This window comes from Bidens hawaiensis, unplaced genomic scaffold (assembly GCF_021521415.1).
Source record: "Bidens hawaiensis isolate Kalapana, Puna unplaced genomic scaffold, B.hawaiensis_p1.1 tig00022332_1, whole genome shotgun sequence".
In the NCBI taxonomy this organism is placed as follows: domain Eukaryota; kingdom Viridiplantae; phylum Streptophyta; class Magnoliopsida; order Asterales; family Asteraceae; genus Bidens; species Bidens hawaiensis.
Window position 1 is genome coordinate 1 of NW_027493479.1, and position 72,089 is coordinate 72,089.

Consider the following 72,089-nt stretch of genomic DNA (forward strand, 5'->3'; position numbering starts at 1 on the left):
TAGGTGCCTAACATGCTCGCGGATCAAGACTGAACATCAGAGACCATCTGGCCTGTTACAAAAACCGATCATACCGCAGTGGAAGTGGGACGAAGTCGCTATGGACTTCATTACCAAACTCCCGCGGACACCCAGCGGTTATGACACGATTTGGGTTATCGTGGATTACTTGACCAAGTCTGCCCACTTTCTCCCTGTCCGCGAGACTACACTACGAGAAGCTGGCGCGGATTTACATTCGTGAGATCGTAACCCGTCACGGTGTGCCTAAGGGCATCACGTCTGACCGTGACCCCTCTTTTGCGTCAAGGTTCTGGAAGTCATTTCAGAAAGCCTTTGGGACAAGTGTGAAACTTAGCTCTGCCTATCATCCTGAAACGGAACGGACAGAGCGAAAGGACCATACAAACCCTGGAGGATATGCTCAGAGCCTGTATCCTTGAATTCGGTAGTAGCTGGGAGACTCACCTTCCTCTTGCAGAGTTCTCATACAATAACAGCTATCATGCTACCATCAAATGCGCACCATTCGAGGCACTCTATGGCAGGAAATGTCGTTCTCCACTGTGTTGGTCCGAGACCGGAGATTCTCAAATCCTCGGCCCGGAACTGATACAGGAAACCACTGACAGTATCGCCATCATCCAGCAAAGACTTAAGGACGCCCGCTGTCGACACAAGTATTACGCTGACAAACGCCGCAAACCTCTGGAGTTCCAAATAGGCGATCGCGTAATGCTCAAAGTTTCCCCCTGGAAGGGCATTGTTCGCTTCGGGAAAAAGGGAAAGTTTGCTCCAAGGTACGTAGGACCTTTCAAGATCATCGAAAAGGTCGGACCCGTAGCCTATCGCTTGGAATTGCCTCCAGAACTCAGCCGTGTTCACAACGTTTTTCATGTGTCGCAACTCAAAAAGTGCCCTCGTTGACGAGACCGCTCAAATCCCGATCGACACGGTTCGCATCGACGACAAACTACACTTTGTTGAGGAACCTGTCGAGATCCTAGATCGAGAAGTCAAAAGGACTAAGCGAAGCCGGATACCCATAGTCAAGGTACGTTGGAACAACCATCGTGGACCCGAGTTCACATGGGAGCGAGAGGATAAGATGAAGGAGGAATACCCTCATCTGTTCGCATAGTCATCATCTTTGTAATTCTAGAAATCTTGGAGTCTATGTAATCGTAATCATGTAATCAGGGACCAATATCAATCAATGAAGTATCATGTTGTTCCTATTTGCTTATAAATATTCTCTTATTTGCATAACACCAAGTTTGGCTACCCATGACTCGTGCTGGAAAACACAAGTTGTGCATACTTAATCATGTAAACATTGGGGTAAACTATGTATCATTGAGCCAAAATTTGTCATCATTCTAGCATTCATGAAGCATGGTTGTGTGTGTGTGTGTGGTGTCGTGTCGATTTTTCTAGCCGCACACAATGGAGTTTATACATTGATACAAGGTGAACTCGTAATTATAGTCCGGAATATAATTACATCAAGTTCACAGGTGTATACGTGTATAAACAATATGCTATTGTGTAACTATGAGTCGTGAACTCAAGCTTCGTGTAGGGAATTAATCAATGAATGTTGAAGGAGTGGTGGGTTAGCCGCTGGTACACCCTATACATAAACCCCTTCGGCACAAGTTGATTATGTCTGAAGCGAGACTTGGAATTAGGGACTCATAGTTAGCGTGGCAGCTGTGAGGCGTTAAATTCAAGAGTTATTGAGGGAATTATTCATTGGAGATTGAAGGAGTGGTGGGTTAGCCGCTGGTACACCCTATATATAAACCCCTTCAATCCGAAATGAATATGTCTGATGTAAAGCTTGAAGGTGATGCCTTGTAGTGGAAAATAGTGTGTCGTCCTGTGTGTCATTGAACTAATAGGAGTCGAAAGAAACACCCAAGTGGAGTTGAGGGAGTGGTGGGTTAGCCGCTGGTACACCCTATATATAAACCCCTTCAACTTGATTTGGGTGGTATCCAAGACAAAAATTAGGGGTAGTGGCGCATAGTGGTCATCATGGGATCATTTGATCTAAAACATCATTGCATCAACTATACTAAGTTCTAAATTTCGGGACGAAAATTCCTCTAAATTGGGGAGGATGTAACGCCCTGAAATTCGATTGGTAAACTAGGATCGTGAAATCATCGGAAACTATAGACTTTGGGATTCTGGACGATAAGTTCGGAACCCATATCATTGGAAAAATCTGCTTTTATCATTTAAAATGTTTATTTTATAAAACGACATTTACGCCTGAAAAATATTAATTTTTATGCTTTCGAAAAATTAAATGTTCTTATTAAAAAGATTTCAAATAATTATTCGGAAAATGGTTTTATAAAAGTTTTGCTGAAAAAGTTTTAGTTTGTTTAAAAACTTATGAACTCGACTAGTCTTGACCCGTCGGTAGCCTAAACCCGAACCCGAGTCACCCGAGTATTTAAGCGGAAAATCAAGTATTCTTACACCATCTCTTTCATTTCCACCAACACTTCCCACCCAAACACTCTCATTCTAGAGAGAGAAACTAGAGAGAGAAAGTCTTCAAACTTCAAATCCGAGTCCACAAATCTGTTTGTTGTTATTCTTGGTAAGATCTTCTTGAAAATCATCCATTTTTCATAACCATTTTCGGCCTCAAATCGAGCAAAAACACCCATTTTCGTTTCTTGAGTTTTCGGGTCAAAAACCGTCTTTTTTTGGTGTCAAAATGCAGGCTTTTGTGTTTAAAATCACTAGGAATCGATAGCCCTTTCAATCCCGAGCATTTCCATGTCAAAAACTTCGATTTTGGGTCAAAAATCTGGAAAATCTGAAAAACCCGTAGGTTTCTCCGTCGCCCAGCTTGAAGGAGTCGAATCAGACTCATTCGATCGAACCAGTCGATCGAATCAGTCCAGTCGATCGAATAGGAAAGCAACCGAATGGTCTCCAACTCATTCGACCGAATGAGTTTCGTATTCGATCGAACGAGTGTCTATTCGATCGAACAAGTTCCATGTTCGACCGAACGAGTTTTTCCAACTGGTTCGACCAAATGTGTTTCTAGTTCGATCGAGTGTGCCACAGATTCGACCGAATGTGTGTCTATTCGATCGAACGTGTTCCTATTCGATCGAATCAAGCCAGAACCAAGCTGTTTTCGTCTTTAAAACCCAGTTTTTGCTCGAGGCCGCGTAAGCTCGTTTTCTTAGACTTATAGCACGTTGTTAACCTTATATATATGTTCAACTCTAGGCTAAGGAGATCTATTGTAGCACCATCCTAACCCGAGATCAAGGTGAGTTCATAGCCCCTATTTAAGCTTTTCAAAACTATGGGGTGGAAACATGGTAACTTTACACGTTTGGATAAAATCATTTATGCAAACACTCTTTAAACTATAAACTTTTTGGATTTCTACACACGTGCGGAAATCCACAAGCTTTTTAAGAATCTATAAACTTTGGAAATCTATGAACATGGGGAAAACCCATCAACTTATGAGATCTAAGAACATTGGAAATCAATGAGTATGGGAAATTCTATGAACATTGACATCAAGGGAATGGAATCATATTCATATCATCATAGTCATTGTGTCAGCATGGAAATCTAGAGATCAAAGCATCATGAGTTGAATTGGACGCGAGAGTCTATTCTACTCTCGGTAGAACTCGCGACCATGAGTGGCATTCTATTCTCGGTGGCACTCGTAACTCATGGGATTTCATACTAGTCTCGGTGAAATCCATAACTCTTGAGGACCTATACTAGTCTCGGTAGGGACCAAGGGAACCCAGGATTCTTTGGGGAGTCTATCCTACTCTCGGTAGAACCTAGCTGAGTCCTGGATGACAAGAACGAGGTAGTCTTGGTTTAAGTCTTGCGTGGGATCAATCAAGTCTTGTGTGATCATTGAGTTTCATCATCATTCATCATCATCATCATTTATTCACCATCATCTTGGATACTAGTAAACAGTGGGATCTTGGTGTTGGTTTATCTAGTAAACTTAGCATGCTCAAATCTATATGTCCTTATTTATGCTTAACTGCTATGTGCTACATGTACCGTTGGGAGACCACAAATCTTTGAGTAATCTTATCACAAACGACTCTAATGGGAGAATAATAAGCCCGCTGAGAGTTCAGGAGAACATTTCATGTTTTACTTACTACAAAAACCTCTTTGGGAAAACCAAGAGACCTTTTCTTACAAACCATCTTAAAACCGGGTATTATATCCAAACATAGTAGTATAAGTTGTAGGAGTGGTGGGTTAGCCGCAGGTACACCCTATATATAAACCCCTACAACCTATACTAGTATGTTTGTGTATAAACTCTTTTTCTTTAAACCTATGAATTCACTCATCTACTTTATGTAGTTGACAGTTTGTTACATGTTTTCAGGAAATAATGCAGCAAGAAATCCCTAGCAAGTTTAGAGGCCTTAGAGAGATGAAGGCTAGTCCTAGGAGTTGTTTGGAAACTTGATATTTTGTATTAAAACAATTTGTTTCATGTTACCTGGATGGTGTAATATTTGACATTTTGGTTATGTTTATGCATTTAGACTTTTATACTATTGTGCTCAACAATCACGACTTAGTCGCCGCGCCTCGATTATTCCGCCATCACGATCGGGGTGTGACAGAAACGGAGATCCGGAACGCGTCAGGAAGAACCAGAACAGAGAACCGGTCAGATCGGGCCGGTCTGACCGGCCCCCTTGGAGAAGCACGCCGCGCCGCGCCTAGGGGAAAGGCAAAAAGCCCTTAGCGTGGCGCCTAGGCAATGCTGATTGGTTTTTAACTCGTTTTTGTTTATTGTCGGGCTTTGTTTTCGCTATTTAAACACCTTTAACTTAAACCTGACATAACCTGAAAGCCACCAGCCGATTTTGGAGAGTTCTTGGAGCTATTTTATGCATTTTTTGGTGATTTTGAAGGCAAGAGAACATCCGGTGAAGAGCTACATGTTCACGTTCGAGTTTATGGGTTTTATCATCTTCGATTCCCCGTTTCTTATACTTTCACCATGTTTTCGTTATTATTTGTTTTGTTTGATTTAGATTTTAATATGCAAGGCTAAATTTCATAGACTGCCTAGGTCGTGATGAACCTTAGTTCAGTTTGATTTTATTTGGATTTTCGTTTCGTTATGGATTTTATGTTCTAAGTAAACGATTGAGTTTTATTTAGTTGATGCGTATGATTGCTTGATTTTGTTTACTTGAATTTATTGTTTCACATTGCCCTTGTTGATTGTTTCATAGGATAGGGTTTTTTTAGGTCATTTACTGTGTGTTCTTGACTAGTTTATGATTGATATCGATTAAGATCATAGAAACAATAAAATCAATTAAACAAATAAAAGTGAGCTGGTAGTCTAAAAACTTGTAAAATGATAGGCTATTAATAGATCTTTGCTTGTCGGGATTGCTAGATTTAGTTCTTCGTAAGGAGTCCGTCTAGGTTTGATTGTCATCTTAGACTATTAAATTAATTGGGTGTGCTTTGCTATCTTTTGAATTCAGCGTTGTAAGGTAGATTTTCGTCATAAAAGATACTTAGACATAAGCAATTAAATAACCGTAAGGAAGTTTAATATAAAACTGGTGAGTCTTAAAACTTGTTAGAGATCCATAGGCGTCTTCTTGAAGTTCAAGGGTCCTGTTCGGGTTTTCTGTCAAGGGTCTATTTTATGATCCCGGTTCCATAACTTGCGTTTTTCCATTTAAATTAATAACCGTAACTTTGAGGATTCCGTCCTGGGTAGTTAATCTAATCATCTAAATTAATCCAAGTTTTCTAAATTGTTTATTAGATAAAGTAAATTAGTTTAAGTTTTATTAGTTAATTAATAAGTAATGATTATGTTTTATTATTATTATTATAATAATTAGGTTTAGGGTTTATTATTATATTAATTAGTTTATTAATAGTTTTAATTAAAGTAATCATTAGTTAATTATTATTATTAGAGTTTAAATTAATTAGTTTTAAAATCCCCCTCAAATATTATTAATAATTAGTCGTGTCTTGTAGTTGAGTCTAATTTGCTAGTTTCGTAATTTAAAGAGTCTCGTGGTTCGATATCCGGACTTACTTAGCTGTACTAGAGTCGACCGGTTCACTTGCCGGTTAGTAGTTTAAGTTAAGTTTAAGGGTCTAGAGTATTACTTAGTGTCTAAATTAGTATAATTTTAGTTATTTATTTTATAACTACTTCAAGCACATCAGGGTTAACCGATGAAAATCCGGGACTCCGTTATGAGTAGCAAACCCGTGAACCTTGAGGACGCCAACACTTTAGCCGGTGCGCTATCAGAAAATCATGTGAAGGCGAGTACCCTAACCCTCAAGAAACCGAGTGAGAAAGCCAAGCCCGAGCCAACACCGCAAGCCAAGGTTGAACCCGCACCACAAGCCATTAACTAACCCAACTCTTCCCGTCACAATAACAACAACAACAAGAAACCCCAAAACCAATCACCGAAACTTTGCTGTTACCCAACCCCAACCGCAACAAAATCAAACCCAAGCTCCCAAAACCGAAGACCCTATACCGGTACTTTCCTACTATGCAACACTTGCCAACTACATCACCCATCACATTTGCCATGTCTCCAATGGCACTATTTGTAGCCGTTTTGGTCATCTCAACACTACATGTCGATCTGCACAACAAGCCCAACCTAACCAACCAAGAACCACTCCCCAAAATTCCCAAAACCGATATGCACCCTACCCACCAAACCAACCGCAACCCTGAGCTTGCTTCGGTTGTGGAGATCCTAACCATTTCCGCAATAATTGTCCCCGATTAACCTTTGTCAACCAAGCACAAACCGTGACCATACCATAATACCAAACCCAAGCCTACCAAGTTCAAACCTACCAACCCCAAATTCCCCAACTCAGTGCACCACTCATCCAACCCATCCATGCAATCCAAGCACCACCACCTCCTCCAAAACAAGCACCTCAAGTCAACCGTGGCAATCAAGGGCGAGCTTTCATAATGAATGCAAACCAAGCTCAAGTGGCAAACGATGTCGTGAACGGTGTGTTTTTGGTGAACCATCATTTGGCTTCTATTTTATTTGATATTGGTTCCGTAGAAGTTTTATTCTTTGAAATTTGAGCCGAAAATTGTTATGCCTCGAACCAAGCTTTCCAAACCGTTTTCTGTTGAAGTCACCAATGGCAATTCCATTACCATCAACTCCGTCGTCCGCGATTGTACTCTCTTCCTTGCTAATCATATATTCTCCATAGATCTCATCTCGATGCAAATGGGAAGTTTCGATGTGATAGTAGGCATGGATTGGTTATCTTTGCACCGTGCCGAAGTTGTTTGTTTCGATAAATTCATTCGCATTCCACTCGTCAACGGTAATATTCTTATAGTCTTTGGAAACGCTACTTTTAGAAGACATTCCTAAAACCGCTTTCTGTACTCGATATGGACATTTTGAATTTTTGGTTATGCCCTTCGGGTTAACAAATGCACCCGCGGTATTTATGGACCTCATGAACTGTGTTTGCAAACCATTCCTTGATAAATTCGTTATTGTCTTTATTGATTACATCCTTATCTTTTCTAAATCTAAAGCCGAACATGAACATCATTTGCGTTCCATTCTCGAGCTCCTTAGAAACTAGCGACTTTATGCCAAATTCTCCAAATGTGAATTTTGGCTAGAGGAAGTTCAATTTTAACGACATATCGTAAAAGACAAAGGTATTCTTGTTGATCCCGCTAAAATTAAGGCCATTAAGGATTAAGGCCGTTAAGGATTGGAAAACTCCAACGACTCCCACGAAAATTGGATCCTTCCTAGGTATGGCCGGATATTATCGGCGTTTCATTTGAAACTTTTTCTAAGATCTCTTTTCCTCTTACCTCCCTCACCTTTAAAGGTAAACCCCATTCGATTTGGGTTCGAAGCAAGAGGAAGCCTTTTGTACTCTAAAGGACATGCTTTGCAATGCTCCCGTTCTAACCCTTCCCGATGGAAACAGCGATTTCGTTGTATTTTTCGATTGCCTCTCATCAAGGACTTGGTTGTGTTCTCATGCAACGAGGTCAAGTCATCGCTTACGCATCAAGGAAACTTAAGGTCAACGAGAAGAACTATACGACTCATGATCTCGAACTTGGTGCCATCGTTTTCGCTCACAAACTCTGGAGACATTACCTTTATGGTACGAAATGTGTGGTTTTTACCGATCATAAAAGCCTTCAACATATTTTTGACCAAAAGATCTCAACATGAGACAACGATGATGGGCCGAATTACTTAGCGATTATGATTGCGAAATTTGCTACCACCCCGGTAAAGCGAATGTTGTCGCCGACGCCCTAAGTCGAAAGATTAATGTTAAATCCGTTATACTCTTAAGCGTTGTTGTTCAAACCGATCTTCAAATCCGTATCTTCCAAGCTCAACGTACCTCTGTTGAAGAAGGTAACATGCACGATGAAACGTCATGTGGTGCCGAACTTCAACTCGAAACCAAACCCGATGGTCTTTTGTACTTTCTCAATCGTTTTAGGGTTCCCAATCACTATGATCTTCGTACTTGTATACTCGACGAAGCTCTTCGTGGTATTCTGTTCATCCCGGTGCGGATAAGATGTATTTCGATCTTCGTGCTACCTTTTGGTGGCTGGGTATGAAAAAGGACGTAGCGTTGTTTGTATCTAAATGTCTTACTTGCTCAAAAGTCAAAGCCGAACATCAAAGACCTTTTGGTCTACTTGAGCAACCACCGATTCCCGTTTGGAAATGGGAAGACACTGCTATGGACTGTATCACTAAATTACCCAACACCCAAAAAGGCAACGATAGTATTTGGGTGATTATTGATCGTTTAACCAAGTATGCTCATTTCATTCCGATCCGCGAAAAGTATTATGTCGAGCAGCTTGCTCAAATCTATGTTCGGGAAATTGTGTGTCGACACGGTTTACCATTGACTATCATTTCTGATCGCGATGCCCGTTTTACCTCTCATTTTTGGTGATCTCTTCAAGAAGCCTTGGGAACTCGTCTCGATCTTAGCACCGGTATCATCCTCAAACGGACGGTCAATCCGAACGTACGATCCAAACACTCGAGGATATGCTACGAGCATGTGTTGTTGATTTCGGTGGGAATTGGGATTCTCACATTCCGTTCATCGAGTTTTCCTATAACAATAGCTATCATTCTAGCATTGACATGGCTCATTTTCAAGCTCTTTACGGTCGTAAATGACGTAGATCTTCCTGTTTCTAGCTTCCACAAACTCCAACAAGCAATAATCATAATTCCTACAATGATCTTCTTCTCAGTCTCACCTTTGTTAATATCTTCTACCTAAAAACAAATATATGGGGTATCTTGCACCAGAAACTAATATGTTGCCAAACCACCGAAGCAAAAAGGCAACCGAAAAAAACATGATTAACCAAGTCACAAGACACAATTAGGAGACTGAACCCTGATTACCCTCCTAGTTAGGGCTTCATACATAGGAAGGTTGTTCAGCAAAACCTTCCACACAAGTATATTTCATTTTAGCGGAACCCATTTACACCACAAAGAGACTAAATGTTCCAAATAGGAGCTAACTTGAATCATCGTTTTTCCGATGGAGCTAACTGAGAAATCATCTGAGTTGTCCCCTTACCATTTCCAAGAGTCATCTCCCCCTTTCCATCTAATAGAGGACATAACTTTGAACAATTTTTCCCTGTAGAACCTTTCAGCATTGGTTCCCGGTTCCCTCCACCATTTCCATTTCCACCTATAGGAATTGTTTAACCACCAAATCCTCTCACTTATTTTGCAACTCTTATTATTTTTCAAAATGACCAAATTAGGAAAACTATCTTTCAATAGGGTGTTACTATACCAAAGATCCAACTAAAATCTTATGTTATTCCCATCTCGTAGCTTTCCTTTAAAAGGGTACTCCAACATCACCACTCCCATCTCAAGTTAAGATATTTCACCATCGCCTTCCAAGCACCTGAAATATTATTGTTGAAAAGAACCACTTTGCTATCATCTCTAGTTAAGATATTTCGCCATCGCCTTCCAAGAACCTGAAATATTATTGTTGAATAGAACCACTTTGCTATAATCTCTAGACCAATGAATACGTCAATAACTTTTTTCCAAAGCCCATTCTTATCTAATTTATATCTCTACTCCCACTTAGTTAGGAAAGCTTTGCTTAACACTTTAAGTTTGCACAAACCAAGACCTCCCAACCTATTGGGTAGAGGCACTTTATCCTAAATGACCCAATGATTTTTCTCACTTCATTTAACCTCCCCGTAAAATTTTCTGCATAATGCCTCCAAGATCACAATTACCTTAGTCGGGACCATAATAAAGAGAGAGAGAGAGAGAGAGAGAGAGTAATTCTGAAGGCTCTGTAAAACCGATTTGATAAAGATAATGTGACATTCGTCATTTTTGGGTCTCGATTTGTAATCTTTAATCATGTAAACCGACCCGTTTTGTAAACTGAAACTTATGATATAATCAAAATGATGGTTTTTATGTTACAATATTGTTTTACACTTGTTGGGTCTTGAAAACATCCTTTTCGGTCTTTAAAAAGCGTAAAAATCACTTAAAACGAACTCCGGGGACCATTCTGTCATTTTTGAAAGACATTACCAGCCACCACCCCAGGGATAGCCCTATACGCCGCGTATAGCGACCTGGTGCAGACCTGCAGCTCGTGTGTTTGTTGTTTTGTGTTTTGTTTTGACCCTCTTTTCATGTAAATACTTGATATTAACACCCTTATTTGACCACCATCCTTCCCCTATATATACACCACCATTTCCATCCATTATTCCCTGCTACAACTCCAAATTCTCTCTCAAACATCAAAGATTCAAGGTTTTTTTCTTAAGTGTTCTTGAGTGTTTGACTTCCAAAAGTCAAACTAAGTTTAATTGTACTTTCTAATTTAGTCTTACTAACACTTGTTTATGATTGTAAAACATATATATAATATACATCCCTTGTTACCTTTGGTAGTTGCTTCTCCGGCTTCAGACGCTGAGGTTTCGGACCTCGTAAGGCAAGGCTTCAAGGAGAACTTCGTGTTCTTGATATATATATATATATACTTATATAACTTGTTTATACACACTAACCATGCTTAACTTCTGCTCATTTTAGTTTGAGTAAACTGCGGTTTTCGTCCCTGTGGTTTGTCCAAATTTGCGATTTTAGTCCAATAGTTTCTGATTGTCTTTTTTCATCCCTGTGGTTTCATTTTGCTTTCAATTATATCCTAAACAACTAACCCCGTTAAAACCACCTGGTTATGTCCATCATCTTGAGGGGCAGTTTGGTAATTGTACTCCCAAAGGAAACACCAACCAACCCTAAATCCCTTATTAAAAAACCATCCAATTGTCTTTTTCAATTGTTTTGTTCGACACCACGATTCCAAACCCTAGAAGAACAATGAACCACAATTCCAAACTCTAGACGAACAAACAACGACGATTCACCACTAATCTTTGATCATGGCGCTTAGTCTCTGGTGGCTTCGATCTCCACATGAAAAGTTTGACCCCGATGAAGAATATCGTAAGTACCGATCTCTGTTTAACCGGTTTCTTTAAACTTTTTTCCATGATTGTCTGGATCAACAATAGTTATTAAATCTTTACTGATATTGTTTATTAAGCAGGGGGTCACCCAAAGGTTTTCTCCATGAAGTTTAACTATGGTGGGAGATTCACAAAGCCTCTAGGAAGAACCTATGTTAATGGAAAGGTAGGGTTTTTTGATATGGTTGACTCTTTCGAGTTTGGGTTCCACGAACTAGAATCTATGACAGATTGCTTAGATCTTTATGTAGGAGATGAAATACTTTATTACTATTTTAAGGTTCCAAACAGGGATCTTGATTATGGTTTAAGGGCTTTAACAAATGACACTGATCTTGATGAGTTGTTTAAGTATGTTGAGGAGTTTAAGGTTATTGAGGTATACACTGAGCTTGGATGCCAGGCAATAGGCACTACAGAAACTATCAATGAAAGTCAAGTAAGCCAAGTAGATAATGAGGTTAGGACTAAGGATCACATTGATGAAGATAACAATGGGGATAGTGAGGGTGGTGACGAAGATAACACTAGGGATGGTGAGAGTGGTGACGAAGATAACAATGGGGATGGAGAGAGTAGCGATGAAGATGATTCTGAGGATTCTAATTTCTTTGTTGACAGTGATAATAGCTGTGATGATTTAGAAGTAGACATGAATGAATTTAGATCTGTGGTGGATATACCTGTTAATGAAGAACATCAACACTTCGCTAGTGAAGATGATAACAGTGATTTTGAAGTTGACTTAGATGATTTTGATAGCATGGATGAAGATGAAACACCTTTAAGCAATGCAATGAAAAAGGCTAGGAAGAAGAATAGAAAGGGCAAAGATCCAGTGTTTGCACCTTTTTATGTTGGACAACAGTTTTCAAATAGGGATGAAGTTAGGGATCTAGTGAAGAAGTTTTGCAATGAGAGTAGAAGGCAACTTTACTTTAAAAATAATGATAAAGAAAGAGTAAGGGTGTTGTGTGCTGGAGTTACACATGCTGTTGGTGGGTCCAAAGAGGTAGTTGTGAAGAGTAAAGTTGGTGGGTATCAAAAGGTGGATAAGTCAAAAAAAGCAATGAAAGAACCAATGGAAGAAAAACTGATTCCCACTTGTCCTTTTGTCTTACATATCTCCAACCACAATAAATTATCCTCTTGTGTTGTGAAGACCTTTACTAATGAGCATACATGCCTTAATACAAGAAATGTCAAGTTGTGTACTGTGAGTTGGATTGATAAAAAAGCTGAACAAATTGTTGCTTCGAACTACAACATACCAGTTAAAGCACTACAAGATCAATTCCAGAGAAAATATCAAATACAACTCTCAGAGACTAAAGTTTTCCGGGCGAGGGCCATGGCTAGGCAGAAGATTGATGGTAATTTCACTACTCAGTATGCACTTCTAAGGGACTATTGTAAGGAGCTAGTTAGAGCTAATCCGGGAACATCTGTGGCGATTGAGGTAGAGAAAGAGTTTAACCCATCTAGTTTAACAAGGCAGTTCAAGAGGGTTTACATTTGTTTAGCTCCATTGAGGGAAGGGTTTAAAGCTTGTGGTAGGGACCTATTGGGATTGGATGGCTGCTTCATGAAGGGGCCTTTTCCTGGATAGATTCTAACTGCAATGGGAGTAGACTCAAATAATTGCATATATCCCGTGGCATATGCTTTAGTCGAAGCTGAAACAACTGAATCATGGACTTGGTTCTTGGAGTGCCTAGGTCGTGATCTTGATCTATATGCAAATTCCAATTTCACTTTCATTAGTGATCGACAAAAGGTACATCCAAGTTTTAACTGTTCACGTATTGTGTTTACTATTTTTGTCATCACTTATTGTGTTTACTTGGGTTTATTATTAATCAGGGTGTTATACCAGCTTTAAAGAAGACATATCCAAGTGTTGAACACATATTTTGCTTGAGACACATTCATGAGAATATGAAGTCTAAGTGGAGGGGTCATGTGTTTAAAGATCTACTTTGGAAGTGTGCTACAACAACTACTATTCCACAGTTTGAGAAGGCAATGACAGAAGTGAAGGTCCAAGATCAAGCTTTACATGATTGGCTACGTGATATCCACCCAAAGCACTGGTCTAAAGCATACTTTAGTGGTACGATTCTTTAAAATTAAAAGTATTACGTGTTCAGTGGTACGATTCTGGTTATTTTTTCGGGTTTCGGGTCGTTCGGATCAGGTTGTTCGGGTTTTGGGTTAAATGGTTCTGGTAAATTAGGATCGGTATTTGGGTTTAAAAAGTTAAAATCTAAACTTATATTGAAAAACACAACCCTAATTATTTTATCTATTGTGTCTTTGCAGGAAGGTCAACAAGTGATGTTCTCTTAAATAATCTATCCAAGGTGTTCAACAGGAAACTGGTTGGCGGAAGAGACAAGCCCATTATAACCTGCTTGGAGTTTATTAGGGAATATTTGATGAAGAGAATTGTTTTAGTTCGTAAAAGCATTTCCAAGTGTGATGGTCCTCTGACTCCGAAAGCAACAACACTGTTTGAAGGAATTAAAAAAGATGCATTATTGTACAAAGTCATATGGAATGGGATGAACAAGTACCAAGTAAGTGGGCCTTCACAAGATCAATGTGTAGTCGATGTTGACAAGAAGACTTGCTCATGCGGAATGTGGGAGTTGATTGCCATACCATGCAAGCATGCAGTGGCAGTCAATTATAATATGGCCCAAAATGGCATGGATGTTGACATTCCAGAGGCTTGGATCTCTAAAGTCTACTTGCTTGATACATGGAAGAAGGTGTACGATCATACCATTGACCCAATCAACGGTGTTCAAATATGGACGCCTTCAGAATGCCCAACAACTCTTAAGCCTCCAAAGCACCACAAACAAATTGGAAGGCCAAAGAAGAAACGAAAGAAAAGTGCTGAGGAGTTGAGCGAACTTGCTAGGGAATGGAATATGCCAAGGTCTAGTAACACGGTCACGTGCAAGAATTGCAAAACACAGGGGCATAATATAAGGTCTTGTACCGCGCCAAATTTTTCATCACAGCCTGAAAAGAAAAAGGGCACAGCCAAAGGGGGGAAAAAGTTGTCACAAGTGGAAGGTTCAAAAAGAAGGGCAGCACCAAAGGGAAAGAAAAAGTGTCACAGGTGGGAGGTTCAAAAAAGAAAGGCACCACCAAAGGTCTTTGATTGAATGGTGTTTGTGTTGATTGTCTTTTGAAACTGTTAATATGTTTGATGGTTATCATGTTTTGGCATGTTTGACTTTTTAGTCGAATTTGCAATACTTTCCCAAACATAATCTAGTATTTATGTTTGATGGTTATCATGTTTTGTATATCAAGGCTTTGACTCTAGATGTTGCATGTTAGTTTTTATGTAATGGATGCTATGTTTTGGTTGAAGTATGGATGTTTTAGTATGCTTGTGATTATATGGTTGTTATTTGTTGGTATGTTTGACTTTATTGACAAATATGAGTTTTTCAAGGTAATTGTCTTTTTAAAATTCAGATTTTGACAAGTTGCATATTTTAGTATTTGATTGTCTTTTTAAAATCCAGGTACTTGTCTTTAGCATTTCCAAGTGATATCATGCTAACAGGTCACTGCAGTAAATATCTTTAATTAACAAGATAAGGTGTCAAATGACCTCTATTATTTGCTAAAAAAATGAAGAGCTGGTACATAAAATATTAGGTAAACTTTTCATACCCTAAACTAGTTGCAAGAATCCATTGAATTATGCATTCTAGTGTCGGCAAATGACAAAAATGGTGGTTTTTGACCAACTCAGTTTTGACAAACAATGTTTCGTTTGTAACCTATTGTTATAATGCATAAGGTAATTAAGGGGTGCAAACGAGCCGAGCCAAGCCCAAGCTCGACTAGGCACAAGCTCGGCTCGTTTAACTTATACATAGCTCGAGCTTGAGCTTGGCTCGTTTCGAGCTCTATTAAACGAGCTTATTTTTAGGCTCGCGAGCCGGCTCGAGCTCGTAAGTAAAGCTTGGGCTCGGGCTCGTTTATTGAATGAGCTTGTTTTTAGGCTTGAGCTCGGCTCATTTGCACCCCTAACGTTAATAAACCAAACTTGTCGTATGGTAGCCAAAATACGAAATTTCATTAATAGTGGTCATCAACAAAATTTGCAACATAGTGCATTTAATCACATCCTATAGTTAAGAGTACAACATAAAAACATAAAGCCAGTGACCTTTACAAGTTTCAGGTCATTTAAAAATCAAATACAACAAAAAAAACATCCAACTTAAACCTAAATAAATCTTCGCCTTTTGTTTTGAATTGCATTAGCTCTTGCCATGGCTCCGTGATTATTGGCGGATCTCAATAGACCAGTAATGATTTCTTGAGCTCTTTGGCACAATGGGGAATCAACCCAATCAACAAAACCACATCTTGATGCCTGGTAAGATTTTGAAGTAATTAGGAAAAAAAACAAAATATAGTTTCAATATAAAAAAAACTTACACTCGTGCAACAGTGAAATCGTCTACCAGGATTGGCATCGGTCCAAGACGTGCGAATGGTTGTAACTGAACCACATGAGCAAAACACCATTCGATTGTTGGCTCGGCGACGAAGTGATTGTGTGTTATAGGAGCTCGACATTGTCTATTCAAATGTTGTCTATCTTGGGATGAAGAAGATGATACAGACAACAAAAAGAATGAAAAAGAGGTCTGGGAATTAGGGATTTAGGGTTGGTTGGTGTTTCTTTTGGGAGTACAATTACCAAACTGCCCCTCAAGATGATGGACATAACCAGGTGGATTTAACGGGGTTAGTTGGTTAGGATATAATTGAAAGCAAAATGAAACCACAGGGACGAAAAAAGACAATCAGGAACTATTGGACTAAAATCGCAAATTTGGACAAATCACAGGGACGAAAACCGCAGTTTACTCTTTTAGTTTATTTATAAGTTCCATGGTTATGGGTTTGAGGGTCTATGATTCGGTTTAACTGTAAATACCTCTAAACCGTAAACCGAACTTTGCTTACTAGTTTTAGTTAAATACTTGTTTAAACATGTTTAATGTTAGATCTCAGTTTATAAAACCATTGTTATGAGTTCCATGGTTATGGGTTAGTAGATTCTAAACTCGGTCTTAACCCGAAATTAGATCCGAACCGTAAACCGAACTTTTGTTTAAAGACTTTATTGTTAACTTTTTGGTTGTAAAACTTAAGTATTTTGATTTGTACATTATTATACAAGTTCTTAGATATTTGGGCATGTGGAAACCATCTATGAACTTATTGTGAGATGGAAACCGAACCAATCCGATTTTTACTCGCTTAAGACACACAAGTGTGTTTTCTTAATTACTTGGAAATGCTGGATCCAACTTGATCTCATAACAAAGTTTGGACCGACAAAACCGAACACTCGCTTAATGTACGTTGTTAGTTCTAAAACAACAGATCTACATACTTGGTTAAGTATAAATGGATTTTTATGAGTTATCTCATAACATTTAATATTTTGGAAAGTTGACTTTGGGTTTGACCAATAGTCAAGATCCGAACCAACAACCCGAATACTCGTTAAAACCCGTTTTAGTATCTTTATTCTAAAGGGACTTGCATTCTTGCATTTTACCCACCTTATTACTTAACATAGGTTGAGTAAATATTAAGGTTAGATAGTTTAACCCGGTTTCGAGAAAACTTACATTTTTAAAGGGTTATTATTATTAGTTCTTAAATAGTTACATTTTAAACCTTGAACTTTAATTATTTACATTTCTCAACATTTATTTTATTTAAAAACTTTCAAGACGACCTTTCTAAATCCGAAACTTCTTTCCTTTTAGGCATTGTTCGTTAAACCCGTCGTTCCGGAAAATCTCCAAATTATCAACTTTCAAGTTTATTACTTGAACGTGAGTATTTTCATACCCCGTTTTCTACTTTTCGTTTTGAGGGTGACATTTCATACTTATTCAAATTAAATGCTTTATACTTGAATCCTAAACCACAAACGTTGTTGTATACTTTACTTGAATAATTGCTCGATTTGGTGTTCTATCCTTATATGTCTATATGCTTATGTGTTTTATCGCTTTTGGGAGGTTGATTCATAAATACATGAACTATATGGTATTCTCTTATAGCACGGTGTCGTTAATGTATTCTTATTAACGACCTTAAGAAATCTGAATCTATTTGGTATTCTCTTATAGACGGTGCCGCTAATGTATTCTTATTAGCGACCTCATATTATCCAAATTATTGCTATTTATTTGTTGTTTCGTATGCAAGATTGTGGCTCTTTTCTTATTACATACTCATATGCTCAAACTTATGAATCGCTCACCAACCTTTGTGTTGATAAACTTTATTTTATGAAATGTTATAGGTTTGCATTTAAGTTGATTATGGAGCTTGTGGAGAAAGCGTCACAAATACCTTTAAGATATTAGCAAAAATGACCAATATTTATTTGCTATATTTTGTTATGTTTATCTTATGAACAAGTTGTTTATGTGACATTTTCGTTGTTGTGAAATGAAATGAGCTTGTTAAATATTGTCACTTTAATTAGTGTCATGTGCCTATGGGCAATCATTACAACTCGGCATGTTCCGCCGCCTTTACTCGGGTTGTGACAGATATCCCTACCACCAATAGATAAAGTATACGCTTTCCATAAAGAGAGCCTATCTTCAAATACACATGTTCCTAGTTTCATATTACACTAGTTCTATATTTTTATACCGAAGCCTTTTAGATAGCTATAATTTATTGCTTTCAATCAATTTAATTTATTTAACTTTTAGACGACTTTTTATATACTATTATAACCTTATTTTTCTGTGTTTAAGGAAGACAGAGACGAATCATAGAATGCACCCTCGTCTCACCTTATATAAATCATCAAATTATTAACGTTTGCTATCGTTTATCGAGAAAGATTTTTTTTTTCATTTAGGTGCTTTTTTTTCCTAGGTGTCAGAAAACAACCCTTGAAGGTATGGTTTCTTATTTTGTTGTATTTTTATTATTTAAGTTTCTAATGATGACTCTTTACTTTACTACGTGCCCGTTAGTAATGTTGTATTTTATTATGCGACCCGATCCGGATAGAAAGACATCCGTACATAGAAAAATATTAACCTTGTTCATTTGTTTTGGCCCAACTCTAATATATATGTCCAGTACTGGATATGACGTATAGATTGATCAATTTTAACACCAACAATATCTGATATATCTCATTGCCACGAATCATATTAAGCTCGTATTACACATGAACCAACATGTAATCATCTCTACCCTCAAATTTCCGACACCATCAATATCTTTTTAGCCAACCCATATTATCGTTTTATATACGTATTATCACATAAGCCATGTTACCTTGTCTTCACAACAGAGCATGTCGGTGAGTGCAACGACGAAAACAATTTTCATGGGATGACTATTAAGCCCGGCAACACGTGAACAGGTCCCTTCCCATGTGATCAACCCCTCATATTTAATCCAACATTATACACGTCCCTTTGTGGTGTTCCTTTCACTCCAAGTCAAGCATATTTTACAAATAACATCTACATCAAAGACAACCCCATTACTTAACCATGTTCCTCTGATCCAAGATCTTGAATCGACACCACAACCATCAAGTTTATCTTTTGATATGAAGCTTGTATACAGGTGGACCCATGATTATTTTATTGGTGACATGTTTCGAAAATATATGTGAACTAGTGTCACTTAACTATCAAATACATAAATTATACTTAAAAAGAGTATCAGATACTATAATATAAAATTGTTTTTTGGCCATGTCAGGTAACACTGGTCTTTACTACTTGGGTTAGCCTCCAAGCTTGATGTGTGAAGTAATTTGTCGTAATACACAACCACAACCGACATTAGGGTAAGCTTAAAGACTCGTTATTTACGATGGTCCGTCTTAATATGTCGATTAGTAAATACTAGAAAAGACTAACCACGAATACAATTGAGAAAATGACGCTCAATCAAATCATTTGACCCATTTCATGAATAATTGGGTGTCATATCCCAATCCCATGAGCTGTGGGTACTGAGTACTACCAAATGAATGAAAGTCAATAATTCTATGGTTCATAAAAAATAGTTAATGGGCCTTCAACAAGTTGTGCATGTGGTTATGGGCTATGGCCCATGATAGTTTCCAACATTTGGATTAAACTAGTTTTTACAACCCGCACGTTGCGACGGGACTAAAAACCAAACAAAAAAGTATATCTAAAAACATCGAACTACACATGCACGTTTACTCATAAAAATTAGACCGATTTTCCAACACCCTCACTCCCAACTCTCCGTCTCTCCCTCTCTCTCTACTCTCTCACCACCGCACCACCACCAAGGTTGTTTCTTCTCGCTTCTACTTGTTGCCGCCGGCGGTGTCATGGTTTGGTGGTTTTTCTTCGGTACCAAACTAAAAACGATGATGGTGGTCGGTGACAGTCATACCGTATGTATTATTCCTTGTAACTTGTCAAAAGAATAATAAAACATTAGTGGATCAATATATTACTTAAATGTAGCACTCGGAACCAATAAAAATGCTTAAAATCTTTTCTTGTGTGGTGTAGCGGTCGGAAGACTGGGTTTCTTAATGGAAACTCATGTTCAACCTTCACAAAAAACACTTCGGAGGTGATATGAGTGACTCAATGAAGGAAGACTGGGATCTTTGTGAAACCAGTTCGATCATGAGGGCGTCCGGGTTTTACCACAAACGGGCCTTCTGGCAGGTTGGGCCAACTGGCGGAGACCTTTTACCATTAAGTCGTCCCGTACAAAGTATATAAGCAATTCCCTGTTTGTTGTCCGTTAAAAAAATATAAATAAAAATGCTTAAAATTGAATAGTGTTTGTGTCTAACATTAAGAAAATTGAAAATAAGACTTAAACAATTGCTATAAAATGAATAGTAAAATATACTCACAATCAAATCCTCTATTTAATATAGTAATAGAGGTGTATAAATCGGATTTTTCTAATACTCGGTTTCATGTATGACCGGGCATTAAAATATTGGGTATTAGAAATACCCTGTCAGGTTCAGGTCTGGGTATTGTCTCTAAAAATCATACCATATGCACCGGATTCATGTCGGGTATACTGTATAGAACCGGGTATTTGAATACCCTATTTTTTCTGATTATTGAAAAAAATCATATTTTCGGGTTTTTTTGGGATTTTCCCGGTACTTTTCGGGTATAGTTTGAGTATTTTAAGGGGCTACACTTTTGGGGTGTTTTCGGGTATTTTTCATGTATTTTTCGGGTATTTGAAAACTCCAATTTCGGGTATTGGAAAACCCGATTCCGAGTATGGAACCAGTTTAGGTTTTCTGGTATTAGCGATTACAAATCGGGTCCGGTTCAGGTACGAGTTTTGGGACTAAAATGCATATCCTATTCTTACCCTACGGGTAGGTTCGGGTACGGGTTCGAGTGGTAAAAACCCGGGTATAAAAAACCAGGTTCCGATTTTTTTTTTCGAGTGCGGTTTCGAATTCGGTTTTTTTTCATCTCTAATTTGGAATGGTTGTTACTTGTGAGTTGTGATCATTTGGCCATTTGAATGACATTAATTTCTTTTTTTGTTTTTAGATGGGGACTCAACCTTTATCTACCGAGATAAAGAAGGTTGTGAACATTTTTTATGTCGTATGTCTAGAGGTGCAAAAAAACCTGAAATTGGAATCGGACCCGAAATAAAAATTCGAAACCGGTCTTTTTAACACCCGGTTTTTTAATACCCGAACCCTACTTTACTCGCAGGGTACAGATAGGGTATGCATTTCAGTACTATAACCCGAACCCAAACGGAACCCAATTTGTACCCGGTAATACCCGAAACCCGAACCGGTTCCATACCCGGAACCGGGTTTTTCCAATACCCGAAACCGGGTATTTCAAATTCCCGATTTATACCCGAAAAATATCTTAAAAATACCCAAAAAAGATTCCTAAAAATTGCAACCTTTTAAAAAATCTAATCTATACCTGATAAATACCCGGAAAAAAAGCCCGAAAAAACCCATAAATAGGGTTTTTTCAATACCCGAAAATAGGGTATTCAAATACCCGTTTTTAGAATACCCAGTTCTATACCCGACCCGAACCCGATGCCTAGGGTATAGTTTTTAGAGGCAATACCCGGACCCGAACCCTACCCGGTTATTATCAATACTCGATTTTTCAATACCCGGTCATACCCGAACCCGGTTCCATACCCGAACCCGGGTATTTGTAAAACCCGATTTGTGCACCTCTACGTATTCCTACCGTTTTTTTTTTTAACAGCTCCGGTCATTTTGTAGTCGGAGACGGGATTGTCGAAGTCGATGTTCCGTTTCAAAAGGCACAACTGATATACATATATTTTTTAACTTCTTAGGAGATGTTTTCTTACTACTAAAAATTTATAACATAAAATAACAGATATGTTGGCAAATTTAAAATCTGATACACAGTAATACACGAAATGTTGTTTGCAAATATGGTATTTAAATCATATTCAAAACACGTAGTTAATATAAACTTGCTTAGCATGTGACTGTTGTATATATTATGTAATCTATAACCCAAAATCAATCAATTAAACAAGTAAACAAACCTGGTAATCGTGTATGTGATGTAGATAAAGAAATTGCAACTTGGATCATTCTCTGAATCGTGTAATCACTATCAGATAAACCTATTTGTGGGTTACACAATGTTCTATGAAGAATCAGAGAAGAACCCAGAAACCGTTGTTCTCTTCTGTTTGATCGATCGAGATCTATCAATCCCCTAGGATTATAACATCAATTTGTTTAAATTAAAAAACCCATGAGCCCAAATCAATAATTACAATCCCACTTTACATTATACTTAAGCCCAAATACAAATACAAAGCCCAAATAACATTTTAGAATTAAATCGAGCCCGCACTTCTACGTCACCTAACTCTTTTAATCTCTAACGTTATTTCCTCGATCGATAAGTTAATCCAATAACACTAAAATAACTAACAGTGACCATGTAAGACCATATGATATTATCATGTGACTACCCGCATACGTAGTATGCCATTCAAAGCACCTATTGATCCTCTATACTTTCTAGGCTTAACTACAATAAAAAATAACTTGTCATCAATTCTTTGTTATTTATAATAAACATCATGTTGAACATATTAAGACACAGATTCAGGTCAATCTTATACTTGTGTGACTATTTTGTTATTTGATCAAGATTTAAAGTGATCAAACAAACAACATTTCTAATAACACACGATCTTATAAAATTACACCATGAGGATGTGTACACCAATTATGTGTTTTAATATGATTTTAAATTAAAAATCAGTCAGCCAAAACAACCTTACATGTATTATAATCACTATGAGACAGTAATCATATACTCCCTCCGTCCCGTTAAAAGTGTATATATTTTTTTTATTTGTCTCATTACAAATGTCCACATTCAGTATTTATTAGCCAATTTTCATGTTTATACTTAAACACACGCAACTAACATCATAAACAATATTGATGTTCTCAATTTCCAAGGGTTTTATTGTCGTTTGGTAAGCAAAAATAGTAATCATTCAATCTACCTTGAACTTTGTGGTTTTCCAAATCATGACATTTTTAATGAGACGGAGGGAGTAATTAAATTATTGTATTTTATGTTGTATTTAGTTCATACAAGGGCGTAGCTTATTAAGGGCCTAGGGTCCCCTCTCATTTTTTTTGCTCATCAGTGTAAATTTATCTTGTTCCGTCTGAAAAGTTAGTGTATATTTACACGTTTTCGTCAAAAAAATGTCGAGTCCACCCCCTACCGTTTTCCGTCCTATGTTCGCCACTAATTATATATGCTCGCCACTCGATCCGTTGAAATTTTGAGGAGTTTTGAGACTTCAAAAATGAATACTAGACGAGTTTTACCATTTCCCTTTATCATGTCAACGATGCAATATACATATGTTACTAAGGACAATGTTCTGAATACATAATATTTTGTAAAGGGTATTAAAGTCTATAGATTTATAATGTTGATTATTAGAAAATAGTTCATGACCATGTCAAACTAGACATTACTATGTTAAGATCCAAACACAGATGTTAATCAAGAAAAGGAGTGAGAGACTTGATGAGAAATAAGAAGGAGTGTGAATACAACTTTCTACTTAATCATAAAAAGGAAATACGTTTCCCCTTATAAAGGAGATTACAAACTAAAGAAATAACTAACTCCACCACCCACTAACCTAATACATGGCAGGCTATGGAGTGCTAACCACCCACAACCATCCTTTATTCTAGGAACACCACACCACTTTCCACACATTACTTTCCCATAATTAAACAAAAACAAATAATAATAAAAACATGTGCATGGAAAATTAGAAGCTTCCAAAACTCCATGTGCATGAGAAACAAGGTCCATATCATTCCACTCCACTCGAACACACCTTGTCCTCAAGGTGGTACGATTCATCTTTCGAGTCAATGATCATAAACAACTGCGGTTTAGTACACTTATGGACTGGCGTATACCTTTCGTCGCAATTGTAACATAAACCATTGGCATGACGGTCCCTTAGCTCCGCACTTGTGAGTCGCCTAACGTGATTAGGAGCCGGCAGTGCTAGTTGTTGAGTTAGGGCTGGACCCAAAATGCCTTGTGTTATGGAACCGGGCAGTTGGTTAACCGAAAGTGGGTTCGAGGTGTTGTTAGCGGAAGAAAGTTCGCGACCCAGATTCATTTTGTCCTCCACCAACCTGGCTATTCCGATAGCCTTATGGAGTTGCTTCGGGTTGTTGAGCTTCACTTCTATACGGATATCTTCCTTGAGACCACCAATAAAGCAACCGATCAAAAACGATTCCGGCAAACCGTCAACTTGGTGGGATAGCTTTTCAAAAGCCTCTTGGTAAACAGCTACGGTAGTGGTTGGTTTGAGACGGGATAAGGATTTAGAGGGGTCTTCAAACTCGGTCGGCCCGAAACGAGCTAATACAACCTGTAAAAATTCGACCCACGTTAAAGGTCCACGGTGCTTGGTTAACCATTGATGCCACTGTATAGCAATTCCGTCAAGATGGAATGAAGCCAATTGAACTTGGTCTTCTGGAACCACCTTTTGGAAATCAAAAAATTGGTCGGCTTGATACAACCACCCAGTCGGATCCCCTCCGTTTTACCGGGGAAAATGGAGTTTGAGATAGGGCTTGGTGGTGTTAACCACAGAATCACCGGAGGATGAGCCTGGTGACCGGCCAGAATCTTGTTCCCGTAGAGCCTGCACCGCCGCGGTAAGACTTTGCATTTCGGTTAAAATTCGCTCAAACATCGAGTCATGTTGAGCCAACCGGTCGCAAGTCTCTTGTTGGAACTCGGCATTTGTTTTCTTTCGAGTATCCATAGAGGTGGATCAGCTTTGGCTTTGGTACCACTGTTAAGATCCGAACACAGATGTTAATCAAGAAAAGGAGTGAGAGACTTGATGAGAAATAAGAAGGAATGTGAAGACAACTTTCTACTTAATAATCATAAAAAGGAAATACGTTTCCCCTTATAAAGGAGATTACAAACCAAAGAAATAACTAACTCCACCACCCACTAACCTAATACATGGCAGGCTATGGAGTGCTAACCACCCACAACCATCCTTTATTCTAGACACCACACCACTTTCCACACATTACTTTCCCATAATTAAACAAAAACAAATAATAATAAAAATATGTGCATGGAAAATTAGAAGCTTCCAAAACTCCATGTGCATAAGAAACAAGGTCGATATCATACTATACTGACAATGAACTAAAATTAAATAGAAACAAACGATGGATCGTGTATAATAAATTTATAATTAATATTATAACTTTTTAAGGTTTAACATTGATATATAAATAAGCTAGTGGGCAATCACTCGTTCTACGTAAGGAGCCAATTTTAAACCTCATTTATATCGAAAAGTAGATAAAAATAAACACGTTACAACGATATTTTAAAATAAAAAGAATTAAAATAAATTATTGTATAAATTTATGTAGAATCTAACTATACAATTAAAGCACTAAGCTTTAAGTTCATATACCCCCTTCTTATTGGTTGATTCTCATACTTTCCATATATATATCAATGCCTACTCTAATTTTCAAGTGAATAAAATAAATCAATAATATATTAAAATAAGATTAATCAATGCTATTTAATTATTATCTTTCCTCTTTCCTTTAATCTTTATTTTTTCATTTTGAATACTTAAATAATAATGTAATATTTTAATATTTTAATATTCCATTTAGCTAAAAGTGTAAATTTAGATTAATTTAATAACAACAAAAAATATTCTAATTAATGTAATATTTTAAAATCGTAGCTATAGTTTGAATACAAAATATTCAAATTTTTTATTTGAAAATTGTATTATTTTTTGTTGATTTCATTAACCACCTTTGTTATTTTTTGGTTGATTTCATTCACCACCTGTGTTAATTTTATAGATAATATATAGTAAATAATTTAATTAATTATTTGTTATTTCATCAGTAGAAGAGATTACGGATAATATATATATATATATATATATATATATAATATAGAGATACCGATTTAAAATATTATAATTCTATTAAAATGTGATATTATTTAAATTATATTTGTCAAACTCGTAAGGAAATTAAGGAAATTAGGAAAGACCCATTTTATTAAGGAAATGCTTAATTACGAATTTATAAATTTGATATTCCCCCTCCCCCCTTCCTATTTGAATTAATTATTGTCTAAATTATGGTATAAATTTGAATGTCAATTTAATTTAATTAACAATCATTAAGTTTTACTATAATTACGTTAGTTGACCCATTGACCCACTTATATAATTTCACTCATTTACTTTTAAGAATTAAAATACAAATCCATTGACTTATTATTGTTTAACAATAACAATTGAGTTACAAATCCATATTTAACCGATTTACCCATTCACTTATAATTGTCAACATTGACTTAGAAATACGATTTACTAAGTAACAATTGAGTTACATATATATAACTAAATTAGTAACTTTTTATTTTCACACCTTATATGAATTACAATACATACGATATAATTAGTAACTTACATTTTACATTATGTAACATTTCATTTTATAGAACTACCATTACATAAAATTCAAAAATTTCGAAATATATTATTTGTATTTCGAATAACATTGCATATTATTTGAAAATCCATTAATTACGATATCAATTCTATTCCTTCTTACTATAATAATTTTGAAAATTTTTGAAAATTCCTAAATTTATGTTTTTAATCAATTACATTTATACCTTCCTTCTATAATTTTCTCTACCCTAATTCGTTTCCTATAAATATGTACATTTGAAAGGCTAATTCTTACACCATCAAAGCCTCTTTAGAAAAAACGAAGAGCTTTGTGCCAAGGTTTTTAGTTTTTTTTGTTTATATACCTTCCATTTTCATATTTCATTTTTGAGGCTTAAAAGTGTTATTGTTGTTTAATTTTAATTTATTTGTTTTTTTGTTAAATTTTTCTAGCATGATGGAGCCAACAAATATCACCATGTTGAACCAACTTGATGTTCTTAATAGTGAGTGTATCATAAAGGTCTGTATTTTGAAACTTTGGCGGCTGAAGGATAACTCAAAGCCCGGGCAAGATTGGTCCATCGAAATGATTGTTCAAGACGAAATGGTATTGTTAACATATTCAATAATTTACTAGATTATTCATACAACTATTTACTAATCTTAATAATAATTTGTAGGACAACATAATGCAAGCCTATGTAAGGAAGTCTTGCATTCCTAAGCATGATGTTTGGCTTGCCGAGAATAAATCTTTGATTGTTCGGAAGGCCTCACTCGGTGCAAATATGTCTACTTACAAATACATCGACTGCCCACACAAGCTTTGTGTCATCCATTGATAATTCTTACTAATTTGTTTTTTAATAGTTCAGCATATCTAACATTAATTTATTTTAAATAATTTCAATTTATGGCGGCCCAAGTTGGTAGATTGGCTAATTGCATTGACAAAGTATTTGATGGAGAGTAGTTTGATTATGTTTGTTTTGGTCATTACTAATGTATCTCAGTTATTAATTTTCTATCATTTTTTATTTTATGTAGCTTAGACAATTCATGTAAATTATTTTATTTTTATATGAATAACAATCTTTATTTTCTACGTGTTAAAGTTTTTGAATCTTATCTTGAAAGTTTTAACAATTATTTATTGAACTTCCAAAAAATCGAACGTTTTTTATAATAATATTTACAATTATTTATTTTTGTTTACAAAATTCAAAATTGACCATTATTGCAACAATCTTTTTTTAGTTTTTAGTAGTATTCAATCTCAACAAACTTTCCATCTTTTATATTATACCAAATTTTAATTAGCATAAACGACATATTTAATATATACCGGAAATTTTAAATAATTAACTTTTGATAATACTTGAAAGTTAATAAGTTTTGGATTAAAAACACATTAATTTATTTGACCAATTTAATATGTGGTGTATTACTTATTTCAAATGTATATTTAGAACATCTTAGATATTTACTATAATTGCTTATTTATTTTAAAAATATTCATCAACTTTAATTTAATGATACATTCTAATCATTTATACATTAATTTATTTCTATTTTTAAGAACCGAATTTGACCACTCATTTTTAGTTTTAATATTCTCCAATCTCAATAAATTTTACATCTTTTATGATTGACCAATTTTTAATTAGGCATAAATGTCAAGAATTACCTCTTCGTCTAAATTATTCTGGTGAAATTAAAAAAATAAACTAATAAACTAAATAGAAAATAAAAACTTTCCATCTTTTATATTTGACTAACTTTTCATTAGGCATAAATGTCAAGATTAATATATAAAATTGAAAAAAGAATTATCTAATGAATTTATTGTTAAATAAGTTAATGATGCTAGAGTCTTGACAATAATTTCGTGATAATTAAAAAAAGTTAATAGTATATTGTTTAGTTAGTAAACTTATAAAAAAATGGAAAGTTTTTTATAATAATATTTACATTTATTTATTTTTGTTTTTCAAAACCGAAATTGACCACTCTTGCAACAATCTTTTGAAGTTTTTAATAGTTTTCAATGTCAAAAAAACTTTCCATATTTTATATTTGACTAATTTTTAATTAGCATAAATGACAAATTTAATGAATACAGAAAATTTAAATAATTTACTTTTGATTATACTGAAAAGTTAATATGTGTTATATTAAATACACATAATTATTTTTGGTTAGTTAATTAAAGAAGAATTATTATTTTCAATTGCATTCAAGGTAATCAATTTCATATAAATTTGAATTTTGACATATGCACCAAAAAAAGGAAAGTTCAAACCTATAATTTATCTAATTAATATTGTTATTAGTAGTCAAACGGTTTTTATGTAAAAATGATTTCATATTGATTTAATAAAAAATAGATATCTACTTATTTAAAATTCAAATTGTTGAATGAAATTAAAGAATATACCATTACCATACTTAAGATAGCTATATAAATCTAATATAATAGTTTAATTCTTAAATTAACATTTTTAATTAAAGAAAAATATATATTTTAAGGTTATATGAAATATCATAGAAGCTAAAAATACAAAGATTTTTTAATATATAAAAATAGTAAATGCTTTTCAAAATAAAAGTTTTACTATAATTACGTTAGTTGACCCATTGACCCACTTATTTAATTTCACTCATTTACTTTTAAGAATTAAAATACAAATCCATTGACTTATTATTGTTTAACAATAACAATTTAGTTACAAATCCATTGTTGACCCATTCATATAAATTTGAATTTTAAATTTTGACCTAACAAGGTAACCAGTTTCATATAAATTTGAATTTTGACATATGCAACAAAAAAAGGAAAGTTCAAACCTAAATTTATCTAATTAATATTGTTATTAGTAGTCAAACGGTTTTAATGTAAAAATGATTTCATATTGATTTAATTAAAAATAGATATCTAATTATTTAACTTAATACATTTAACTAAATGGTCTTTGAATTGAAATAAAACAAAAGTTTATTTACAAATAATTTATAATAAAATATACCTTTATTTATTTATTAATGTTGAAATGAAACTCATAATACCTTAAAAACTTTAGCTATATATTTAATTAGGCTGTTATGGTTTATTTTGTTTTTTAGATTGTGAAGCAAAACGATTTTTTTTTGTTGTAAAATATCGAAGAAGTTAATGGTGGGCTAATATGATTATAACATGTTCGTATCTTCATTTGGTTTTTTTAGTTTAGGTGTATAGTAAGTTTGTGTAAGAATTAACCTTTTATGTATACAGTCTAAATGTTTATTATTTTGGTTACAAACTTATGTTAAATATTTTTGTTGGTTTAATATGTTAGTTATGAAATTTTATGGTTGTCTATATGTATTTGGTTGTTTATATGTTTTCAACCAATGTGTAACATGGGCTACTATTCTAGAAATATATTGGTGTGTTAGATACTTTTACATATATGAATTTCTGATCATCTATGTGGATTCAAGTTAGCTTAGAGTCTTCATATCCAGTAGAGTAAGTTGTGTTATTGTTGTTTCATGTGTAATATTTCTAATTTTCATGTCGTTAATATATTTATGAACACCAAATATAAATAACCTACAATTGTCACTAAAGTTAATAGTATTTGGTTTCCTGTTTTCTAATTTTTTTGTTTTATGTTTTAAAATCATTCATTATGTAAGAAAAATTGTAACATCATGCTCTATAAAATTCTGTTTTTATATTTATGTTGTTCATTTTTTTCATATGCTAACCATATTATATTCTATTACAGATGTCTTCAAAATTAAAGAAAATGTAATTTTTGGTCAATCAACGCCTTCCAATAAGAAGATTTCAAACGGTTAGTTATTTTCATATTTTTTAGTTACCCTTTAAAAATTTTTAAGTATGCATTTTTTTTTGTAAACGTGCAGCTTTAACGCCAAGAGAACTATTTATTAACATTTTGAACGGTTACATTTTATTTTAAACGCGTTAATACACTATATTGTATTAAATTATAATTTTTTATTAACTAAAATATAGTAAATAAAATTTGATATGTTATTACCTAAAAATTAGGCACTTGTAACAGAAAATTATAAACGATTTTTAATATTTTTATTATTAACTACATTATACCTCTTTTATAAACAAATCTTTAATAACATTGAATGTATGTTTACATATTTCTTTTTCTATTTTCTTTTTAGAATTGATACGAAACATAATTTTCAGTTATCCATACTATTTTATTTTCTTAAAACCAATTAAAATATATGTTTTAATTAAAATGTGTATACGAATAAATTATGTTAATTAGAGGCGCAAAAATATTTCTCCTTATTTTTTACTTATATCTGGTTTACTCAATTTATATTGTTTCTATACTTGGCAACAAAATTAACAAATTTAGTTGTGCTCCATACAAAAAAATTAATTTTTTGGTTTTTAATTAAGATCATACCAATTATTTTTTTAGATTTTAATTTGAACTAAAATTTTCAAAAACACATTATGCTAAATAAAATCAAAAATACCAAAATTATTTTGACTCATAGATTGGTTCTAAAAGTCGATGTGACAATAATGTTACTAAGGAATATGAATCAGAAGAACGGTTTGTGTAATGGAACTAGATTGCGAGTAATTAAGTTGGGAAATGTGTTTTGTTTAAGTAAAAATTATTTCAGGTATTAATACTGGTTATTGCACTTATATAATTCATTGTGGTGTAACACCTTCAGATATGAAACTTTCGTTTAAATTGAAGAGAATGTAGTTTTTTCTTCTAGTTGTAGTCTGTTTTGCAATAACCATTAATAGAAGTCAAACTCAATCTCTAGCAAAAGTTGACATATATCTCAGAGACCCGGTGTTTACACATGGACAACTCTATGTAGCTTTATCAAAAGCGAAGAGTGGTGTTAAAATTCTTATTAAAAAGGAAGATAAAGTTACAAATAAAGAATCAATATGGTTCATAAGGAAGTTTTTTTAATAGCTTATGTATTTTACATGTTTAACTTTTGATTATGTTTTCAAAGACTGTAATTTGAATGTTATTTGGGTTTATCTTTGTATTTCACAAACATTTGTTTTCGTACAAATATTATTTACAACTTAAAGTATGTTGTTGTCCTGAATAACATATAACAACTTATGCTGTCCTTTCAAGACATGTGTTTGTTCGAAAATTTCAATATTTCCACCCGTGTCATACACGGGTTAATAACCCCTTCGTGAAGTTTTTTTTCGAGTTTCAAACCGATGTTTTAAGGTTTTTGATAGGAAGAATTATACGAGTCGACTGGTGTAAAACTTATCATCTCTCCCCACCATTTATCAATTCAAGTTTCAATTTTAATCAAAGCATCTTCAATTTAATCATAAAACACACCCCCATCATCAATTTTGTCAGAAAAGTTTGGATATGGTTCCACTAGCCGGAAAATCGGAGGTTATAGAGGTGGGTAACGGAAGCTGAGAAAGTGGCGTCAACGGTGGCAGAGGGTGGGACGGAAGTTGCGGGCGGCGAGCGGTAGAGGTGGTTAATGGAGGTTGCAAGTGCTGACGTAGAAGAAAGCTTGGAGGAGAGGCGGTGGGTGTAGCAACTCAGATTTTTATATTCTTATTAGGTATCCGACCCATTTCGATGTTCGGGAAATTTTATCACGTTTATCGAGTAAACTAATTATTATAATATTTTTTTGTAACTACTTATTTAAAACATATATATAACTTTCTTGTTTTGGCAAAAATGACCCAAACTAAAACTTTACCCAACTTTGTTTCCACACCATAACTTCAAGGACTGAATTGCAAGTTTTGATCTTTTAATCCAATTACCCATACCATTACCATTTTATCAACCAAACCCGTAACCTAGACTATTCTTGATCCTTAATTAACGGATGTCAAATCCAAATTTGATCTTGCAGATCGTTATTGATTGTATTATGTATCACACTGACGTTTTAAATTAAGGAAACACGATCAAAATATACGAGTTGACTAATATGCAAACCCGTCATTACTAAATCGTTAACATACCGCCTAAGGTTCCTCATAATCAAATTAATCGTGTCTGGACATGCTACATGATATGAAGAATCATAACCATAAACTTAATCGCTCTAAGATTTTCTCTTCATATGTTGTTTTTGCGGGTTTCTGGCCGCCAGCTTCTAGTCGTAGATCATCATCATCTTGTCGCATTAACTGGTAATTATTTGTTTGATCGTGATCGGTTTTCAGCAGTCATCAAAAGCCCTAACATAATTTTTAACGAAACTAATTAGATTAAACGAATTAGGATTCTAGGGTTCATAGTTAATTTGGGGGGTTTATTGCAGCTATGGTATTTAATGTTTAGTTTTCATACCAGAACCAATTGATGTCTTAGCTTAGTTGGTTGTTTGGTGGTGTGTTTATCAGTGAGCCAGCCAGGGGCGCGGGTTCGAGCCCTGGCCAACCCACTTTTGTTTCTTTTTATTTTAATTTATTTTGTTGTTTGATTTAAGGTGTTTTGGATAAAAATTGACTAAGGATAATATATCCAAATCTGTTTAGTGAGGTATAGTGCTAATACGACAATAGTGAGTATATAATCGTAATAATGATGAACACAATGATTTGATCACGAGGGAAAAAACCCTTGATTATGATAATCTTACTTCGGTCAAAAACTAACAAGGTAATCTTTGGTCGAATTGCTTCGGTCAAAGATTAACAAGGTAATCTTTGGTCGGATGGAACGTGATTATTATAACCTCCGGCACAATAAACCCCAGGACGGAGAAACCTATCACCGTCAACTTTATTAATGATAAAAGGTGGTTACAAGTGTTGTGGAGTTGTTGATCAACGAATGCTATGTGTGAATACAAAATATCTTAGCAGCTAGCATACGTGAGTTTGTGTGTGTTCTAATGTTGATCCCAACTCAGTTTATAAAGAAAATATTATTAACAACAATTCCTAATAATCCGCAAGTCCTCCACTAGCCGCTCCCCATTACTTTGACCACGTGCCATAAGAGTCCAGTAGCGAAATAAGTGGAAGAACAAGTCTAAGAGCCATTGTTGACAATTAAACATCAATCTCCACGAAGTCGTCCTTTACTAGCTAAGTTCAATAACGATCCTAGATCCATATTCCAGCTAGAGAATACTCCATGAGGATAATTGATGCAAGCACGCCTTAAAATTGTTATACCCGTCTAACACATCACCATACTAAACGCAATCATTAGTAAACAAATAATACCGAGGATCATTGATTCTTTATAACCTGATACATATCTCAAGGATAATCTATCCATAAGATAGTTAAGGATTAAGGATCCTCAGCATAAAATTCATTCCCTAACAATTTCCCCTAAAATGGCGGGTGTTGTGTGAAACAGCTGTCATTTTGAATTTCAAAATTCCTGCAAAAAAGAAGGTGATTAGACTTGTGTCAGGCGGTTAATATCGATAAGCCATAATTATTCGCCGCCTATATATGAGATAATTATAATCTTCTTATAATTCACAGATTCAAACATCTTCAAGGTATCCTTCATTCTCTTCACTTATTCTCTTTCAACATGTCGACTGTTTTTGTATCCTCTTCTTCTTCTCATAATTATTCCGACCCCGACGATCTTTACTCGCAAGGCATCCTTCAAGCCCCCTCTTCCGAGGTCGTAAGTTTACAGATCCAGAAATCGATAAAATCCGTTCACACTTTCCGGCCAACACTATTTCGATCCTTCGATTGCTCAGCCCGTAGTGACAGTATCTCGAAAAACTGGGTTTGCTTTCCAGCCCAACCTTTCCTGGTAGGTTATGAATATCCTTTTCCTGACCTAACCCAAAGGTTTTTTACCTTAACGGGAATTTGTTATATCCAAACCATGCCGATGTTGTGGAGAGTTCTTCATACCATAGAGAGGATAATCGAGGAAGAGGGTGTTGAGTTCGGCCTGGCAGAGTTATCATTCCTCTACAATCTGGTCACCCATGGCTCCAAACGTTTCGTCTTCAAGTCAAAACCCCACCAAGATGTTCCCATCTCCAAAGTTACTTCAAATGATACCCTCTGGAAGAACCAATTTTCTTTGTAAAAAGGGATTCCATTCCGGGTGGAACTAGCCTTCCCAAAAAGTGGATACCAAAGGGTAGGATCTAGGATCCTTAGGAAACTAAGGTAGGATACTATATTCTTTTGCTCATATTTTTCATTGCTTGTGTAGTCGAAAACTTTGATCTGCTATCTGATCTACCTGGAGTCAAATCCAGAGTTAATCATGTCAAGTAAGAATAATAACTTTAAATAATGAAAAGAGAAATGTCAGAAAACTTATCTGTGAATTACTATTTACAGGTGTTCAAAGATCAGGAAAGTCTGCTTCCAAGTTTTCCCTCGAGGATATCAACTGCATGTTCACCAAGAAGAAGACCACAAAACTAACTCCTACTTCCGAACCTCGTCCAATCACAACCAGAGCCAAGTCAGGAGCTAAGAGGAAGAAGAGTTCGGATCCAGAGAACCCCTTTGACACTGAGAAACAGATCCTGGAAATGCTTTCGACCGTAAGGATCCTTTATTCTTCCAATTTTTATTATCCAAGTATCCTCCTAAGCTTATCCTGCTTTCTTTTATAGGCTATCAATTCTGCCCGAAGCCATTATGAGAAGACTGTTGGAGAGTATGAAGAGACCCTTGTTGCGATGAGATCTATAACTGCTGCTAAGAATAAGGTCCTCTCCAAGATGACCAATGAGAAGAGAAAGATAGAGGAGCATGCTACCGCATAGCAGTCCATATGCAGGACGAGATCAACCGGGCTACCGAAGAGGCAAAGGTTTGGGCAGCCAAGTCGGTTCTCCAAGCAAGAATCAAATTGGTGACTGAGGCCAATGATCCGTCCTTCGACAAATCTTCATGGGAAATCATGAAGTGGCAGCAGGCTTTGATTGACTTGGGTGGAGGCGAGGAGGACGCTGAAGGTGAGATGATTGATTCAGGTGAAGCAGGAACAAGCGGTGTGAAGGTTCAGGACGAAGCAGAAGGTGACCATGAGGCAACGGTGGAGGTTGAAATAACTGCATAAATGGGCGATGAAGGATAAAGAAGACAAGGCCTGAGCCCATTTTTTTGTATTTAGTGTTGATGTTTTTCTTGAACAATTATCTTGGTTTGTAATAAACAATAGTAACTAGGATAAAGGATCCATGATCCTTAAGACAATTTGCGGGGGCGACAAAGGTGGAGGGATCCTCTGTTTGTGGGGATGAAGCCTTTGTTGCCCTTGTTTTTAATTTTCCTGCACTCATGAACAGTTAGTAGTACTCCCTTAACCCGGATGGATGGTCCATCTTTTGCATGGTGAAGTCCGGGTTAAGAATTTTGAATAAGTCCTAGTGGCTTATTTTAATTAATATAAATCTTTTGACTATTTGCCTGTTTATTTTCAAAAGTTTGTTAGATATAACTTTAGCATTATTGATAGTTTTGAAAAATATACTTGATTAAGAGATTTTAGGATATAAGATCCTTATGAAAATTACATAGGATAGAATATTCTTAAAAGACAAGCTCTAGGATAAAGTATCCTTAAAAGATGATAAAAGTTATACAATAGCATATCCTTAAAGGACAAATTTTAGGATAAGGTATCCTTAAAAATAGGTAAAAAATTTTAGTAACAAAATACCTTCAAAGGAATAACCCTCTAACTTGAAATATACAAATTATTGCAACTAAGATAATACATAAATTCATTAACAGAGACCATACCAGAGGGTCTAGGTAGGCCTATGTTACCATAAGTACTGAACTCTCAATGATCCTTGAAGGAATAACTTTAGGACTCTGGATCCTTAGAATTTTGATCCTCACAATGAACTTAGAAAATCTGTTGCAAACAACTTATAGTGTTAGTGGGATTAAACCCATTAAGCTGGGGACAAGCCCGTGAAACTGGGGACAATCCCGTGTACTGGGGACGAGCCCGTGAACTGGGGACAAGCCCTAAACTGGGGACAAGCCCTAAACTGGGGACAAGCCCAAAACTGGGGACTAGCCCAAAACTGGGGACTAGCCCGAACGAAGATAACGTGAAAACGTTATAAACCTTAGCTAACATGAAAATGTGACCTTTGTCATAAGATAACGTGAAAACGTTATAAACCGGTGGTATGGTACGTCTACCATAATTCGTAGGATCCTCCATATAGCCGAAAACAACGAAATTGTCAGCCACTAAGCGTGTACTGGTCCCGCTGCCCCGGTCTATACGTTGGATAGCGTGCGCTCCAGGCGAGAGTGTAGAAACTCTATTTATAAGAAAGGTGAAAACCTTTAAACCTTAGAGGGGATGACCATCAGGGGTCATACCCAAACGTGGGCTAGGCCAAGAGAAATAGGATAGTACCTCGAATGCAAAGGAGAGGTGGCCAACCTCTTGAACATTACACATCTTAATAATATCCTGCATTGATATTCAAAACTTGGAAGAAAAAAAATATTAAGAATATGTTATCCTTAAATTAATAATAAGAAATTGAAAAGGATAAGTAATCGGATAGGTATTACCAATTTTGGGGATCCTTGATCCTTTATGGATAACATATCCTCTCAGGATACTGTATCCTGATAAGAAAAAGTACTTCTTGAGGTGGACAACATTCCATGCTCTTGGTAATCTATTGCATTCCATTGTGAGCAAATGATATGCCCCCTTTCCTGCCTCCAACTCGATCTGATAAGGTTCTTCCCACTTAGGTGCTAACTTCCCATTAGCCAGATTGGTAGTATTTTGGAAGGCTTTCCTCAAAACTAAATCTCCTTCTTGAAATCTTCTGATCCTTATATTCTTGTTGTATGCCCCATCTACCCTTTGTTGATAAGATCCCATTCTGATCTTGGCTAGGTCTCTGAGTTCTTCAATAGTATCCAAGTCTTCAAGAAGGATTTCTTCATTGGCTTCAGGATCACGGATGCTCGTTCTTGCTGTAGGAACCACCATCTCTGTTGGTATTACTGCTTCTGATCCAAATACCAACGAAAAAGGTGTTTGGCCTGTTGCATTCTTGGGTGTTGTCCTGTCGGCCCAAAGAACATATGGTAGTTCCTCAGCCCACTTTCCCTTTTTGGATCCTAGCTTCTTCTTTAAATTGTTGATGATGATTTTGTTGCTAGACTCTGCTTGACCATTAGCTTGAGGATGTACTGGTGTTGAAGTAACCATCTTTATGCCCCAACTTTCACAAAAGTTAGCTATTCTTTTCCCAATAAATTGGGAACCATTATCACATATAATCTTTGAAGGAATACCGAATCTAGTTATAATATTCCTTTTAATAAAAGATATAACTTTCCTTTCTCGGACTTGTACGAATGCTTCTTCTTCAATCCATTTAGAGAAGTAGTCCGTCATGGCAAACATAAAGACCTTTCCACCTGGTGCCTTTTGTCGCTTCCCAACAATGTCCATTCCCCATTTCATGAAAGGCCATGAAGAGGATATATGATACATTGGTTCTGCTGGTTGATGAAGGATATTTGCATGCCTTTGGCTGGCATCACACTTCTTCGAATACTCTACTGCATCCTTCTTCATTGTCGGCCAGAAGTACCCAGTTCTAAATTTTCTAGAGAATAATGCCCTTCCTCCTGTATGGTTGCCGCAATCTCCTTCGTGAAAGTCTTTAAGTACTTCTTGGATTTCAGGATCCTCGATGCACCTCAAGTATGGACCTGCAAGAGATTTTCTTTATAACATATCATCTAATAAAATATATTGTGATACCTTGAGTTTGAAAGATTTTGGATTCTTCGTAGCTGGGATTTCTCCAGTTTAAATGTACTTTTTGATTGGGATGGTCCAGGATCCTTGACTGGTTGAGGATAATGGATCCCAAAGTACAATCTGCTTATCACTTGTTATTTCCCCAACTTCTTGCTCTCCTATTGCTGACGAGAGTATGTGGATAATTGGGATCTTCGTATCTTTTGGAATTTTCAATGATGAGGCTAAATTTTCTAAGGCGTCTGCCCCAACATTTTCCTCTCTTGGTACCTGTACTATACTAAACATTTTGAAGGATTTTGCTAATTCCTTCACAATTTCTAAATATTTGATCATATTTTCACCTTTTACGATATAAGAACCGTTAAAGTGGTTAGTAATGAGTAAAGAATCCATATAAACTTGAAGATACCTAATCCTCATACTTTTGGCTAAAATTAAACCTGCTATGAGTGCTTCGTATTCTGCCTCATTGTTGGTAGCTTGAAATGCACATGCAATGGACTGGGGTATTATGTCCCCCTGTGGCGATTTCAGTAGTATGCCCAATCCCGTTCCTCATACGTTGGATGCTCCATCTGTGAAGAGGATCCAAGGATCCTTGTTTACATCTAGTTGCTGAACCTCTAGATCGGCTTCTTTCTGCGTGTCACTGCTGAAATAAGCCACAAAGTCTGCGAGTGCCTGTGATTTGATAGCTGTCCTAGGCTCATATTGAATGTCGTATGCACTCAGTTTTACAGCCCACTTAGCCATTCTACCTGACAATTCTGGCTTTCTAAGAACATTCTTAACAAGATAATTAGTTTTCAAAATAATAGTATGGGTCTCAAAATAATGTCTTAATTTAGTAGAAGCCATAATTAAAGCAAGAATTATTTTTCAAGGTGAGAGTACTTGGCTTCTGCATCTAACAGACTCTTACTTACATAATATACAGGGTGTTGTTCACCTTCATGATCCTTGACGAGAACATCACTCATTGCATTACTTGAAACTGCTAGGTATAAATATAAGGATTCTCCATCCACAGGCTTCATCAGGGATGGAGCTGAGAATAAGTAATCCTTCAAGAATTTAAGCGTAGTCTCATGCTTTTCTGTCCATTCAAACTTCTTATTCTTTCTAAGAATATCATAGAAGTCCTTGCATTTCTCGGAGGATCTTGAGATGAATCGGTTGAGTGCAGCTATTCTTCCCGTTAGTCCTTGGACATCTTTGGCATTTGCAGGTGACATTAGATTGATGATGGCTTCAATCTGTTCTGGGCTTGCTTCAATTACTCTTTTAGTCACCATATACCCCAGATACTTTCCAGCCTTAACACCAAAGTGGCATTTTGACGGATTCAGTTTCATATTATATTGGTCAAGTATATTGAAAATTTCTTCAAGATCTCTGAGGTGATCCTCAGCCTTCTTTGATTTCACCACCATGTCGTCTATGTAGACTTCCATGGTTTTGCCTAACTGATCCTTGAACATCATGTTGACCAGTCTTGGTATGTTGCCCCTGCATTCCTTAGTCCAAATGGCATAGCAATATAACAATATATGCCAATAGGAGTCATGAATGCAGTATCCTCCTGATCAGATGGTTCCATCTGAATTTGTTGAAATCCAGAGGAAGCATCCATGAAGGTAAGCATTTCATGTCCTGCCGTTGCATCCACCATGGAGTCTATATGTGGTAAGGGAAATGATACTTGGGAAATGCCTTGTTTAAATCTGTAAAATCAACGCATACCCTCCACTCTCCATTCTTTTTTGAAACTACAACCACGTTAGCCAACCATCGAGGATACTGAACCTCTCTGATCATACCGGCCTTAAGAAGTTTTTCAACTTCTTCTTGTATGATCTTGTTCCTCTCAGGAGCGAATTTCCTTTGCTTCTGATGGATGGGTTTAATAGATAGATCAAGGCCGAGTTTATGAGTGATTACCTCATTTGAAATACCTGTCATATCTGAATGTTTGAAGGCAAAGGTAGATTTTCTTCGTGCTAAGAAGGATACCAAATCCTCCTCGATCTTACTAGGGATACTGGATCCTAGGAACACCTTTATTTCTGGATCCTCGGGGTCCAAGGATACTTCCTTTAGTTCTTTCTCCTGGGCTTCCAGCACGTCCCTAGGATGTTGCTGTGGTTGCTATGCTATAGTCTGCTTGGCTGTTGGCTTCATTGATGAGGAATAATAATTCCTGGCCTCTGCTTGATCACCAATTATCTTCACAACTCCCCATGGGGTAGGTAGTTTGATGAATTTGTGGTAAGTTGAGCCCACCGCCTTCATTCCATGCAGCCAGGGCCTACCTAAAATGACATTACAACAAGAAAGGTTATCAATAACACATAATTTTTGATATGAATTTAACCCTTCTATATAAATTGGTAAGTTGATGTCCCCTAATGTTTTCTTGGTTTCTCCGCTGAATCCGACTAGCACTGATGTTCTTGTGACGATCTCGGAATCTGGAATGTTCATTTTCTTAAGAACATCATGCTGGATAATGTTGACTGAGCCTCCACCCTCCACCAGGATCCTGCGTACATAGTGGTTAGCGATAAATAAAGTAATAATTAAACCGTCATGGTGAGGATCCTGGATGTTCAGTTTATCTTCTTCGTCGAAGAAGATCCTTTTATCTGTCGTTAAAGTGATAGATACTATTGGTCGGTCTCCGTTGTCCAACTTGATCTCTTTGGTGAGCCTTTTGCTGCGGAAAAGGATGTTCCACATATGTCGGATCCTCAAGAGATGAAATTGACCGTTTATTTATTAAGTTCATCCTGGTGAGGATCCTGGATGCTCGTATTGAAGAATATCCTTTCATCAGTTACTCGAGTAGTGGGGATGAGTGGCCTTCTTTCATCGTCTAGCTTGAACTCTTCTTCAGGACAGGAAGTTTGAAGTATGTCATAATCTCTAAAGACGAAGTTGATTACATGAGCGTCTGGTGGTGGTGGCGTTGCTTTTTGTGGAAGATCTTCATGATCCTGGATATTGGATTTCTTTTTTCTTAAAAGCTCTTTGAAGTGGCCCTTGCTCAGGAGGTATCCGATCTCCCTTCTTAAGCCAATGCACTCATCCGTCGTGTCGCCAAATTCTTCGTGGAAAGCGCACCACTTAGACTTGTCTTTGAAGGTGTTTGACTTCTCATTCTTTCGTGGCCACCTTGCTTTCTCTCCTAGATCCTTCATGGCACAAATTAAACCATGGGTATCTACGGAGAAACAGTACTCTGAAAGGCTGGGTAGTCCTCATCATCGTCCCTCTCTTAAACAGCTCTGACGTTTTGGTTGTTGAATTTGGAGTAGCTCTTCGAGGAGTTGTTCTTGAATGAGAATCCTTACTTCTTGTCAGAGGATTCTTTCTTTGTTTGACTCCCCAGACGATCCTGGATCCACCTGTCATCTTCCAAACGTATGAATCTGAGTGCCCTGTTTCTTACTTCATCTAGGTTCTGCACGGAGTCATTACAAGATCATTATAAAAGGGGGAGCCCTTCTGAAGTCACATCTTGAATGCTTCAACAGCGGTAGCCATGTCAAGATTAGGGATTTCTATACCTTCCCTGCCGAACCTCGTAACAAAATCCCTTAGGGATTCATCACTAGGTTGGATAACTCGGTCTAAATCACTAGTTAACTTCTCAAATTTCCTACTACAGGAGAATTGGCTGTTGAACAAGTTAACTAAATGTGAAAAAGAAGTAACTGAGAAAGGAGGAAGACTTAGCAGCCATTTTAATGCTGATCCTGTGAGTGTGGATCCGAAGCCTTTGCACAAGCAGACTTTCTTGAGTCTCTCCAGGATAGGGTTGATTTCCATCCTCTCTCTGTATTATGTCACATGTTCTTCAGGATCAGTGGTTCCGTCGTAAGTCTTCATGTTGGGGGTTTGGAACCGCTTTGGAATTTCAGCATCACAGATTGGTAGAGCAAATCTGGACAACTTGTGGCTTCCCTCGGGTATCTCGCGGATTGGTCGTATCACCCCGGGAACATTGGATATCATATCCTTGAGCTTCTGTAGCTCTTTGGCCATAGCCTGGTTGATACCTGTATCCTGCATGGGACCACGGTTAGTATCTAAGGATATAGGATCATACAAGTTACCTCTTTGCTGGGTGAAGGTCGGCATCCCGGATGAGTTGTTGTGATAAGAAGAATCTGCGATAGGAGTTGGTCCTCCAGAAGCTATGGTCTGCATGGGGATTATATCTCCTTCATGGACTTCGGAGGATCGTTGATGTTGGACTCCTGAGGATCCTTGATTCGGAAAGAAGGATCCTTGATTCGGGATGAAGGATCCTTGAGGTTGGGTACTGTAGGATCTTGGTGGAAGGATGGCTGATCCTTGCTGATAATATGAGGATCCTTGATTTTGCTGACCCATGGATCCCGGTTGAAGGATAGATGATCCTTGAGTAAACAGAGCCATGGATCCTGGACTAGCAAAATCCAGCATCCTAGGTATCAGGGGAGTGTGATCCTCTGCTGTCCTCTTATTATTTTTGAGATCTTCTATCTCACGAAGGATCCTTTGATTGGTCTTGTTCTGCTGCTCCATATATGCTTTAACCTGCGAAAACATAGATGAAACATCATTGTTAGTACTAACCACCGGGGGTGGCAGCAGTGGTTCTTGAGCTCTGGAAGACTGGCAACTGTGTTTTGCTTCCAGCAGCGGCAGGCCATGGTGCTCCCGTGATTGGCGGAGGCATCGGTGGCAAAGTCCTTGATGAGAGAGGAACCGATGACGGCATAGTTGATGAAGCAGAGGTTGATTGAGAGGCCATTGATAGTGATTTAGGTATGAAAAGGTTGAAAACGATAGGAATAATACGTATTATAGCACCAATTGCCCCACGGTGGGCGCCAAATTGTTTTGGATATAAATTGACTAAGGATAATATATCCAAAACTGTTTAGTGAGGTATAGTGCTAATACGACAATAGCGAGTATATAATCGTAATAATGATGAACACAATGATTTGATCACGAGGGAAAAAACCCTTGATTATTATGATCTTACTTCGGTCAAAAACTAACAAGGTAATCTTTGGTCGAATTGCTTCGGTCAAAGATTAACAAGGTAATCTTTGGTTGGATGGTACGTGATTATTATAACCTCCGGCACAAAAACCCCCGTAATGTGAAAACTATCACCGTCGACTTTATTAATGATAAAAGGTGGTTACAAGTGTTGTGGAGTTGTTGATCAACGAATGCTATGTGTGAATACAAAATATCTTAGCAACCAGCATATGTGAGTTTGGTGTGTTCTAATGTTGATCCCAACTTAGTTTATAAAGAAAATATTATTAACAAAAATTCCTAATAATCCGCAAGTCCTCCACTAGCCGCTCCCCATTACTTTGACCACGTCCATGAGAGTCCAGTAGTGAAATAAGTGGAAGAACAAGTCTAAGAGCCGTTGTTGACAATTAAACATCAATCTCCACGAAGTCGTCCTTTACTAGCTAAGTTCAATGACGATCCTGGATCCATATTCCAGCTAGAGAATACTCCATGAGGATAATTGATGCAAGCACGCCTTAAAATTGTTATACCTGTCTAACACATCACCATACTAAACACAATAATTAGTAAACAAATAATACCGAGGATCATTGATTCTTTATAACCTGATATATATCTCAAGGGTAATCTATCCATATGATAGTTAAGGATTAAGGATCCTCAGCATAAAATTCATGTCCTAACATAAGGTATTTTTTTTATTTAAACTACAATTAATAATAAACATAAATTAATATTATTTTTATGTAACCGACATCTTGGAGTTTATGTTTTGTCAAATCTCACTAAAATCTTTGGTTTACGTATGTATATATATACATATACATATATATATAAATATATATTATATATAATATTGCTTATTAACTTTATATATATATATATAAATATATATTATATATTTATATGTGTCATCCTTAAAAAAATATCACAATTGTAATTTAAATGTATTAATTATATTTATAAAGATGGATTTTCGTTAGATAGTCCAATATATATATATATATTATGATTGTTGGTAATCAATAAAACTAATGATTCTAACTATATAAATAACTCAATAAAATCTATAATATTAAAATTCCAAATCATAATTCAAACCACACCAAAATCTTAATTCAGTAAAAGGTGCTATACCTTTTATAATTAATTCTTATTATTATTTAAATAGGAATCCTTGACGGTATATCCCGAAGGATTTATCTTCCTCATCATCATCCTCATTTATATTTTCGTTCATCCGATCATGTGAGTAATCACTCCCCTTTTTTTACTTTTTTTTAACTGTTTTTGGGACATATGCGTATCGTATCATATTTACTGTTTTGGTCAAAAATCGGCTAAGGATATTGTAACCAAATTAGTTTTATGAGGTTTAGTGTTAAGATGACATTAGTGGATATATGAACAAAATGGAGATCAACACCATGATTTGTTTCAAGGAAAAAACCTTGATCTTGTTTGAGATTAAGGGAAAAAACCCCGGGTGATGACAACTCGTCTATCACCAATTTATTAATATCAAAATCGGGTTACAATGGGTGGAGTTTATGATCAATGATTACAAAAATATCTATGTGTGTGAACAAGCTGCTAGAGAGAATTCTCGTCAAAGTGTTTGTGAGTATCAGCTGTATGCGAATGAATGTGTAAGTGTTGCCTAACTTTGATCATAATCTCGGTATATAACAAACGAAAATAACAACTAACTACTAGGTCTTATTAACCTCCATCTCTCCACTAACTTCCTTCGTGCCATTTGACCACGTGCTTAAAAGTCCAGTAGCGAAATAGGTGGTGGAATAAGTCTTGGAGCCGTTGCATTTGATAAATATCAACCTACATACAAAAACAACCTTCAATAACACCAAGTACCGAGGATCCTTGATCCTGACATAATCCTGGAGCTCTTCAGAAGGATAACTGATCCAGACTGGTCACCAAGAATAACATATCCTCAATACTTAATTATTTGTGGCTCAACAATTGCCCCCAATTTGGCGGTTGATGATAATTTCATAGCTGTCAAATTGCGTTCAAAATTCAAAAAAGGCTGTCAAATTGATAAGATGAAAGGACATAAATAGGGGTTAGATAAAAAATAATTAACCAACACAGGGACTAAAGATAAATAATCAATTCCCTTATAATTCGCCTCATTCCGAAAGCTTCTCATCTTCTATCCATCTTAGTCCAGGTAATCCTTTATCCCCCTCTCTATTTTATATTCCATTGTATTTGATGTCTATCGATAGTTGTTTTTCAAACTCGTCCAACCAAATGGCCGTAGATATGAAATGTCAAGGGTTACTTCAAAACCCTTCATAATAAATTTGCAAATTCACATACCCTGAGATTGACCAAATAGCATCCTGTTTTTCTCCAAACACGGTATTCAGACCTTACGATTCTTCTACCCCATGCGATATATCATCGAATGTGTGGGTTTGTTTTCCATCCTGTCCTTTCTTAATCGGCTACTCGTATCCATTCCATGATATTACCCAAAGATTCTTTACCCTGACCGGCATTAGCTATATCCAAGCTATGCCGATGATCTGGCGTGCTTTGTTTACCCATGAGGAAATCATAGCTGACCACGACCTCGATTTCAGCCTCTCTGAATTGGCATATGTATACTCTCTGTACACCCATGGTTCTACCCGCTTTCTGCTCAAATCCAAGCCCCATCAACCTATTCCACTTGACAAGGTCACTCAAAATGACCCTCACTGGAAAAATCAGTTTTTCTTTGTCAAGCGAGATTCGATCCCAAATGGGACTACCTTTCCTACCAAGTGGATAAAGAGGGGTAGGATTACTGCATCTACTGTTGGTGTTTGATTAGGGTTGAATACTAATTTCTTTCTTTCTTTTGCGCAAGTGAAAACTTCTCACATCTTGCCAAGCTTCCAGGAACCAAGGAGAGAGTAGCTGCCTTCCTCAATTTGAGCCCAACCATCCGGTCTTTCATGATCAGAATTTCTGATTCTGATTCAAAAATTGAAGAGTCAGGTATTTCTCCATAAAGCAATATGTCAAGTAAGTATAAATCATAAAGATAAGTATTCTAACTTTATAAATAAAAAAGAAAAAATTATTTGTATTGTTGTGTTTGAAGACATGTCTAAGTCTGCCAACAAGCATGCTGCCCAATTCTCTCTGGATGACATAGACCAATTGATTTCTCTAAAGATGGTTAAAAAAAACCATCCAAATCTGCTACCCAAGCTCCTAGCCCTCACATTGTGACCACCAGAGCTAAGGCTCAGTTAGGGAAGAAAAGAAAGATACCAGAACCTAAAGCTGAAGTCCAGGAAGTTGATAAGCATCTTCAAGAAGGCGTTACTCAGGCGGTTGTTCAGGTAAGGATCCTTTATTCTTCTTGCCAGTCTTGTCATATACTTGTTGTTGATCCCAACCTTGTGATTTATAGGGCATCCAAGGTTTCCACTCTTACTATGGTTCAGTCATCAAGGAACTTGAGGATACCTTGACGGGAATGAGGACTCTTGCTGCTGCCAAGGACAAGCAGGTTGCTAAGCTCACCAAGGAAAATAAACAGGTTGATTCCCAAGTACATGCTATGGAAATGAAGATGAAAGAGGGGATCAAGGCGGCAACTGACGAAGGCAAGCTGTCTGCGGCAAAGCTTATCTTGCAGGCAAGGATCCAGGTCGTGCTTGAGGTGAATGATCCTTCATTTGACAGGGCTAACTGAGAGGTGGACAAATGGAAGAAATCTCTGGCTATATTGGGAGCAGCAGAGGACGAGGAAGATGCCGGTGAAGGAAGCAAGGCTGCAGATGAGGGTGAAGCCGGAATGAGTGGTGTGAAGGATGCAGGTGACAAGGATTAGGGAAAGGAGGCAGCAACGGATGGGGATGCTGTGGAAATGGGCAATGAAGGATGATAAAGACAAGGCCTGAGCCCGCTCTGTTTTTCTTTTATTGATGTTTTTATGGCTAATTTGGTTGTGTACTATAAGACAATAGTAACTTAGGGTGAAGGATCTATGATCCTTAAGGCCATTATCAGGGGTAACAAAGGAAGAGGGATCCTCTGTTTGTGGGGATGAAGCCTTTGATGCCCCTGCTTTTATTATCCTGCACTCTTTGAACTGTTAGTATCGCTTCTTAACCCGGGTGGATGGTCCATCTTTTGAATGGTAAAATCCGGGTTAAGGTTTTTGGATAAGACCAAGTGAAACAATAATAACTTTAATCTTTCAGCTATCCATGTGTTGTTTGTTATTCTTGAAGTAGGTTTGACAGAGTCTTAGCCTTATTGAAAGTTTTAAAAAATATTCTTGAGTAAAAAGCTTTAAGGATATAATATCCTTGTAAAATAAATTAAGGATTTTGAACCCTTACAAAAAAGAGTTTATAAAGATTTTAGCCAAGTAAATGTAAATTGATAAGTAGGAATCATACCATATGATCTAATTAGATTTATGTTACCATAAGTATTGAACCTTCTGTAATCCTTGCTAAAATGAATTAAGGATCTTGAATCCATAGATGTTGATCCTTCTGTGATCCTTGTAATCAAGCTTAGGATACCTGGTGTAAACAACTTATGATATTAACTGGGATTAAACCCAACAAACTGAGGACAAGCCCATAAGATAAACAGGGGACCAGCCCTTGCAACTGGGGACAAGCACGTGAACTGGGGACAAGCCCAAAACTGGGACAAGCCCGAACTGTTGTCAAACTGGGGACAAGCCCAAACTAGGGTCTGGCCCGAGGATACGGATGTTAACGGGGATTTGCCCAAGCGTAAGTGACGTGAAAATGCCAAAACCTTAGCTAACATGAAAATGTTAGAAACCTTTGTCTTGAGATAACATGAAAATGTTATAAACCAGTGGTATGGTACGTCTACCATAAATCGTAGGATCCTCCATATAGCCGAAGACAACGAAACTGTCAGCCACTAAACGTGTACTGGTCCCGTTTCCCCAGACTATACTTTGGATAACGTGCGCTCCAGGCGAGAGTGTAGAAATTCTAATTTATAAGAAAGGTGAAAACCTTCAAACCTTGGAAGATATGACCATCGGGGGTCATACCTTAATCATGGGCTAGGCCAAGGGAAATAGTAAAGTACCATAACCGTGAAGGAGAGGTGGCCAACCTCTTAATCATTGAACCTTTAACTAGTATCCTGCATTGTTAGTTACAAACTTGGAAAAAGATAAACGTTAAGAATATATTATCTCTAGGTTAATAATAAGAATATAGAAAATGAACAAGTGATTAGATAGATATTATCAATTTTAGGATCCTTGATACATTAAGGATACTTGATCCTTGGTGGACACTTGATCCTGATCAGAAAAAGTACTTCTTGAGGTGGATAGCATTCCATGCTCTTGGTAACCTGTTGCCTTCCATAGTGAGCAAATGATATGCCCCATTTCCTGCATCTAACTCGATCAAGTAAGGGCCTTCCCACTTAGGTGCTAGCTTCCCATCTGCCGGATTGGTTGTGTTTTGGAAGGATTTCCTCAAGACCAGAGATCCTTCTTGAAATATTCTAATCCTTATACCTTTGTTGTATGCCCCAGCTACCCTTTGTTGATATGCCGCCATACTGATTTTGTCTAGATCTCTTAGTTCTTCTATGGTATCCAAATCGTCGAGAAGGATTTCTTTATTGGCATCAAGATCACAGATGATTGTTCTTGCTGTAGGAACCGCCATCTCTGTAGGGATTACTGCCTCTGATCCAAACACCAATGAGAAGGGTGTTTGGCCTGTTGCATTCTTGGGTGTCGTCTTGTCAGCCCAAAGAACACAAGGTATCTCTCCAGCCCACTTGCCTTTCTTGGATCCTAGTTTCTTCTTAAAATTGTTGATGATTATCTTGTTGCTTGATTCTTCTTGGCCGTTAGCTTGAGGATGAACCAATGTGAAAGTAATCATCTTGATGCCCCAACTGTCACAAAAGTTAGTAGTTCTTTTCCGAATAAACTGAGATCCATTATCACAAACAATTTCAGATGGGATACCAAATCTAGTTATGATATTTCTTTTACGGAGGATATAACTTCCCTTTCTCGGACTTGTACGAATGCTTCTGCTTCAATCCATTTAGAGAAGTAGTCTGTCATAGCAAGCATAAAGACTTTTCCACCTGGTGCCTTTGGTAGCTTGCCAACAATGTCCATTCCCCATTTCATGAAAGGCCATGAGGAGAATATAGGATACATTGGTTCCGCTGGCTGATGAAGGATGTTTGCATGCCTTTGACAAGCATCTCACTTCTTTGAGTACTCAATTGCATCCTTCTTCATTGTTGGCCAGAAGTACCCAGTCCTAAGTATTGACGTGAGGTCGAAGACTCACTAAAAAATAAACCGAATACAACTAGTTAGATGGCAGTAAGCGGGTATCGAACATATGGAGTTTTGTGGAAAATGCGTTATTAAGTAGCACAGTAATTACTCTGAATTAAACTAGGTGCAAAAGTAAATTCAAAGATTTGGTTGTTTGGTTTTAATTAACAAAAAGAACTAAAGCAATAAACGAGTTTTAAACAATATGAGAAAATATGCCTTCCCTCGGTTTCAGGTTTCCATGAATGTTACAGTTAATGATTAAACTGAGATGAACATTAGATAAAGTTCGTGTTTATGAAAATGATTGCGATAACTGAAGATCAAGTACTTGGATTATATAACGCAAGGTAATCACTCAAATATCAATTAGATTATCTAATCCCAAATCCCTCCTGATTAATCTCGATTACACACAAAACCAAGAATTGACGGCTTAGAACACGGACTCAATAAACTAACAAATTAACAATCAATTCATCAATACCATAATAATTTAATTAATAAGATCAAACTAACATCTCAAAAATTGTCTAAGCATTCAACCAAACAAACATAATAAACCTTACAATCCGAGGGAAAACATGAAGGAGTTTAGCCGAGCATCGTTTGATTCATCACCATATCAATTAGGTTGTAGTAATGAATCACAAACATCAAACTAATGATCACAATCACCACAATATTGTTCTTTTTCTCCAAATTCGTCTCTAGGGTGTTTTTAGAATGAATGATAATGAAAAGACAAGACAAAACGACTAAAAATAATAAGGAAAACGACAGTTACGAATGCCGAACCGTGGCCCACGGTTCACACCGTGGGTCACGGTGTGATCTTAGAAACTCTGGACCATGGCCCATGGTGGAACCGTGAATCACAGTTAACTCCACGGTCACTGAACCCGCCACGGTACGGTGCCTTCTGTTGCTTTTTGTTACTTTGGACCGTGGCCGACGGTCTGGACCGTCGCCCACGGTGGACTTCAGCCACGCGACTCCATTTTCACCTCTTTTGACCTATCTCGCGTCTCATGTTCCTTAGGTTTCCTCGTTATACATCATAATAGCCCCGAAACCTCCTTTGAACCTACAATTCACCAAAAACACCGTAGCTATCTAATTCAACAAGATAAGCCAATTCAATACATGATTATTACGGTCTTAAATCACTTACGGGTTGTCCAATGGATCACCCGTCACATTCCCACACTGACCTGTTGCTTGCCCTCAAGCAACATCTCAACACAAACTTTTTATTATTTTCAACTTATAGCCACCAATCTTACCGCAATTCCGGTTCGGTTAAGGTCCCAAGTCATACCCTATTCCCTTATTTTTATCGGTTGCACTAGTCCACTTGAAGTTCCATTTAAGAAATAGATTTCTAACCAAACCTAACATGCTTTCGGTTTTTACCTATACATAACACACATTTACACATTAACCTTTTCTTGGTGATCATACATACATTTCCACAACTAATCAATTCTCCTCGCATACGCTTGTACATTCATCAAATCTCCACATATGTAAATGCTTTGTGATGAATGCAAATCAAGAGGGCTTAAAACGGGTTATAATGGGGCCAAATGTAAGGGTATGGAAGAAAATATTGAAAGTAGCTCAAGCGATCCGATCCGACTTATTACAAACAAACTAAGTAAACAATGAAATAAACAACTATATACATCACTAATATCATTTTTTTTGAACTAATATAATATTTCAACCTCGCATACTTAAACATTGCAATTCTAATACAATTTTTTTTGTAAGAATAATAAACATAATGCTTAATATATCTAACTAACAAATACTAACACAATTACATAGAAACCTATTAAGTCGGATCATTTTGCAATATAACACTGGGGTTGATTGAATAAAAGAATAGGCCCAATAAAGTTTTCTAAAGGAACCAACCCCCGCCCCTCTCATATCCACGCTCATATATGTAATGTATGAGGCCGAACCCCCCAAAACCCACACTCGCGCTATCCAGACGAGGCTTAACCAAAGTGCCTCTATCACTTTTGCCCTCATGCCACGCTAAGATCTCGAAATGCATTAATTGTACAAGTTCTATCGGAGAATATCAACCGTCTCACCAACCAATACTTTCTCAATTCTCAAATGTAAACGAATATATTTTGCAAGTTATTACACCGAAAGCATGCTAACCTTAATTAGAAAACTATATATTATTTAGGGAATTGTGACCATGAAAAGGGACCAAAGTTTTTACCCCGCCATCTTACCACTTTACGGTTTCTTTAAACACACATTTTTTTTTAAATTTTTCTGATTTTTTATGTTTTTATTTTATTATTATTATTATTATTATTATTTTTTAAACGAATATTTTTAAAACAAACAAAATTTCCTCATCCCCACACTTGGGATACATTGTCCCCAATGTAAGGTTTTGAGAAAAATGAAACAAACTACTTCATAAACACAACCTTCTTTTCAACACAACCCATAATGCTTAATCATAAGTATTCCATCCTCCACCCAACCTCCCAAAAACAAATAAAAACACAAATAATAACAACTATACAGAACGGGGTTCACCTGGAATCACGAGGCTCAATCTGTTGTTAGGCGGGTGGGCAAGCCCAAAGATAGATGTCATGAAATCTGAGAACTGACCAAAATTAAACGCCCCATCGCCGCCGCTGCTTCATTCATCTTCTTCTTCTTCTTCTTCTTCTTTTTCTTGTGGTGGTTGTGGTGCCATTGATTGCATCGGGTTGATCCACATGGAGAGATGAAGAGGTGGTTCAGGATAGCGTACCGAACCGTCATACGGAGGTAGAGTCGTGTAATCTACAATTTGTGGATCCGGTACAACCGGTTCACCTGTATGCCATTGATCATGCATCCTCCGATTCCTATCATCCAAGTATCTCATATTCATCTCATGCTCTCACCCATAAGCATTGGCACGGTTCCACATCTCTAACCTGTCGTGCCTTTCTTTTTCAGCCTGTTCAACATAGGCCTCCATAAAGGTCTGATGGTCAAATAATGCACGCGACTCATCCGACCAACTTTCATACATGGATGGCCTAAGCCTTTCCACCACCTCATTTATTGACCCCACATGGGCCCAATCATTACCATAGGAGTTATAACCCGCCGAATAAACCCAACCCCCGTGTTGGGAACTGCTGCCACCACCCACATCCATGTAATCGGGTTCACCTACCTCTTCCACCTGTTCTATCTCCTCATCCTCATCTACTTCCACATCTTCTCGAATCACTCTCCATCTTATGTTATCACACAAAAATACATGATGTCTATCGGTTAGTGTGTAAACCCACCCCGGTAAATATGACAACTTGAACTATTTGAACCCCTTGTTCATTCCCACCGAGTCTTCATTAATCACACCATGGTTCTTTAGTAGTGCCGTGATCAGTCGACAATGCGGAATTAACTTCCGCTTATTGCTTTCCCGGCTGATCCAAATGTTATGAATGACTAGATATCGGTAAGAAATGAGGGGCGTCCCACACATTAATGCATACAATATGGGAATATCGCAGTTCCACACTATCGAAATATCTCCCCTTTGGGGCATCACATTGTACAAGGAAATAGACATCATTAACTTTGCCTCAATCTTCAGATCCTTTCTCTTAATCTGGTCACCCGAACCTCCACCTCTTTTAACAACCTTTTCAAGCATGTTGTGCCAATGAGGATGCTTGTCGGGACATTCAAACAAATCTTTGACAGAAGGATACACATAAAATCTTTGACAGAAGGATACACATATGAGTTGCTTGGTTTGGTGTCAAAAAGAGCGATCTGATTATATGTGTCAAATGACATTACCACTTCCTGTCCTCCCACCGTTCCAAATAATTTCATGTCACGCCCCTTCTTGTAGGTGGGACATCTTAACGTGGACACCCACTCCTCAATCTATCTATCGTACAAAGTGTTAATCTCTTCATCATAACACCTCAGAGCTGCTTCCCATCCCAAATCCTTAAATCTGTCAATTATCCCAAAAGCCTCAAACCCCGGATCAGTTACCTCTTTCTCGCACATGTATCCCTCGATTCTATTTCTCAATGTGGCCATCTTTTCAATGAACAATTCAGCTTGCCATTCTAGTACATATTTTGACAACACCCCACCTCTCCACGTAGGTTTTACCGTTTGTACTTGCACACGTGCTTGCTCTTCATGTAACCTTTGTCTCTTTGCTTGGGCTGCTCGCCCACTTGAAGACGACGCCTTTCCCTTTCTTTTATCTGAAGTTCTACCCATCTACACACAACAAACAACCCAAACAAACCAATTAAGTCAACATAAACTTCCCCACACTTGCTTGTTACAATGGTTGTGGATAATCACTCGTTAATCAATTTATCAAAAATTTCAAGAATTATTCAACACATAATTCCCAACTAATTAATGAAACAACCATATGTTTCAAGCAATTATTCACTATCCACAACCATAATGTACAACCATTCTACTAATTACTCAAACAATCAAGTGGGTCTATAGAAACAACTATGAACAACTTACAACTTCATTGCAATACACCATCAATAATGAAAATAAATTACATACCTTGGTGTTGTAGAAGTTGAAGATGAAGAAAGATTCAAAATAAACCAAAACCCACAATTTTCGGACTTAATTGTCCCAAATCGACCAACAAAACAAGAGATTCTTTCAAATGCAATGATATAATTGAAACCCTTGGGAAATTCTAGTCAAAATAGACCAAAAATCGGTTGAATTGGTGAAGATGTGAGAAGGTTATGAATGTTTGAAGTGGGGAGTTAGGGTTTAAAGAGATGGATTGTGAGGAAGATGAAGATGGAAATTGAAGTAAATAATGAAGGTAGGTGATTTGTGTGGTGTATGATTGATGTAAAATTGAATTTTTAATTGTCTAGTAACCCCAAAACCCGGTTCCCTTATGTCTGTCACGATCAGACCGTGGCCCATGGTCTCAACCGTGGGTCACGGTTCAGTTATGTCATTTTAAACAGAAAGCACCGTACCACGGGGAGCCTCTTAACCGTGGATCAGACCGTGGGTCACGGTTTGACCGTGGTCCACGGTTTACTGTTTAATAATTTTTTTTAACAAATCAATATCAAAAGGAACAAAAAAAAAAAATAACCAAAATTATTAAAAACATATTTACCGAATTAAAATAAAAATTACCCTACCCCCCTTGAAAAACCCTTGTTGCCATCAACACGGTAAAAAATCATAAAGATTTCCCCACACTTGATTTGGACAACTCCAAAGCGAGGAAGGTAATTTTTAAAACCTGTTAAAATAATAATAAAACTAAATTAACCTATACTAAAATATACAAAATACCTTGGCCTCTTAATTTGTTTCCTCATCCGGTGAGCTTAACAAGTAACTCACCCTATCTATATCGAGCATATTGATGTCCTTTCCTTCCAAGTAAGGCTTAAGTCTTTAACCATTCACCACTTGTTTCGTTTGATCTTGAACATCTTCTATCTCCACATCACCAAAACTACCCACTCTTGTGATGATATTTGGGCCCATCCACTTGCTCTTTGACTTACCCGAAAACAACTTCAACCTTGAATTGTATAACCACACCTTTTGACCCATTTCAAAGGTCCTTTTTCTCAACTTCGCATCATGGACCTTTTTTTGTCTGTCTTTGTATGCGGAAGCACATTCATATGTTTCATACCAGATTTCCTCAATCTCATTCAATTTCAACTTTCTCAATTCTCCTGCTTCCTTATTATCCGCGTTAACATTCTTGATCGCCCAAAACGCCATATATGCTAACTCCATTGGTAAATGACACCCTTTCCCATAAACTAACCGATAAGGAATTGTGCCAGGGTTTTGTAGGCGGTCCGATATGCCCACAATGCATCATTTAACTTAGAAGACCAATCCTTTCTATCGACTAGCATCGTCTTCATCAAAATTTCTTTAATTTGGCGATTGGACACTTCAACTTGTCCACTTGTTTGTGAATAATAAGGTGTCGCAATTTGGTGATTCACATTGTACCTTTTTAAAAGTTTCCCAAAGTTCAAATTCTTGAAATGCGACCTACCATCATTAATAATAACCCACGGGATACCATACCGAGCAAAGATGTTCGATTGAACGAATTTGCAAACTACCGAATGGTCATTGGTTCTTGTTGCTACCGCTTCTACCCACTTGGACTCATAATCAACCGCAACCAAGATATATAAAAATCTATTAGATTTTGGAAACAGGCCCATAAAGTCAATTCCCGATACATCAAAAATCTCTTACACCAAAATCGGTTGCAATGGCATTTCATCCCGTTTCGAGATACTACCCAACTATTGACATTTCAAGTAATGTCGGGCATACTCACTTGCATCTTTAAAAATGGTGGGCCAATAAAACCCACATTGAAGCACCCAGTAGCCAGTCTTTTGATCGCTAAAATGACCTCCGCACGCCGATGCATGTGCATAAGTCAAAACCTCCAATACCTTAGAATCGGGAATAGACCTCCTTATCACTTGATCCGAACCAATCTTGAACAAGTTCGGTTCATCCCAATTATATTTTTTCACTTGGGCCATGAACCGTTGCCTTCTTTTCTTCACCCAATGACTTAGAATATACCCTGTTGCTAAATAATTCACAAAGTGAGCGTACCATGGCGCAACCGACACGGATAACAATTGTTCATCGGGAAACCGTTCGTTAATCTCCATCGGGTCATCAACACCCTCCAATGGAATTCGGGATAGGTGATCCGCCACTACATTTTCACACCCCTTTTATCCCGAACCTCTAAATCAAACTTTTGCAAAACTAATACCCACCGAATTAAACGCGCTTTTGCATCCTTGTTTTCCATCAAATATCGAACCGCACTATGGTTTGAATAAATGATCACCTTAATCCCCCAAATATACGAGCGAAACTTGTCCAAAGCATACACCACCACAAGCAATTCTTTTTTGGTGGTTGTATAATTAAGTTGTGCTTCGGATAATGTTTTACTCGCATAATAAATTACCACCGGATTTTTATCAATTCGTTGACCCAAAACCGCTCCGATAGTAGTATCGCTAGAATCACACATAATCTCAAACGGCTTTGACCAATCCGGTGGTTGTAGAGTTGGTGCTTTCACCAACTGTTCCTTCAAAACATTACATATAATCTCAAACGGCTTTGACCAATTCGGTGGTTGTAGAATTGGAGCATTCACTAACTGTTCCTTCAAAACATTAAACGTTTGCAAACACTCATTAGTAAAATCAAAAGGAGCATATTTTAACAATAAATTACATAAAGGCTTTGTGATCACACTAAAGCCTTCAATAAATCGTCTATAAAAACCCGCATGTCCCAAAAATGACCTTACCCCTTTAATGTTTTTAGGTGGAGGTAAAGATGATATTACCCGAACTTTTTCCTTATCCACTTCCATTCCCCTTTCTGAAATAACGTGACCCAACATAATACCCTCTTTCATTATGAAGTGAATTTTCTCCTAACTTAAAACTAAATTTGTCTCAACACACCTTTTTAAAACTTTTTGTAATTCATTGAGACAAGTTTCATAAGTTGTACCAAAAATGGAAAAGTCATCCATAAAAACCTCACGTGAATCCCCAACCATATCCAAAAAAATACTCATCATACAACGTTGGAATGTGGCCGGGGCATTACACAATCCGAACGACACTCGCCGAAAAGCAAAAGTGCCATACGGACAAGCAAAGGTGGTATTGCGTTGATCATTCGGGTGGATAGAAATTTGGTTATAACCCGAGTACCCATCCAAAAAACAGTAATACTTTTGACCCGATAATTTTTCAATAACTTGGTCAATAAATGGTAATGGAAAATGATCTTTAGATGTAGCGGCGTTTAATTTACAATAATCAATGCAAACTCGCCACCCGGTGACCGGTCGGGTGGCGATTTGTTCACCGCTTTCTTCTTTAATACCTGTATTCCTGCTTTTTTTGGTACCACTTGTGTAGGACTTACCCAAGCACTATCTGAGATGAGATAGATAATTCCAGCATCCAGCCACTTTATTACCTCTTTCTTCACAACTTCTCTCAAATTTGGATTTAACCTTCTTTGATTATCTCGGGTTGGTTTCGCATCATCTTTGGAGATGATTTTATGCATGACTATAGATGGACTAATGCATTTTAAGTCGGAAATTGTCCAACCTATCGCCACCTAGTTCATCTTCAACGCCTTCAATAATTCTTCCTCTTGAAACTCATCCAAATTAGATGCAATAATGACCGGGAGTGTGTCATTATCCCCCAAAAATGCATACTTTAAGTGGCTCGGCAAGTCCTTCAATTCCAATTTCGGTGGGCATTCCAAGGACGGTTTTGTACCCGAATCAATCTCAGCTGGTAGACTTTCAATTTGATGAATCCATGGTGGTCGTCATTCTTTTACCGCCAACACGTCTTAGTTTTTCTCTTCCATCCTCAATGCACAGAGATGTACCTATTCAGAAAAATCACAAACATATGCTTCCAAAGCATCTTCCTCATAATCATGCGGGTCACACATGTCAACAATATCTGCCATGAAACACTCATCACCACATAAAGAATTAGATCCGTTAGTGAACACATTTAATCTCATTTTCCTATTTCCAAAAGCCATATCAACCGTATCCGATCAACAGTCAATAATAGCATGAGCAGTGTCTAAAAACGGTCGACCCAATATAACATTTTGTTGTTGGGTTGAATCAACCGATGTGTAGTCTAAGACCAAAAAATCAACCAAATAGTAAAATTCTTCAACTTTTACTATCACATCCCGCACAATTCCTCGGGGAAGTTTATGAGACAAATCGGCTAACACAACCATTGTCTCAACTCGTTTTAAAGGACCAAAATCATATTGGTCATATACCCCCCCGGAAGAATGCTTTCTCCGGCCCCAAGATCAAGTAATGCCCTAGAAATTTGAAAATCGCCTACTTGAATATTAAATAAGGGTGTTCCTGGGTCTTGAAGCTTAGGAAGACGATCTCCTTTTAAGACCGCACTTACCCGCTCTGTTAAATCCACTCGTTTAGGCACTTTTTGTTGCCTCTTTTGAGTGCATAGGTCTTTTAAAAACTTAGCATATGCGGGCACTTGTTTGATTGCCTCAAGTAAAGGTAAATTTACCTTTACTTGTTTAAAAACTTCCCACATCTCTTCTTTTTGAGGACCCCTTCTTGAAATGATGTTTTTCTTACCCGGGTCAAGTAAAGCCGAGGGAAATGGAACCGCATTTGGTTTCACTTCCGTATTTTTTTCTTTTAAATTTGAAGTTTGACCCGGATTTTGTAACGGTTTTTTAAAAGTGACATGTTTAGTGGGTTTATTTGTTACAATTTCATCATCACTTTCATTACCCATAATATCCTCAACTTCCCCATCAACCACACCCGGTGATAAATCCTTTTTGTATTCTTTACCACTTCTTAAAACACTAACGTGGTTAATAGGAACATTACGAGAAGAGTTATGAGAAGGATTTACCTTTGTGTCGCTTGGCAATTGACCCTTATTCTTCTTCAAGTCTGACACTTCAGTTGCGAGTTGACCAATTTGTGTGGTCAACGATTGGATGGCCTTATCAATAACTTCATCCTTTTGCATTCTCACTTCATCAAGTTGATTTCTTCGTTGCATGTCTTGTTGCATCAACTTCAACATGTCCATAACTTCATTCCCACTTGATGAACTTTGACCAGTTGATCCACTTTGACCACCACCTCCTTGACCTTGAAGCCCTTGATTATTCCCGCCATGAAAATTACCATGGTTATTATATTGTTGACGAGGAACATAATTTCCTTGATTTCCTTAAAAATTCGGGTTAGATTGAGTGGCCGGGTTTCCATATCAAAAATTTGGGTGATTTCTTAACCCGGGGTGGTAGGTGTTCGAGTTCATGTTGTAATTCCTACCACCTCCCCTTGAAGTGCATTCACCTCCTCCACCGGTGCTTGACCTACCACACATACCTCCGAAGCATGACCCAACTCGTTACAATTTGTAAAAACTTCAATTACCTGATTGGTGGTTTGTACGTTTCCTTCTTCCACGGCTTGCACTTGTGGTCTACCAAACTCCGGTCTTGCTCTTCTTCCGGTTTGGGCTTTTCTCTTTGAAGTGACCGCCATTTGTTCCAAATATTCCCAATCATCTTGTTCATAATTTGTACCAAATGTACCATTCGTGATCGACCTCAAATCTCATTCATCTTCCATACTCAACCATTCTTGAAACGCATTTAACAATTCCCATAGCGCAATACCATGGTGAGGACAATTCTTGATCATCATATTGAACCTCTCGAATGCTTCATAAAACATTTCCCTCGATTGTTGTTGGAAGGGTCTCAAACTTCTTCTCGCATCGTTGGTCTTTTGGGCCGTGTAGAATTCTTCCAAGAATCTTCGTTGCATTTCAGCCCAAGTATAAACGGATGTGGAAGGCAAAGTGTAAAACCATCTCTTTGCCTTATCTTCCAACGAAAATTGAATGAGGACCAACTTAACTTCATCCGATGTAAAACCTTGACCCCCAATCGTGTTGCAAATGGAGTCATATGCCCCTAAGTGAAAATAAGGTTCCTCCGTTGCTAGACCCTTATACTTCGGAAGACTTTGAAGGGAATTGGTTCTCACTTCAAATGTCCTCCCTTGTTGATTGTGAGGAATAACGACCGAAGATTGATTATCAGTAATTATCGGTCAGAAATGGGCTTCAATCCCCCTAACCATCTCTCTTGAATGCCTTCTTGGTACCCCCATTGGTACTCTAGGTTGACGCGTTTTCCTATAAACGGGCATTGGAGGTGCAAATTGTTGAAACTGTGGTTGGGGCATTTGTTGATTAAATTGTTGATTTTGAGGTTGCCCTTGTGGTGGTACATGTTGTGGAGCTTGTTGTTGATGAATAAGCATTGGCGGTTGAGCTTGTTGTTGGACAACTGGTGGTGGTTGTTGTCGATTAAGTTCTTGCACCGGTTCCGTTTGTTACCCTTGACCATAAGCAAAATTTCCCGGATTTACCCATTGACTTCCATCACCTCCCATGTAGTAACCTTCCACTTCATACCCCTCAAATTCACTGTCAAACCCATATCCATATCCGTCACCTTGTGATCTTGAATGTTGCATGAAAGGTGGGGGTTGATATTGGTAACTTGATTGTGAATGTTGAAAGGTTGGTTGTGGGTTTGGTTGAGATGAAGATGCACGAAAGGTAGGGAAAATGTTAGAAATGGATGGCAATGTGGATGATGTTGAGTAGGTGTAATGAGCAGCTATGGGTTCGTTGTGTGAGTTGGTTGCAATTCACTTGATCCTATTGGTATATTAGTAGTGATAGGTGGAGGTGGATTTGGTGGAGCTGTAGTCAGGATTGTTTGACCCGAAGTGGGAGCTGGTGAATCCATGGTGCTGTTTGATTAAGTTGGAGAACCAAGAAGCTTGTTCTCCCTGAGTAAGACTCGGTTTCTTCGAAGCGTTCTGTCAATCTCAGGATCGATTACTAGTGGTGATGACCTGTTAGATCTTCTAGTATGCATACACCTGTAGGTACCTGCACACTAACACAACCAGCGTAAACCCGAAAATAACAAACAAAAACTACTAAAGCTAACACACATTAAGCACTACTCCCCGGCAACAGTGCCAAAATTTGACGTGAGGTCGAAGACTCACTCAAAAATAAACCGAATAAAACTAGTTAGATAGCAGTAAGTGGGTATCGAACATAGGGAGTTTGTGGAAAATGTATTATTAAGTAGCACAGTAATTACTCAAAACTAAGTGCAAAAGTAAATTCAAAGATTTGGTTGTTTGGTTTTAATTAACAAAAAGAACTAAATCAATAAACGAGTTTTAAACAATATATGAAAATATGCCTTCCCTCTGTTTCAGGTTTCCATGAATGTTACCGTTAATCTTTAAACTGAGAAGAACATTAGATAAAGTTTGTGTTTATGAAAATGATTGAGATAATTGAAGATCAAGTACTTGGATTATATAAAGCAAGGTAATCACTCAAATATCAATTAGATTATCTAATCCCGAATCCCTCCCGATTAATCTCGATTACACATAAAACCAAGAATTGATGGCATAGAAAAGGAACTCGGTAAACTAACAAATTAACAATCAATTCATCAATACCATAATAATTGAATCAATAAGATCAAACTAACATCTCAAAAATTTTCTAAACATTCAACCAAACAAACATAATAAACCATACAATCTGAGGGAAAACACGAAGGAGTTTAGCCGAGCATCGTTTGATTCATCACCATATCAATTAGGTTGTTGGAATGAATCACAAACATCAAACTAATGATCACAGTCACCACAATATTGTTCTTTTTCTCCAAATTCATCTCTAGGGTGTTTTTAGAATGAATGATAATGAAATGACAAGAGAAAACGACTAAAAATAATAAGGAAAATGGCAGTTACGAATGCCGAATCGTGGCCCACGTTTCACACCGTGGGTCTCAGTGTGATCTTAGAAACTCTGGACCGTGGCCCATGGTGGAACCGTGAGTCACGGTTAACTCCACGGTCATCGTACCCGCCACGGTACGGTGCCTTCTGTTGCTTTTTGTTACTTTGGACCGTGGTCCACGGTCTGGACCGTGGGCCACAGTGGACTTCAGCCATGCGACTCCATTTTCACCTCTTTTAACCTCTCTCGCGTCTCCTGTTCCTTAGGTTTCTTCGTTATACATCCTAATAGCCCCGATACCTCCTTTGAACCTACAATTCACCAAAAACACCGTAGTTATCTTATTCAACATGATCAGCCAATTCAATACATGATTATTACGGTCTTAAATCACTTACGGGTTGTCCAATGGATCACCCGTCAAGTATCCTGAGATTAATGCTCCCCCCCTGTGTGGTTGCCGCAATCGCCTTCGTGGAAATCTTGGAGTACCTTTTGTATTTTAGGATCCTCAATGCATCTTAAATATGGACATGCAAGAGATTTTCTATATACAATATCTTTTAAAATAATGAATTGTGATACCTTCAATCTGAAAGCTTTAGGATTTTCCCCTGTAGGAATTTCTCCATCTTGAAGGAACTTCTTAACTAGAAGGATCCAAGATCCTGCTATTTGGGAGGATGAAGGATCCTTAAGTTTCTCTGTGCAATCCACTGTTTGCTCCACAGCTTCCTGTTCTCCAATTGCCGGAGACAATATATGAATGATAGGTATCTTTACATTATCCGGGATCTTCAATGAAGATGCTAAATTTGCTAAGGCATCTGCCCCATCATTTTCTTCTCTTGGTACTTGTATGACACTAAAAAATTCGAAGGATTTTGCTAATTCCTTCACAATTTCTAAATACTTGATCATATTCTCACATTTCACGGTATAAGAGCTGTTAAGTGGTTAGTTATAAGTAAAGAATCTATATAAACATGAAGATACCTGATCCTCATCTGTTTGGCTAATAAAAGTAAACCGGCAATAAGTGCTTCATAGTCTACCTCATTGTTGGTGGCTTGAAATGCACATGCACCCCCTGTTGAGATTTCAGTAGGATACCTAATCATGTTCCTCTCACGTTGGATGCTCCATCAGTAAAGAGGACCCAAGGATCCTTGGTTTCTTCTAGTTGCTGGACTTCTAAATCAGCTTCCTTTTGCATGTCACTGCTGAAATCAGACACAAAGTCTGATAGTGCTTGTGACTTAATGGTTGTTCTGGGTTCATACTGAATATCATATGCACTCAGCTTCACAACCCACTTGGCCATCCTTCCTGACAATTCTAGTTTTCTAAGCACATTCTTAACAGGATAATTAGTTATCAAAATAATAGTATGCGTCTAAAAGTAATGTCTTAATTTAGTAGAAGCAATAATAAGTGCAATAATTAATTTTCCTAAATGAGAATACCAGGCTTCCGCACCTAAACGACTTTTTCTTACATAATAAATGGGATGCTGTTCACCTTCATGATCCTTCATGAGGACGACACTTACTGCATTTCCTGAAACCACTAGGTACGGATATAAGGGTTCTCCATCCACAGGCTTTATCAAAGCTGGTGCTGAGGATAAGTAATCCTTTAAGGATTTAAGTGCAACTTCATGCTTTTCCGTCCACTCGAACTTCTTATTCTTCCTACGGATGTCATAGAAGTCTTTGCACTTCTCCGAGGATCTGGAGATGAATCTGTTGAGAGCAACTATTCTCCCCGTCAATCTTTGGACATCCTTAGCGTTCACAGGAGACTTCAAGTTGATAATGACTTCTATCTGTTAGGGGCTCGCTTCTATTCCTCTCTTGGTCACCATGTATCCTAGAAATTTCCCAGCCTTAACACCAAAATGGCATTTTGACGGGTTCAGTTTCATATTGTACTGATCCAGGATATTGAAAGCTTTTTCAAGATCTCTGAGGTGATCCTCAGCTTTCTTCGACTTCACTACCATATCATCTATGTATACTTCCATAGTCTTGCCTAATTGATCCTTGAACATCATGTTGACCAATCTTTGATATGTTATCCCTGCATTTCTTAGTCCGAACGACATAGCAATATAACAGTATATGCCCTTAGGAGTCATGAACGCTGTATGCTCTTGATCAGATGGTTCCATTTGAATTTGTTGAAAACCTGAGAAACATCCATAAAGGTAAGCATCTCATGTCCTGCCGCCACATCCACCATTGAGTCTATATCTGGTAATGGGAAAGGATCCTTGGGGCATGCCTTGTTTTAATCAGTAAAATCGATACACACCGTCCACTTTCAATTCTTTTTTGAAACAACAACCACATTTGCTAACCACCGAGGATACTTAACCTCTCTGATCATACTGGCCTTAAAAAGTTTTTCAACTTCTTCCTGTACGATCGCGTTCCTCTCAGGAGCAGATTTCCTTCGCTTCTGATGGACGGGTTTGATAGATAAATCAAGGCCTAACTTGTGAGTAATTACCTCCTTAGAAATACCTGTCATATCTGAATATCTGAAGGAAAACGTGGACTTTCTCCATTTTAGGAAGGATACTATATCCCCCTCGATCCCACTAGGGTTACTGGATCCTAGGAACACTTTCACATCTGGATCCTCGGTATCTAAGGATACTTCCTTTATGTCTCGCTCCCGAGCTTCCAGCACGTCCCTAGGATGCTGCTGTGGTTGCTATGCTATCGTCTGTTTGGCTGTCGGCTTCATAGATGAAGAATAATAGTCTTGGCTTCCACCTGATCACCATCTATCCTTACTACTCCCCAAGGAGTCGATAGTTTGATGCAGTGATGGTAAGTAGAGGCTACTGCCTTCATCCCATGTAGCCAAGCCCAAAATAATATTGCAACAAAATAGGTTATCAATAACACAAAATTTCTGGTAAGAATTTAACCCTTCGATGTATATTGGGAATTTAATGTTCCCCAATGTTTTCTTGGTTTTGCCACTGAAACGAGCTTCGAGTCCGGGACATTCATCTTTTGAAGTACATCATGTTGGATGATATTGACTTAGCTTCCACCATCGACTAGGATCCTGCGTACATAATTGTTAGCAATAAACAAAGTGACAATCAAACCGTCATGATGTGGATCCTGGATGTTTGATTTATCTTCTTCATCGAAGAAGATCCTTTTGTCACTCGTCAAAGTGCTGGATATGACTGGTCGTTCTCCATTCTCCAGCTTGGTTTCTTTGGCATGCCTTTTTGCCAAATAGAAAGAAGTGCCGCATATATCTGAGCCTCCGAAGATGAAGTTGATCACTTGAGCATCTGATGGGGGTGGAGTTGCTTTTTAAGGAACTTCTTCAGGATCCTGGATCCTTGACTTTTTTCTTCCTAACAGTTCCTTAAAATAGCCCTTGCTTAGTAGGTATCCAATTTCCCTCCTCAAACCCGATGCAATCGTCCGTCATATGGCCAAAATCCTCATGGAACGCGCACCACTTTTATTTGTTTCTGAAGGTCGTTGACTTCTTGTTCTTTCGAGGCCACATTGCCTTCTCTCCTAGGTTCTTCACGGCACAAATCAAGCCATGAGTATCCATAGAGAAGCAATACTCTGAGATGCTTGCGTAAAATTTGTCATCATCTCCTTCTTCAACTGCTCGGACGTTTTGGTTGTTGAATTTAGAGTACGACTTTGAGTTTTTGTTTCTGAACGAGGATCCTTGTCTCTTTTCAGGGGATTCTTGCTTCGTTTGAGCCCCTAATCGTTCTTGGATCCTTTTGTCATCCTCCAGTCGTATGAACCTTAGTGCCAAGTTCCTTACTTCATTTAAATACCTATAAGGAGTCATCACAAGATCATCAAAAAAGGGGGAGCCCCTATTTAGTCCCATCATGAAGGCTTCCACAGCTGTGGCCATGTCAAGATTAGGGATTTCTAGGGCCTCCCTACCAAACTTCGTTACAAAATCCCTAAGGGATTCATCATTGGGTTTGACAACTCTATATAAGTCACTAGTTAACTTCTCAAATTTCCTACTACAAGAAAATTGGTAGTTGAACAAGTTAACTAAATGTGAGAAAGAAGTAACAGAAATGGGAGAAAGACTTAGCAGCCATTTTAATGCAGATCATGTCAGTTTGGATCCGAAACCCTTGCATAGACAAGCCTCCTTGAGCCTCTCAGGAATCGGATTGATCTCCATCCTTTCCTTGTATTGGGCAACATGCTCTTCAGGATCAGTGGTTCCATCATACACTTTCATGTTGGGGGTTTAAAAGCGTTTCGGGATCTCTGCATCACATGATTGGTGGAGAAAATCTTGACAATTTGTGGCTTCCTTCCGGTATCTCAGGGATTGGATGAGTTACCCCTGGTACGCTGGATATCATATACTTGAGTTTCTACAGTTCCTTAGCCATAGCTTGGTTGACACCTACATCCTGCATGGAACCACGGTTAGCATTTAAGGATATAAGATCATGCATGTTACCTCCTTGTTGTGTGAAGGTTTGCATTCCGGAAGAGTAGCTGAGGTAAGAAGCGTCTGCTACAAGAGTTGGTCCACCAGAAGCAACAGTCTGCATGGGGATAATATCTTATTCGTGGACCTTTGAAGTCCTCTGATGTTGAGTTCCGAAGGATCCTTGATTTTGGAGAAAGGATCCTAGTGGTTGGGAGTTGAAGGATCCTTGATTATATAATCCGAAGGATCCTGGTTGAAGGATCGGTGATCCTTGCTGAAAAATTGAGGATCCTTGAGCTTGCTGACCCATGGATCCCTGGTGAAGGATAGGTGATCCTTGTTGAAAGAACGAGGATCCTTGAGCCTGTTGACCCATGGAACCCGGATTAAGGATGGATGATCCTTGAGTAGGTTGAGCCAAGGACCCTGGAGTGGTGAAATCCAGCATCCTAGGCATCAGGGGAGTTTGATTCTCTGCTGGCCTCTTAGTCCTCTTCAGGTCTTCTATTTCTCGAAAGATCCTTTGGTTAGTCTTGTTCTGCTGCTCCATGTAAGCTTTAACATGTGAAAACATAGCATAAACATCATTGTTAGAGTTAACCATCGAAGTGGCAGCAGTGGTTTTCGAGCTCCGGAAGACTGGTAGTTGTGTCTTGTTTCCAGCCGCGGTGGTTCTTGGTGCTCCCGTGACTGGAGGAGGCATTTGTGGCAAAGTTCTTGATTAGATAGGAACCGAATATGGCATGGTTGATGAAACAAAGGTTTATTGAGAAGCCATTGAAAGTAGTATAGGTAATAAGGTTGAGAATTGACGTGAAATATTATGAATTATAGCACCAATTGCCCCACGGTGGGCGCCAAATTGTTTTGGTCAAAAATAGGCTAAGGATATTGTAACCAAATTAGTTTTGTGAGGTTTAGTTCTAAGATGACAATAGTGGATATATGAACAAAATGGAGATGAACACTGTGATTTGTTGCGAGGAAAAAACCTTGATATTGTTTGAGATCAAGGGAAAAAACCCCGGGTGATGACAACTCGTCTATCACTAACTTATTAATATCAAAATCGGGTTACAATGGGTGGAGTTTATGATCAATTATTACAAGAATATCTAAGTGTGTGAACAAGCTGCTAGAGAGAATTCTCGTCAAAGTGTTTGTGAGTATCAGCTGTATGTGAATGAATGTGTAAGTGTTGCCTAACTTTGATCATAATCTCAGTATATAACAAACGAAAATAACAACCAACTACTAGGTTCTATTAATCCGCCATCTCTCCACTAACTTCCTTCGTGCCATTTGACCACGTGCTTAGAAGTCCAGTAGCAAAATAGGTGGTGGACTAAGTCTTAGAGCCGTTGCATTTGATGAATATCAACCTACATACAAGAAACAACCGTTAATAACACCAAGTACCAAGGATCCTTGATCCTGACATAATCCTGGAGCTCTTCAGAAGGATAACTGATCCAGACTGGTCACAAAGAATAACATATCCTCAATACTTAATTATTTGTGGCTCAACATTTACGTATTATCTATTATTCAAACCGCAACTATTTAAACCTTTTGTGTATATCAATTTATTCCTAACTTGCTATTTGCTTACTTGCTTTATATGATTTCACATTCAGAGAGGTCCAACATATTCTCAGTCTAGTATGATCATACGACCGTGGTAGTGGCCGGCGTCCGACGCATTGATAATGGTTTCACCGACACCTCATTTGTGGTAGCCAATGCCCATTCTCATGGCCACGGTTTAGCCCTTTCTTTATGGTTGATTGTTTGTGTATGTGCTATGGTTTAACTGTAAATCTCACAGGAACATTTTGCATCTTTCTTTATATATTATATATATTATTACTGTGGTGTCTTAAAACTGGTGTTTTACTCACTCAACATGTGTTGTTGACAAAAATATATTTTATATGCATTTGCAGGTTATCAGGCTTGGTTGTTTAGCAAGATGAAGATCATGTAGAGATGCTTTTTAGGATACAAACTTAATTAATAATTATTGTAATTTTGTTGTACTCGATGTACTTAAACATAATTGTTTTATTTAAATAAATTAAATAGATATTGTCATTTATCAATTTGCATGATAGTACCCCAACATTTCCTCTGTAGGTTGGGGTATGACAGATTGGTATCAGAGCTGAAGGTTTAAGATATGTCGTTAGTGGTGCCTTAGTAACATGCTTAGGAACCCCATACGTGCTTATTTGTTTACCTGATGTTTTCTATTTGATTGTTTACAACTTACGTAATTACTTGCTAGATTAAGTTTTTATTTAATTCTTAAATTAATTTTTTATGTTATTTTTCATACACACACACACAAATCCGAAGCTGTGCTTCACTCTCAAAATATTTTATTACTCCGAGACTATGTCTCATTCTCAAAATATTTTTATAAATTCGAGGCTATGCCTCAATCTTAGAATATTTATATTAAATTTTATTAGATTTCCTTTTATTGTCGGATATTTTCTTGCGAATTTTCTAGCTTTGTTTTTGTTCATTTTCACTTAAAACTAAGGAGTGTGACAAGATTCCCCGCAATAGTGGAAATTATAATGTGGCCGACACTTTAAGCGTTTAATGTAATCTGCTAAACGGTTACACCCTTTATTGTGTTGTATTGTTTTTAAAATTTCTAGTCGGGTGTAAAACCCATGAGACGCCATCGACATGCCAACTGTACATTTGCACCATTCATTATATTTGCGATATTTTGTTGAAACATTATCATTCGTGGTGATAAACGGGATGTTTCAACTACTTTTGCTTGAGTTCGTTCATTCATTATTTAGTTTGGTCGATTAATCATCATGTAACGCTCATGGGCCGACAAACTTAATTGATTCGTTAAATTCTTTAATTAAGTTGGATCATTCAAATTGCCATGTAATGCTCATGGGAGGCCAACTAACACATTTCTTTTGGTTTTGGTATGCTAATAAGTTGTGGAAACAAAATGCCATGGAAAGTGTTTTGGATAAAAATCAGCTAAGGATAATGTATCCAAATCTGTTATGTGAGGTTTAGTGCTAAATAGATAACAATGAATATAAGAACGAAATTGAGATGAACACAGCGATTTGTTGCGAGGAAAAACCCCTTGATCTTTTTTAGATCAAAGGAAAAAAACCCCGGGTGATGACAACTCGTCTATCACCACTTTATTAATCAAAATGTGTGGTTATAATTGGTGGAGATATTGATCAGTATTACAATGATAGCTAGGTGAATGAGCTGTGATAGAGAGAATGAACAGGTGTGAGTGAATACAAGGTGTTTTCTAACTGATCATAATCTCAATTGTATATAAAAATAAAAGCTAACTAACTCCTACTTTTATGCCACTTTCCCTACTAGCTTAGTCTTCAGTTTTGACCACGTGCTGCAGGTGCCTTGTAGCGAAATATATGGTAGACCAGGTCCTGGAGCCGTTATATCTATCAAATATAAGACTTCACATGAGAAACAATCGTTAACGATACCAATTACTGAGGATCCTTGATCCTGACATAGCTCTGGAACTCTTCAGAAGGATAATTGATCCAGACACGTCTTCAAGAATAACATATCCTCAGTACTCAGTTATTTGTGACTCAACAAGAATTCCTATAAATCCGCCACTATCCCCACTAAACGTGTTACAGCCATTTGACCATGTGCCATATCTTCTTCATGAGGAATCTTGATCTTGATATGATTTGGAATACATGCTAAGGATAACTGATCCAGACATATGCCAGGATAACGTATCCACAGTGTCAAATTTTTGTGCCCTAACAATCGTCCCTAAAATGGCGGTTGTGATAAGATCACGTCTGTCATTTTGCCTTTGAATTCAAAATTCCTACAAAAACATATGAGATTTGACAAGCTATATATAAATATCATATATCTATAGAGTTTCCTTGGGAACTTCCGTTCCGACTATATATCCAACTCCTCTTAGTCTCCCTGCAAATCATGAACAACTAATAACACCTGTTTAACCCGGGTGGATGGTCCATCTTTCGTATGGTGAAATCCGGGTCAAGGATTTTGGATAAGTCCAAGTGACAAATATTAATAATAATCTAAAACTTTTGACTATTTGCTTGTTATTTATTATTTTAAAAATTTGTTTGATATAGTCTTAGCTTTATTGAGAGCTTTAAGAAATAATCTTGAGTAAAAAATTTTAGGATAGAATATCCTTAAGAAAAGTAATTATAAAAATTTTAGGATAGAATATCCTTATAGATATAATTTAAAGATTTTAAATCTTTAAACAAAAAGATTTATAAGGATCTTAGTTAAACAAATGTAAATGGACAAATAGAAATCATACCATAAGGTCTAAGTAGACCTAAGTTACCATAAGTACAAAACCTTCGGTATCCTTGTAGAAATAAGCTAAGGATTTTGAATCCATAAGTCTCGATTCTTGTTATTGAACTTAGAACATCTGTTGCAAAGAGCTTATAAGATTAATTGGGGTTAAACCCGTTAAGCTAGGGACAAGCCCAAATAATAAACTGGGGACAAGCCCGTGCAATCTGGGGACAAGCCCGTGAACTAGGGACAAGCCCGTGAACTGGGGACAAGCCCAAAACTGGTGTTAAACTGTGGCCAAGCCCAAACTGGGGACAAGCCAAAACTGGGGACAAGCCCAAACTAGGGACTGGCCCAATATACGGATGTTAATTGGGGACTCGCCCAAACCGGGATTTAGCCCAAACGGGAGTGACGTAAAAACGCCAAAACCTTAGCTAACATGAAAATGTTAGAAACCTTTGTCTTGAGATGACGCGAAAACGTTATAAACCGGTGGTATGGTACGTCTACCATAAATCGTAGGATCCTCCATATAGCCAAAGACAACGAAATTGTCAGCCACTAAACGTGCACTGGTTCCGTTGCCCCGGACTATACGTTGGATAGCGTGCGCTCCATGCGAGAGTGTAGAAACTCTATTTTATAAGAAATGTGAAAACCTTTAAACCTTAGGGGATATGGCCATCGGGGATCATATCCAATCGTGGGCTAGGCTAAGGAAAATAGTAAAGTACCTTAAATATAAAGGAGAGGTGGCCAACCTCTTGATCATTGAATATCTTACCAATCATCCTGCATTGTTACTTAAAACTTGGAAAACAAGAGCATTAAGAATACGT

At 37.3% G+C, this 72,089-nt stretch overlaps 2 protein-coding genes across 2 annotated transcripts; one reads left to right on the forward strand and one right to left on the reverse strand.

Moving 5' to 3' along the window:
• Positions 1-13,265: 13,265 nt before the first annotated feature.
• Positions 13,266-14,823, forward strand: LOC143565425 (uncharacterized). Its single transcript, XM_077052399.1, has 3 exons — positions 13,266-13,421; positions 13,508-13,757; positions 13,967-14,823. The coding sequence occupies exons 1-3, from the start codon at positions 13,266-13,268 to the stop codon at positions 14,821-14,823; spliced, it is 1,263 nt and encodes a 420-aa protein (XP_076908514.1).
• Positions 14,824-24,100: 9,277 nt separating this feature from the next.
• LOC143565426 (uncharacterized) lies at positions 24,101-25,078 on the reverse strand. The gene is made up of 2 exons (XM_077052400.1): positions 24,899-25,078; positions 24,101-24,793 (listed from the first exon to the last, which is right to left on the reverse strand). The coding sequence occupies exons 1-2, from the start codon at positions 25,076-25,078 to the stop codon at positions 24,101-24,103; spliced, it is 873 nt and encodes a 290-aa protein (XP_076908515.1).
• Between the last annotated feature and the right edge of the window lie 47,011 nt (positions 25,079-72,089).

Excerpts from the sequence above, each read along its gene's own strand:
- LOC143565426 (XM_077052400.1), bottom strand. The coding sequence starts at position 25,078 with ATGGATACTCGAAAGAAAACAAATGCCGAGTTCCAACAAGAGACTTGC. Across the intron at positions 24,794-24,898 it reads CATCCTCCGGTGATTCTGTG|GTGGTTCCAGAAGACCAAGT; the intron begins GTTAACACCACC and ends GATTTCCAAAAG.
- LOC143565425 (XM_077052399.1), top strand. The coding sequence starts at position 13,266 with ATGGGAGTAGACTCAAATAATTGCATATATCCCGTGGCATATGCTTTA. Across the intron at positions 13,422-13,507 it reads TCATTAGTGATCGACAAAAG|GGTGTTATACCAGCTTTAAA; the intron begins GTACATCCAAGT and ends ATTATTAATCAG. Across the intron at positions 13,758-13,966 it reads GTCTAAAGCATACTTTAGTG|GAAGGTCAACAAGTGATGTT; the intron begins GTACGATTCTTT and ends GTGTCTTTGCAG.